The sequence below is a fragment of the Ochotona princeps genome, chromosome 22, assembly GCF_030435755.1.
Source record: "Ochotona princeps isolate mOchPri1 chromosome 22, mOchPri1.hap1, whole genome shotgun sequence".
NCBI lineage: Eukaryota > Metazoa > Chordata > Mammalia > Lagomorpha > Ochotonidae > Ochotona > Ochotona princeps.
In genome coordinates this window covers 2,343,799-2,412,585 of record NC_080853.1, presented here as the reverse complement: position 1 = coordinate 2,412,585, position 68,787 = coordinate 2,343,799, and the positions used below count along the sequence as shown (strand labels likewise).

The following is a 68,787-nucleotide window of genomic DNA, read 5'->3' as shown; positions in this document are numbered from 1 at the left end:
CCCCCACATCCCCAGCCTGGCTAACAGGGAATGTTGCACTGGGAAAGGCAACATGCCAATGAGGAAACCTGCAGCCCAGGGAACCACTGGCCCGCAGAGACCTTGCCGTCTCCCAACTCCAGGCCAGCCCCAAAGACCCTGGCTGCAAGTCCAGTTTGGACCTGAAAGGCTGAGCTTCAACTCTTGGTTCAGCGGCAACTCCTGGGGCTCATTCCCCTTTTGTTATCTTCACGTCTCTGGCAGTGAGCCAAGCCATGCTCCCCCTGCTTTACCCAGATGCATAGGCCCTGGCAGTGCCTGCCGACGAGATGGAGAGCTTCTGAGAGTGAGAGTGGGGTTGAGTTGGGATTGGAGGCGGGACTACAGTCTGGAATTGGGGTTAGGATTAGTTTTCATTGAAATTGGGTAGAGTTGGGTTGAATTGGATTGTGTGGACTAAAATTTGATTACAGATAATGGGGTTTAGGGATAAATCTGGGTTGGGTTGAGATTAGAGTTAGCAGTGAATTGGATGAGATTTATGTGGGGTTTTGGGTTAGGATTAGAATCTGAGGATTGAATCGGGTTGGATTGGATTGAGTTATGTTTGGGGTTGGGATTAGAGTTTAGATTAAAATGGAATAAGGTTGGGTTGAATTAGGTTGAAGTTAGGATTATAGCCTGGAGGTGGGATTGGAATTGACATTGTGGTTAGGATTAGAATTTTTATTAAAATTGGGCAGGGTTGAGTTGTTGAATTGGGGTTAGAGTCTGGATTAGAAACGGGTTGAATTGGGTTGAAATGGGATTGTGGTTAGGATTAGAATCTAGATCAGGATTGATTGGTTTGGGCTGGTTAGAGTCTGGATTACAATTGGGTTGTGTGGGGTTCTTCTGTGAGTAGAGATCATGCTTGGTATGTGTGTGTGTGTGTGTGTCCTGGTCTAGCTGGTAATCCACCAAGTACGTGATGTGGCTTTGAAGACAAGGAAGGAGCCAAGGAATGCAGCAACCCTGAGGAGCTGCAGTGAGCAGGACGGGGACCTGTCCTGGAGCCTCTGGCAATACTTTGGTTAAGCCCCCATGTTGCCACCCTTTCTCCCCCGTCACCCCTCTGCCCTCCACGACTCCCTGGACAGTGCGTGCACACACACACACACACACACACACACACACACACACACACATACCCTGCTTTGCTGCTGCTCTGCCTGCTGTCCTGCATCCCAGCCCCTGCTGCTGAGGCGGTGTGGGGTTTCCTTCAAGGGCTACCTAAACCCAGGAGGTCTGCGTGGAGGTCTGAAGCTGCATCCTCAGGACATCCCCTTCCCCAGCCACCATGGTGGACTTGGAGAAGGGAAGCACCACCGTGGGTTGAGGCAGAAGTGCAGAGGCACAGACGTTTCTGGGGGGCAGCTGATCGAGAGCCCCTGAGGGAGAGGAATGAAGTCAGAGCAGATAGGACAAGGGTCCCTGGCAGCATCTGTGGGATCGCTGCAGCCCAGCCTGTCTATCACTCCAGATACGCATGTCTTGGGTTTCTGCTCTCGGCCACCAGAATGTTGATAATATAAGAAGGTGTCCTGTATGTCCACTCAGAGGCAAAAAACAGGGGGCCTGGAAGAGTGGGCTCCTTCCTCTAAGCTCTGGTACTGGGGGCTCCTCCGGCCGCAGCCCTCATCCTGGCTATTGGACCTCCTGCTCACTTCCCCAGGGACCTCTGCTGTTTGGGGTACTTGCTAAAAAGTCAAGGGACACCGAGCTAGAAATCGGCTTCCTATCCCCAGTCCTCCTCTGTGCTGTGCGAAGTGACCCAAACCATGTGCCATCCCTTTACCCACGCAGCTTCCAGCTCTGGAGGGCTGCAGCTTGCCAACTGCTCTGTGGACCACCTGCCCTGCCTGCTACCAGGCCCTTGTTCTTCCGAGCGGAGGGTTGAGCCGCATGGACCCAGCACCTAGGAGGGGCTTATCAGGGCTAGCGTCTGCACCGAGGGGCCCAGGTCAACACTGGATGCCTGTGACAAGCCCTTCACGTGGACCTTAGTCCTACAAGGCGTCATGGGTGACTTCACATTTTGTAGGAGCAAAGACGACAGACAGCATCGTGGAGTGGCCTGTGCAAGCCACACAACTGGCCGATGACATGTGAGTGGGACAATAGGTCTGGGCAGGATGACACCAGTTCCAAAGCTGGTGTTCTCACCTGTCAAGGAAGGGAGAGGGAGTGTGCTCACAGGGAGGGCTGATGAGTGTACAGGTCCCTGCTCCAGTCTGGGTGTGACTATGAGTGTGTTCCAGTATATGATGTGTGTAACGAGAGCTGTGCCTGGGGCAGTGAGAATGTAAGAGGGGCATGGGCCTGTGTTCTCCCCACACCTGGTCTGCTTTCCACGGGCGTGGGCTGTGTTGGGGTCTAGTCAGTACGCAGAGCCTGTATGAGGTGGCCTGAGCTGAGTGAGTCACCAGCTGGGCTGCAGGTGGTGGGGCACACGGCTCAGAACTCAGCTGCCTCCCCAGAGCCCACACTGAGTCACCCACGCCCACGCCTGGGGCCCTGCAATATTGAACTTGATACTTCGCGCAGTGGTGGGGGAAGGGAGAGAAATTGACTCAGAAAAGCAAAAAGATCTCTCCCCTTCCTCGTGCTGAGCCCAGAACCAGAGGCCAGAGGGCAGTTCGTTTCAAGAGCCCTGTGGCACACAGGCTTCCTAAGGGCCAGAACCTGGCCTGCCTGAAGCTCTCCACGGCAGCAGGTGCACACCCACCACCACTTGGGTCACCCCTCTTCCACGGCAGGTTGCCCTTCTGCATATGGCCTGGAAGCTTCTAGAGTCAGCCCCGAAGGAGGGTCCAGTGGGCAGGACGGGCCACAGAGTGGGAAGCAATAGCAGAAGCGGTCGAGATGGAGCGAGGCAGCGAGCTACCTGAGATGACCAACTGTTTATTGGGTGTTGCAGTGCAAACACCATGCAGTTGGAGCCCGGCTAGTCCTGTGCCTCTGTGTGTCGCACAGGGCCTGGCACAGGCTGGGTGAACCACACAGCAGAGAGGCAGACTGGAAGGCAGCAGAGTAGTGACTCTCAAAGCCACTTAGCAGAGGGCCTTCTGGGAACTGGCATGAGGGCAGTAGCAGGTAAGGCTACCACGTGTGTCACCGGCATCCTGTATGGGCACTGGTTCGTATCCCAGCTGCTCCACTTCTGATCCAGCTCCCGGCTGATGGTTTGGGAAAGCAGTGGAAAACAACCCAAGTGCTTGGATCCCTGCACCCATAGGGCAGACATGGACAAAACTCCTGGCTTTGGCCTGGTCATGGTGGCCGTTTGGGGAACAAATCAGTGGGTGGAAGATCGCTCGGTCTCCCCTTCTCTCTGCAACTCTAATCTTCAAATAAATAAATAACTTGAGAGGGAGTGAGAGTACACTCTAGGTAGTGGGACTAGCCAGCGCTGGGGCGCTGGGGCAGCGTGCTCCAGGTCAGTGGGACTAGCCAGCGCTGGGGCGCTGGGGCAGCGTGCTCCAGGTCAGTGGGACTAGCCAGCGCTGGGGCGCTGGGGCAGCGTGCTCCAGGTCAGTGGGACTAGCCAGCGCTGGGGCGCTGGGGCAGCGTGCTCCAGGTCAGTGGGACTAGCCAGCGCTGGGGCGCTGGGGCAGCGTGCTCCAGGTCAGTGGGACTAGCCAGCGCTGGGGCGCTGGGGCAGCATGCTCCAGGTCAGTGGGGCTGAAGGGCAAGGAGAGGATGTTGGGAGTGAGGGTTGCGGAGTCGGGCCAGTGGGCTGTGTTCTCAGATGGTGGAAGGCAAAAGGATTTTAGCAAGTGAAGGCGACAGGACTCATACCCCCACCTTTGGGGCCTCGTCTGAGACGTCTGAGCCCGGCAAGGCCTGCCCTTCTGTCAAAGGCCCAGCATTTTTCTGGAACAAATAGCACCACTGTGGATCTTTAGCATGAGCAGAAATTTGTTACCTTAGCAGACAGCAGAGCTCCTGCCGACACCGCAACTCAGAAATCATCCAGCTCACTGGCCCCCTTGTGCCCACTCTCACAGGTGCCCACTCTGCCTGTGAGCCACTTCCCCATGTCAGTCAAGTCCAAACACCTAAATGTGCAGGGAGCAATAAAATCAGCCATTTTCCCCAATGAGCCCGACTTCGGGGGACTGGTGGAGCTATTTGTAGCACTTTAGAAACCCTTTATAGATCAGCTTGTTAGCGCTGATGACAGGGAAAGAAATGATGCTATTAGTGGCTGAAGCTGTGAAAGGCTGAGTATCAGACGTTTCTGACTGGGGACGCTGTGTGGGGGCCAAGGATTGGGAATAGCCCCAGAGGCTGTGCATGGAAGCCACACATGGCCTTGGACCCCAACTTTTGCTGGCACTGAACCTGACGGAGAACTTTGGGAGATTTTCCATCCCCCACTGCCGCCCCCATGGCCCAGTAAAGTTCCCAGCTCAGGAGCAGCCAAGGTCTGGGGTCAGACATCACACCAGAGCTCCCGCCATTGAAGGAAGCTGGTTTCTTCCAATCATATCTTTTCTCCTTCTGCCTTGCTGTCCTGCCCCCCTCTCTTACTTTGCCTCTGCTTTCTCTCCCCCCTCCACACCTTCCTCTTCCTTTCAGTCTCTCTCCCTCCCGACATCTTTGGTCCCGTTTCTACGCCTTTCTCTTCCAAGAATCCCAGGAACTCTGAGGATATGACTGGTATGAGTTGCAGGAGCTCCCTGCACAGTGGCCTCCATGTCGCTGCTTTGCTGGAAGGTTCTGCAGTCCCTCTTGTCATTGTGGTCTGGGCACCTAGCTGCCTGCTGCTGCTCACTCCCCTGGGAGGAGGCATGCCTCCCGCTTGCGGTGCCGAGGTGGTGCAGGATGGAAGTGGACCTGGAATCAGCGAGAGACCACAGAGCAGCAGAGAAACCCACAGGAGGAGGCCACAGGCAAGGCAGGTACACAGCCCAGGCCTGGCTCGAGTCTTGGCTGCACAACTTCCTGCCAGGGCAGCTGTGGTCAAGCCCCTTCCACTCCTGATTTCTGCTTCCTGGTCAGTTAAAGGGACACTTGCGTTGCATCCCTCAGTGCTTGGCCTGGGCCTGATGTCTATTCAGTAGGAGGCTTAGGAGAATCGAGCTGTGTGTGGTCATCTAGTGTACAGAAAATGGCCGGGAAAGGAATGCTAAGAACCACAGTCTTACTAAGTGCCAGGACTGTTTTCTGAGCTGGAGGGTGGGGGGAGAGATCTCCACTCTGGAGCCGCGTTCTTGGCTGTTGCGCTTACTGCCGGGCCCCGCCATCAGGTGCTTCAGCATCCAGGCGATTGGGCGTGGACCGCCCCCCTCACCGGCCCGCCTTCCTCCTAGCTGCATGTCTGGCCAAATCTGGTGGGGGAGATTGAGTGATGGTGAGGGGGCTCCCTAAAGCCAGGCAAGGGCAGCCTTCCCCTGTGGCCTCTGCCGCCGCTCATGCCCTGCCCCAAGCCCTTGCAGTCACGCATGCCTGGCGTGCATAGCTGAGTCTCATCATCCCGTCTCATAAGGCTGGGACGCTTGAGGAGCTCGGAGGGGAGCTTAGTTCCCAGACCCTGGAAGCAGGTGGCAGCTTAGAGAGGGCACCGGGATCGCTCATGGGCTCTGACAACCTCCAATTGGTGACAAAGGCATGCATTAGAAGCTGCTAGCTTGTTCTAGAGTGACTCAAGTCAGTTAAGATGGAGGAGGAAGAGAGAGCGAAGAGGGAGGAGGAGGAAGGGAGGAGGGGGAAGGAGAAAGACACGTGGAGCCTCCATGACTAACTCGGCCCGCAACATTTCTCTCTGGGCCTCTCCTGGCTCCAGAAGCCCTCTCCCCAGTGGTGACATCACCAGCCAGCCCCCGCAGGTGTTGGCCCTGTGACCCATCACCAGTCATCTGCTTCCTCCCAACCAGGCTGCCCCGACGAGGCTGGCCCAGAGAGGTTTTCAGGGTGGTGGGCGTCTTGGAAAATGCCCCTTGTGGCCTCCCTGGAATCTGTGGAGAGCGGCATCTGTTCCCCCAGGGCTGGAGTCTCTAAGCAGTCAGATAACCTAGCTCCCAGAGAAGCAGCCGGACAGCATTTATAGATAGCAGCACGATTTAATGAGACAAAGCCTTAGGCATCCATGGACCAATTTATGGGACTAGCCGTGATGAAATGGCTGTTTTCTTAATAGGTACCCAAGCTGAACACAACCGCAAGCTCTAAGCACTTCAAAGAAAGCTCTCAGCTTCAGCCACTCAAAATTGCAGGCAACATCCAACCATTCGTCCATCTTATCACCACCATGAAAATGATGTGTTTTCGTAACGTTGCATGAGCCCCCTTGGCCAAGAGAGAGAGAGCTGCCCCGGCTGCTTCAGAGCCCCAAGCCGGCATTTCCGCCCCTTTGATGTGATGCAAATACTGCATTCCTGGCCCACTTCAGAGGGAGGCTGAAGCAGCTCCGAGGGGAGCGAATGCCAGGCCATCCCTGGCGGCCCATTTCCTGGAATTCACTGAGCAAGTGGCTGGCTGAGTACCAACCTCAGGGTCCTGTAGAAAAGAACAAGGCTTTCCATGCCAAAGCTGCCATCTGCAGTGCCAGCATCCCATATGGCACTGGTTCTACTCCTGGCAGTTAGCTCCACTTCCCATCTAGCTCCCTGCTAATGCACTTGATGCAGCAACAGAAGACAGCTTGAGCGCTTGGGCCCCTGCACACACGTGGGACATCAGGATCGAGTTCCGGGCTCCTGGCTCCACCCCGCTCAACCCTGACCATTATGACTCTTTGGAGGAGTGAAGCAGCTAACAGAAGCTCTTTCTCTCTCTCTTTCTCTCTCTCTCTTTCTGTCCATCTCTGTGTCTCTGACTTCAAATAAATAAATAAATCTGCAAAAGAAAAGAAAAAGAAAAAATTCCCTGCTGCCTTCTGTGCCTGCTGTTGAGGGTCAACACCCTCTGTGGCCAGTACCTGCGTGGGCCCATCTGAAAGGAGCCCCTGTGCTATCTGTTGCACCTCTGGCTTGGAGAAAGGGCTCCTTCCTCTGTGTCCCCCATTTGTCATCGCGCAGATTGACTGGGCAATTAATCACGCACCGCCTAGGATATCGCTCCTGTTGTCCTATTGAACGGCTGCTTAACCTGGATCCTTGGCGAGGCTTCCGCTATCTTGTCTTTTTCAGCAGACATGGACATCCACAGCATCAGACATACGTCAACCTGTCACCACCTCCCCGGCCCACCAGCTGGACGTGCACAGCCTCAGCATCAACGGGGTGCCAGGCTGTGCCCTGCTGTGCAGGGGAAAGCAGCAAAGGATGGCCCGAGGACTTGGGTCTTTGTGCTGGCCTGGGCATGGGTGCTGGCATTTCTGGGTTACTCAACTGATGCCCTTTCCAGGTGCCAGGGGCTCTAAAGTCTTCCTTAAACCGGGATCCACGGTCTCCTAGAAGCCTCCGGGGCTGTGGCTGTAGGTTCGAGGCTGCTATCCCTACTGTTCACCCTGGGAAAGCAGTGTCTTCCCTCGAGGGCCTGCTGTCTGGTGTGAAGGACCCCCACTTCACTGTGAAGATGGCTGTTTCAATCTCAGGAGCCATGTCGACTCTCAAAGAAACTGGAGTCTCTGGGTGAATTCTGATTAATGTCGGCCCCAGGGAAGCCGGGAAGAGGCCCAAGGGAGGGAGGGAGGCGGTGCATTGAGGGGCAAACCTCGCCGAGCCCCCAGCCCACCATGACTCTTCTGGGCCCTGCCAAAAAGAGAGGGGCAGAAGCTCAGAGGGGCAGGACAATGGCAAGGAAGGGGGTTCTCTGTGCTGGGCCACTGCCCAATCTGCAGCAACACCCCGCCTTGGGTTGCCAAGCTGCCATAGACTCCCACGTGGAGGACTTTGAGGGTACAGGCTGAACTCAGTGGAGGATGGTCGTGGGCCTGGACCAGGGAGACAGTGGGGTCAGGGAGGGTGGTGGCATTGGGTGATAATGAACTGGGGCCTTCTCCCCAGGCCTTTCTGCCTCGGCTCCCACATACCCCTCACCATGGCCATCCCTCTGCACCCTGCCCCCGGGCTTCCTGCCCACAGGTTGCTTGTTGTACAGCTCTGTGGGCAGGACCGCTCACCTAACCACCTCTGCTTGCTCTGCCCTGGAAGGCTGGCTGCAGGGGGACAGGCAGCTGGTACCTCCCCTCCCGCCCTCACAGCTTGCCAGCGCCTGGAGGAAGGGCATGCCCCAGGCGGGGATGACTCCATCCAACTCAGGCTCATTCCCGCCAGCGCCCACCATGCTTATCCCATTTCCCAGCTGAAGTCTGACTCAGGGAACAGCTAAGACCAGCCTGGGCTCCAGAGAGGTCCCGGCTTCCCTGCCAGCCTATGGATACCACAGGGACCTCGGGACACTCCCTTGGCCCTACCCTTCAAGAAACAACCCTTTAAATCATGCATGCAGGGCTAGCATGGTGGTACAACAAGCTAATCCTCCTGCTGCAGTGCCAGCATCCCATATAAGTGCCAATTGGTGTCCTGTCTGCTCCACTTCTGACCCAGCTTCCTACTTTCAAGAAAGCAGGGGAAGGTGACCCAAGTCCTGAAAGAAGCTCCTGGCTCCTGGCTTCAGAGCACCTCAGCTTTGGGGAGTGAACCAGTGGACGGAAGCTCTCTCTCCCTGTCTCTCCTTCTCTCTGTAGTTTTGCTTTTCAGATAAAAATAAGTAAGTCTTTTTAAAACTCTTAACTGTTTTTTAAAAATCATGCATGCACAATAAAAAAGAAATGAGTATTAGGAGGAAGAGCAAGGAACGGAAGGTGCCCCAAGAAGACAAGGCAGTGAAGCACAGCCCCTCCTGGGGCAGCCCTGGGCAGCGGCATGAGGCCGCGAGGGCCACCTGGAAGCAGCCAGCCATGCCCTCTCCGGGCATCCTGTTTGGGAGTACGCTCTGTGCTGACATGGTTAGTCCAGGTTCTGAAACTAATTCTCGTTTCAAATCCACTGCTGGGGTCATAAGACAAGAAGAGAGCAAGAAACACGGGGAAGGCGATTATGGAATGATGGGTAGACACCACTGTGACGTGGCACAAGCCAAGGAATGCCACCAGAAGCAGGAAGACGCCGGCCCAGAACCTTCTACAGCAAGGTGGGGGAGGGGGGAGCAGTGCTGGGGGCGGACCGGCTTCACTCCGGCCCCTGGGCCGCAACCCAGGACACCCACACTCCACGTCTGAGCACACAGCTACGTCCTGGCTCCACTGTGCGTCACAGCCTCCTGCCAACACACACGCGGAGACAGCAGTGAAGGCTGCTCAAGGAACAGACTCTAATGGGGCGCCCAGCCCCGACTGTGGCGGAGGGACCATCTCTGCCATCTTTTTCCCTTCCAAACACCATAAAACAGGAGCGTTTTGGAAAATGGTGCCGCGACTTTCCCATCCCAGCTCTCGGACAGCCTCATCCCACTCCCGCGGCGGCAGGTGCCTCTGAGGTGGCAGAGGGTGTACAGACGAGCCTGTGACGGAGCTAGAGTTCTGCTTCCCTGGGGGCTGGTGACTGCAGGTTTGTGAAGAGACAGGAGTCAGACCGAGGGGCAGGGAGAGGGAATGTGTTCCACAGATGGCCATGAACCGGATGGCAGGCTTGGGCACCTGTGTGGGGCTGCAGGTGCTGGGACCCCTCTTCAGAGTGATGTCTTTCTTGTCTCCAAGTTCATGAACTTTAAGAGCCCCAGGAGCGCCTGCCCAGCCGCCAGCGAAAAGGGCACGAGGATTCTCTGTGAGGCCCGGTCCTGCAACCACCGCCCCCGGCCAGCCACAGAAAAGCCCTCTGTAGTGTAGGCCAAGCAGAACAGCCAGGGCTCAAGTCCTCCTTGGAAGCAAGGGGTAGACCCGTCCAGACACACGCCGCCAATGCACACATGGGGCCTGATTTATTAGCCCATGTCACGCCATGTTTTCTCTCCATTACCGGGAAATTGTTCTGTCTGGCCCAAGACGCAACAGTATGGTCACTGTATATATTTTTCCATGTCTTCCAGAGCCAAGATCCCTGGGCAGGAAGTGAAGGAATCAAAAAAATAGGAAAGTGAAGGTCATGCGGCGTGGGCTGCAGCTCAGGGAGTGGCCAGCAGAGCTGCGTGGGGGCCTCTGCCGGCCCTGCAGTGCTGGGAACCCCCAGGCCCGTGTCTCCCCTGTGCACAGCCTCTCGCAGCAAGGATCCTACGCTCCCATGGGTCCCTGCTTGCCTTCCTGAGTGAGGGGAGGTGACAACCCCTTCCTGCTGCTCTGTGGTCAGTCTGTGGTACTCCCAAGTTACCATGAGCTGCTGTACAGGTTGGCAAGGTCGTGGCCCAGGCCTCCAGGAGACCAGGCTCACCCCATCTCCAAGGGGCAGTAAGTGACGTGCCCTGGTGCTGGGAGACAAAAGTATGTAAGAGCAGGAGGAAGGGGGGAAGAGATGGAGGGACAGAGAGATGATAGAAATCAGGCAGGATGGGGGGGAGTGAGAGGAAGGGAGGGCGCCCCCTCCCACCAAGTGCCCCGGCCAGGCTGTGTGTCTTGAGATGTGCTGTTGAGCTTTGGGGAGGAGGGCTTGGCAACACCCTCATTCCAAGGGCAGTGAGAGCTGGCTACCACAGGAGTGGGAATGGGACCACCCAGTCCGTGGGAGCTGGCAAGGCTGACAGCAGAGGGAAGACCTCCCCCACAGTCCCTGCCCTGGCTTTAGCGTGGGAGGCCTGAGCACCCACAGCCTGCAGAGCTGCTGCCCCAGAAACCTCAGCCCTCAGCAAGCCCCAGGTACTCCCTAACTGGAGAGGCAGCCCCTAGGAGACTCTTGCGTGCCAACACCCCAGGACCCCCTGGGCCAAAGCCAGCTGAGACCCAGCGATATCCCAAGTCCTCACAGTGGCCCCTGCCTCTCATGGCCTTTCTGCCCATCCTTTCCTGTCTCTGCTGCAAGATCACCTTCTCCCACCCAGAGGTATTCCCTGACCAGATGTGTCCACTCTGCCACGTCCTCACAGGCAGCTCCAGGCCTGGCACTCACAAGGCCGACTCCTAGCCTAGATGTTCTGCCTGAGGGCTTGACAAAGGTCATGGCGGGCAAGGTTAGGAAGCCAACAGCACCACCAAGGAGCTTGGTCAGAGGTGGGCTCTGGAGCCAGCTGGACCTGAGCTCTGTCCCTGATGGCCTTGGCCGACCCCGAGCTCTCTGATGCTGCATGCGGGCTGCTGAGCACAGGTGCAGCCGGGCCTCTGCCCGGGGTCGGGGGAAGCTTGGCAGGTTGTTTAGCGTAAACCAAGAGCTGGGGGATGCTTCTCTCCTGGGGAGTAAGGCTTTGGGGGCCTCCAAATGCCCTCAACACACACACTTCCCTTTTAAAAAGACCAGGGGGGCTGTGAGAAGATCGTAGGACCACATAGCACCCGGAGCAGTGCAAGGCAGCCCAGCTTCATCTTGGCCCAGCCTGACCCCCTGACTCTCAAGGGTTGGTGTTTCTGCTGCTGTATCTGCCCTGGCCCCAGCAGCCAGCCCAGACAAGAGGCCCCCAGGCAGCCAGCCTCTCCCAGAGGTGGACAGCCCTTAGCAGCCCACGCGGTTGCCTTTCCACACTGGGCTGGTGGAAGGTAAGCTTCCAAGGAGTAAGAGACAGTCATGCCAGTGGCCTCTCCTGTCGCTGCAGACTTATCTGTCGCCTCCCATGTGTCCCCAGGACTGGGGCTGCTGGCCAAGCTGACACGTCTGAGAACAGCGACCCCTCGTTTCACACTGAGCTGCACCCTGAGACCACAACCTGCTGCCCGCGTGCCAGATCACGGAGCCGCTGTCTGTTGCGTCATGCCCCAGTGCCTCTGGCAGAGGAGCCCAGACCTGCCATGGCCATGCCCGCTGCCCCCACCTCGCTGCCTGAGGCCTGCCTTTGTCTCTCAGGAGCTTCATTCATTCATTTGCTATTCATTTATTCTTTCATTCACTCCACAAATATTTGCCAAGCCTGCCCTCTGTGTGAGGACGGTGCAGAAATGAATTGAGTGCACACGGCCCCACAGCACTTCGCGGTTCCAAACGGGAGATAAGCAAACCCACGTGTGTGGGCGATGAAGCACGCTGGCAGGTGTTCTGGGGACAACACCCTGCTTCTCCTTGGGAAAGCAAAGCTCGGCCTTGGATGGGGAGTGGGGAATGCTTGGTCAGTCCTAGCTCTCTCTGGAACAAACTGAGCTGGGTCAGGGATTAGAGACTGTGGTTCGGCTCATTACAGATCACCAAGACCCAGTCTGGGACCACACTTGAGACATCTCCTTAGTCTAAGAGCAATGCAAGTTGCCAAGGCAACCACACAAAGCCAAAAAATTTTCCGTCAATCCAGGAAGCCTCCCTGCAGGTGGAACTTGGAAGTCTTGAAACAGCAGAAGAGCAGAGAATACACCATCTGTGAAGGAGTCCTCCCCTCCCCAATTACCTGTGTATCCCACCAAGGATGAGTCAGGGACCTGGCCACCCTCACATTGCTCAGTAGGTGAACACACACCGCGAGCCGAGGGCAGGCAGAGCCCTTTCCCCAGCACGCATCTCGCTGCCTCTAACCCACACACCCCACCCAGCCCTGCTCATGAGCTGCACTCAGATCTAGGTGACTGTTCTGTCTCCAGTGTGACAGATGACACCCAGCGTCCCACAGAGCCAAGCCCAGGGGATTCTCACGTTTGTAGGGGACTTGAGAGATACCGATTCTTCGCCAAGAGTGCTCCGTGCTTGGGATGGCTCTGGGGAGGCCAGGGCTGCTCTCCAGGCAAGCTTGGCTCTAGCACATCCGTGTGAACCCAGGCAAGCAGCCCCCCTTCCCTGGGCTTTGTGATCTCACAGGAAAGTCATTATTTCTAAGTCAATTAGACCGAAATGCTGAGACCAGGAGGCCTGGACCAGGGGCTGATGGGGATTCCGGGGAGGGAGCCACTGTGCCCTGACTTCTCAGAGGTCCCCTAGTGCTGGTGGGAGGCCTACCCCCCTACCACTACCCTGAAATGGCCCCTTTACTGCCCCCATCAAGACTTGCCAGTATGGTCCCTCCTCTTCCATTTGTCTTCAGTTCCAGACAGAGCAGGGTAGGGAATTGTGTCAAATAAAGACAGCAGTGCTAATGGCATCCCAAGGAAATGAAGTGGAAAACCGCACGACTGAGGCAGCTTCGTGGAACGCTTTTATCAGAGGCCCCAGGAAGAACTCCCTGGCAGACAGAAGTCTGATTTCCTTGGAAAGATGGAAAAGTGGGACTTGGTTGGGACAGACCAGATTTTTCAGCTTCCCCAGGGGTGGGAGGTCTGGGAGCCAGGCCAGGGGCACAGCCACGCCGTGGAATCCGTCTCCACTACTCTCTCTTATTCTCTCTCTCTCTCTCTCTCTCTCTCTGCTCTCTCTCTCTCTCTCTGCTCTCTCTCTCACACACACACATATGCACACACTGACCAAAACCATCATTTTATACCTGCTTTCTAAAGGGGAAACCGTGTGTGGGCTTTCAGACTTGGCCACCTTTGAGGACTTCAGGATTCTCTTAAAATAAGCTTCCAAGCCCTAAATGTCAGGTCAGCCTTGGCTTCCAGCTGTCCCTCCTTCATAGTCGCGCCGGGCTCCTTCAAACCTTGGCTTTGGAGGAGGCCATCCCAGCGCTCTGTGAGGGACCCCCTGCAGGTGCTGCTGTCTCAATTACCCCAAGCTGCTCTCTTCAGCTCCTGGCCCTGGCCATGCTCGTCTTTATTTCTTCCTCCTAGAGAGTGCAAGCCATGCATTGCATGGATTTGTTCATCATCGTGTCCTCAGAGTCAGGAACTGTGCCTGGGACAGGATGGACAAAGCTTCCAGTTTGACCAGCAAGGCAGAAGGCAGAGCTACACACCTCACCATGCTAGTGGATGCCTGAGGAGAACTGCTTTACACACGTGTGGAGCTGATCAGGCAGGCCGTTAAGATGGTGTCTCACCTCTGGTAGGGTCCACCTACCAGGCCCTCAGGAGGCAGCGGGCATGGAGGGGACAGGAACCCACACTTGCGCTGGCACCCCGGGATGCCAGATTGGACTCCAGGCTCCTCTCGCTGCCTCTGATCACAGTGACCAGGGCAGCCTGCAGAGGCTAAGCCCTCCCTCACCCTGCTACAGGCAGCAGGTGGCCAGGGCCAGGGGACAGAGGAGGGCTTGTAGCCTGTTCCGCAGTCCGCAGCTCGCTAGCCAGGCGTTCAGCTCCGAGGCACGCAGTGGCCTTCATTGTACCTTCCCAATCCTGCAAGAGGTTTTTCTGTGGCTCAGCGCAGCTGCAAACAAAATTCCAGGAACTGCAGCTGAGCTGGCCTGGGAGTGCTTTCCCAAGTTCTCCTGGTGATCCCGTGGGGCCCACTGGATACAGGGAGGAGCAGGCGCCTCTGTGGGGTCACCCGCGGCCAGGTCTGCCCCCTTCCAGGGCCTCAGCCTGGAACACTACACCCGTTAGCACCCACACTTCCAGCAGGGGCTCCTCTTAGGGTGGTTTCACGCCAAGGTCAAGACCCAGCCTCATCAATGCTCTGCTCAGATCTCTCTGGAAACATCTTTTCTCCCACATTTCTATGTGTTTTGCAGAGAGAATCTAGTCATTTACTGACAAAAAGATCTATTTCTTATTGCTTCATATGAATAAAATGCTTACTACATATGTTTTTCTGGATCTTGCATGTTTTTTCTATTAAAATTCTTAGCTTTCCAAATAAAAATATACAGAACTCTGTTTTTAATGCACATATCTACAGAGAAAGATAGAGAGCGCTTCTACCCAGCGGTTTAACCCCCTCATGGCCGCAACAGCCAGGGCTGGGTCATATTGAAAGCAGGAAACCGGGCCCGGCGGCGTGGCCTAGCGGCTAAAGTCCTCGCCTTGAAAGCCCCGGGATCCCATATGGGCGCCGGTTCTAATCCCGGCAGCTCCACTTCCCATCCAGCTCCCTGCTTGTGGCCTGGGAAAGCAGTCGAGGACGGCCCAATGCACTGGGACACTGCACCCGCGTGGGAGACCTGGAAGAGGTTGCTGGTTCCCGGCATCGGATTGGCGCGCACCAGCCCGTTGCGGCTCACTTGGGGAGTGAATCATCGGATGGAAGATCTTCCTCTCTGTCTCTCCTCCTCTCTGTATATCCGGCTTTCCAATAATAATAAAATCTTTAAAAAAAAAAAAAAAAAAGAAAGCAGGAAACCTAGAACTGCAACCAGGTCTCCCACTTGGGAGGCAGGTAGGGCATCAAGCATTCAGGTCACCATCCACTGCCCTCCCAGGCACAGCAGCAGAAAGCCAGATGAGAAGTGGAACAACTGGGACTCTACCTGGCTCCCACATGGGATGCCAGCAACCCGGTGGCAGCTTAACCCATGGCATTGCAACAGACCTCCATTATTCTTTGCAGTGGCCTTGTCAGACTCTGCATAAGTGGGCCATGTTTATAACGGTTGCTTTTAGTTGGATATTTAGGTTGTTTGCAGTTTTTCACTGGGATATTCCACGTGGCCAAGCGTTGACCTCAGCCCCTTCTACACGGGGCTGACTTTCAGTACTTGGTGGGCCAGCCAGAAGTTCACCTGCGATGTACCACATCAGGGCAGCCACCATCTGTGGCTCTGAGGTGCGTGGTCTGTGCCTCCCACATCCTACCAACAGATGTGCGCAACACTGGGCTCTTCCCTTCCAGCACAATTCACCACCCCAAACCACAATGAACTCAACAAGTGCTTGTGAATTGAGGAAACATCCGATTCAAACTGGAAAGAGGCTCTAACTCTTGCCCTACTCTGAGTCGTCCCCTACTCCCGCTACCCATCCGTGCCGGGGCCACACTCTCTCCCTGCTCCTCATCTGTCCCCGCTGAGCCCTTCACAGCTCAGCTCTTCCTCTTGGCTCCCACAGCGTGCCCTCATGTGGAGCATCCCTCCACTCCAGGGCCCACTCCCATCCTTTGAGCTACCTCCATGAAGGCTGCTTTCTCTGAAATATTCCCTCTCATTTCCGAACTGCTGTCATCTTTATAGCCACTTGGGCAAATGTTGTCAAGCTCCATTGCTCACTAGTTGGTTCCTGTCTGTTGGTTTTGCGTCCCCAGCTACAATGAGTTCTTGGAGAGCAGGGTCTTCTATAACTCCAGTGTCTCTGGAATCTGGTAGCCACTCACACTACTGCACTGCTACCACGACAGGACACACCCCACACTGGGCACCTGGGCTCCTCTCTTGCCCTTCTGGCTCCCTCCTCCTTGCCAAGGTCTTCTCAGGAAACCACTCCCCAGCATGCTATCCTACCACTCCCCAGCCCTCACGGGTCCAAAAGCTGCCTCTCCCTCGAAGACACATGTGACTGTGTCTTAGAGCTCCCCAATGCCCTCTGACCCCTGAGGAGCCACACCTCCACTCCTCACGTGGAGCTGAAGGTATAAACCTGGCCCCAGTACTCAACCAGCTTCCATGTCCACCCGAGTAGTTTGTGCCAGGGCCACGTGGTGAAGTCACGTCTAATAGAACCAAGAGAAACCTTTCCTTCAAATTAGAGCGGAACTCCAGGGCAACACAGGTGCACAACACAGGTAGTCTACCATGAGACCGCATGACAGCCAGCTGGGGGGTGGGCCAGTCCCTCCAAAGAGGAATGGAGATGCCAACCACAGCTGCCCCCTTAAAGCTGCATACCCTTCAGGCCATTAGGGCTCAGGGATGGCATCCACTTATAGGCAACAACCTAGAAACACCAACTCCCCATCCTCTTTGGGTGCCCAGCATCATCCATCTGGCCACATGCTGCGAGTGGCAGGTACTGCCCTCTGAGCCACCACCTGCATCTGGTAGGTGACCCTGCAAAGACACATCAGACCCCTGGCATCTCCTGAAAACCTGGTGTCAATGCAGCCCTGCCACTCCAAGAATCAAAAATGGAGGACAGCCCTTGGGGAAAGCGGGGTGAGAGTGGACAGTGGGTCCCAGCTGTCACAGGAGCCATGAACCGCGAGAAGAGAAGGAGCTGTCATTCCAGGAGAAGGGAGCGGAGGTGGAGGAATGTTTTTGAGGTCGAGGGCCAGACATGGTGAGCATGGCGAGTGGCGCGTGGGGTATGGGGCACGAAAAGAGCATGGCAAGCCGGACCTCGAGTGGACAGCAGGAGCAAGAATCATCTTGAGTGCAGGAGGAGGACAAAACAAGGGAGGCTGGCGCACAGACTGAGGACTGGAGACCCACCTGCCCTGGGGCCAGCCCCGGAGCCATGCAGACCAGCCCGAGGGGTGAAAGGCAACGTTGCAGAGCAAGTGGCACTCGTGCTCCCTCGGGTGCAGAGTTGCAGGTGGTGAACTGGCAAATGGCAGGGTGAGGACTTGGAATAGCATCAACAGGGACTGGTGGGGAGGAGCACACTCGAGCAGGGGCCTGCTCTTCACCATTGGCTGCAAAGGATGGCCAGGTAACTCTGAGCAGCCGAACATTGGGAATCCATGGGAAGGGTGAGGGTGGAGCTTGTAGATGCGGGCCCCAGGAAAGGTAACAGAAGAACAAGGATCAAACACCGGGGAAGGTATGTGCCTGGGGTCTGGGCCACAGAGAGGCCGAGAAAGAGGAGTGACGGCAGCTGTTGCAGCAGCCAGCGGAGTACAGCATCCGGACGTGTGCAGGGCGCAGACTGGACGGAGCACAGCCCTGGGGCAGAACGCTGCTGAGCTGAGCAGCCAGAAGACAACCCCTTCCTCGGTCTGGGCACCCTGCAATCAGAAGAGGCGAACTTGTGGTCACTGCAGTTGGGCAGACCCGCAGTCGCTAGGCTCCTGTGCACTCATTGACCTGGGTCTGCTTGAGCTCACACTTGCTGCTTTATGCCACAGCGGGGTGCTCAGGATGAGGGCTGACACCCCCACCCACCCACCCACCCGGCCATCAGAAACTGGAGAGTCAACGTCTGTTGAAACCCTTGGGATCAAGATGTGTCCTTGCTTCTGGAGCTGCTGGGCTGTGAGACACCTGGGAAGGTGAGCTTGCTGAGAGTGTGCTGACTGCCAGGGAGAGAAGGCTCCAGAAGGAAGCCAGCACGCAGCCGGGAGAGCTCCTTGCTATAGTTTGCCCACATGGACCAACACATTTGCTTTCAAGCTGAAGCCAGTTTAATTTGGGGCTCTGGTACTTACAAGAAAAAGCCCTGACCCATCCATGGACACAAGGTTAATGAGAGCTGCTGGTTACAAAAGCGCCTGGAGTCCAGCACCGCACTTGCATATCACAGGTCACAGCTACGGCCATGGAGGAAAAAAATCAAAACTAGAAACGGGTGGACTGGCTGCATCTCATTTCATGCTGGCAAGAAAACACGATGATTTCCTTTATATTTTTCAAGGATTGAGTCATACAGGTCAGCCCTGGCTTGGCACACAGACTCATTGTTCCTGCCAAGGGAGCTGTTTGGGATGGGAGGGTTGATTCTCTTGAGCACACACATGTCAACATTAGCCTGGGGAAGAAACGTGCAACACAGATATGCGTGCTCGTCTGGACTGCTACCCAGGAGGCCCCCTTTGCGGCCACAAAGACGGAAGGCCAACGTGTTAGACGTGGGGGAGAGCCCTGGGATTTCATGGAACAGCGACATGTGGCATGACAGCCTCGGGATCCCGAGAGGGGAGACCCCCTCCCCACAGCCTGGACAAGGTACAGGCTACTTGACCTTGAGTGGGCTGAGATCCAGGGCATGGGAAGGAGCCAGATGAGGCAAGACCCCAGGAAGCAGTCCTGTGCTAAGGCAGCCTGATGAACAGGAAGACGCCAGCCATGGCTGCAGGGTGAGAGGGGACAGGCCCGCGACACCTGCCTGGGCCACCCTTGTTGAGTCTTAACCACCTGGAATTCTCTGGTCCATCATGGAATTACTCTCATCTTTCTGTGCACCCACTCACCCACTCCTCAGTCCACAACCACTTCGCCAAAACTCACCACGCCTAGGGCGAAGACTCCGTACCATGCAGAGCAGAGCACCAGAGAGGGAGGAGCTCAGCAGTGGGAGTGGCAGCCGGAGAGCTCCTGGGAAGGACTGTGGAGGTCAGAAGCTCTCTGCCCCATCAAGCACCCCACTGCGCCAGCAGGACAGAGCACTCACACAGCACACAAACCAGGTACACATACCATACACACCCCACGGCGCATGCAGTGCATACACCAGGCACAGACACAGCACACACCCACACAGTGTACACACTTGCACGGTGCATGCACAGTGAATACACCAGGCACGGACACAGCACACACCCACACAGTGTACACACCTGCACGGTGCATGCACAGTGAATACACCAGGCACGGACACAGCGCACACCCACACAGTGTACACACCTGCACGGTGCATGCACAGTGAATACACCATGCACAGACACAGCGCACACCCACACAGTGTACACACCATACATACATTGCATGTACCATGCACATGTCAACCACATACATACCTACACCATGCACACACATGGCTCACACATGCAGGGTACCCATGTGTTGATCACCAGGATGAAATGAAACCCGAACAAAAATGGTGATGCTATCTGTGATTCTGGATTGCCTTAGGTGACACTCTGATCTAGCCAATTAGGCGCTGAAGGACTAAGAGAAAGTGAGGGAAGAGGCTCTGAACATGGAGACTGTTCCATCAATTAGCTTAATTTTTCTGTCAGCGAAGGCGAGACAATCATTCGTTAGCATCAGTGGCAGCCCTGCTTGGTTCAGCACGGACAGCACCTACTTGCTGCTGAACGCTGGTCAGAGGGGAGGGCGGCCGAGGGCCAGAGGGGGCCGTTTCAGGGCCTCCATCAGGCATGACTTGATCACATTTGCGCCTTGGAAAGGTCCGCGCGGCTGTAGGAGGGAGGGTGTAAGAAGGGGACGAGATGGCAGCTGGCAGGAGGTGGCTGGGAGATGGCGGCTGGCAGGAGGGAGGGTGTAAGAAGGGGACGAGATGGCGGCTGGCAGGAGGTGGCTGGGAGATGGCGGCTGGCAGGAGGGAGGGTGTAAGAAGGGGACGAGATGGCGGCTGGCAGCAGGTGACTGGGAAATCAGGGTGCATGGCGGGTGGAGCTCCTGGAGTCACACGTTCGTCAGGGGCGAGAGCTGTGCCCTGTGCCAACCCTTTCAGCAAGAACTGGGCACAGACTAGTTAGTTTTCAGCAATGCTCCCTGAAACTGAGGCATCTGGTATGAAAAGTCAGTGGGGCCATTCGTCGGCCGAGGCATCAGAACTGAAGGCAGGGGGAGCTGGGAAGGCTTGGGGGTTGGAAACTCCAGCATTTGAGGAGCTACTCAGCAAGACAGGATCCCACGCTCCGGTCTCCTGTGGCCGTGGTGAGCTGCGACATTCATCAGGCCTGGGTGCTTGTGCTGCTCAGCTCGATGGAAGGATGCCACTGTCTTCCCACAGGTGCTAGGAAGGCCAGACTACCTGAGCCCCGCTTCCCCAATACTCCCAGGCCACAGAGCAAAAATCTTGCAAATGTGTCTGCACAGTGCTCAGTCCTCCCGGGGACAGTGCACCCACGCCAGCTGCTCCTCGACAGCAGGACTGCAGCTGGGACCAGTTCCGTGACCCTCAGAGGCATGGCTCACTCTGGGCTAAGCTGCCCCAGTTAAACACCCTTGTCGAAACCTCAGGCTGCTGACCCATTTTGCCTAGCCGCTAACGTGCCAGCACCAGATTCCCTGGGGAAAGTCCCGGTTCATGATCTCTTCTTACCAGGATGACTGTGACAGCGGCTTCTTGGATCCACTAACTAAACGCCAGAGAGTGAGTACGGAGCCCAGGAAGCAGGACCCGGGTGCTCCTGAAGCTCGGGGAGTATGACGGAATCCTATTCCAGGCCAACAGTGAGTCACAGCAAAAGCTTTTAAAATATAAAACCATCAACCTGGATTTCAATTACAAGGAAGCACATACTTGGCTAGGAAGGACTGCTTTTAAAAAAAGGAAAATTCAGGCTTAAGCCACTTGACAGGAAAATAAAACAGCCAAGGAACATTCAGATAGAATGATTTACACCCTTCCCCAGCTGGCTTGCAGAGGGCTTCAGGGCGCACATCACCGTGGCCAGCGTGGGAGCCCTTGTTCTGGCTTCCTGCCCTTCCAGGCACACCGTGCTGTGCCCACACACGCATTGCGGGCCTCAGAGCTGCACTGCCCAGCTCCCAGATCATGCCCCGGCTCCCTGCTGGTGTGCTCTGGCTGTTTGGGAATACAAGCAGTTTCCGGCCTGACACGTGTGCCTGCACTGAGTGTCCGAGTCTAGGCATGAGGAACGCTCTTGTCGTGTGGTAGATTTTTAAAGAGCCAGAAAGAGCCACCACCGTCTGCCGCAGCAACAGGCCAGGCAGGCTCAGGCGCAGCCTCCCTCACCGAGTGGATCAATAAATAACCCTCCTAGGCCGTGTCTGCTCAGCCCCCGACAGCGTTCAGAGCATTTTCACTTATCTTATTTGATCTTCTCAATAATCCTGGAGAGGCAGACGGGCCATAGATGACAAGGATCAGGAAAACTTCACACTTTTTTTCTTTCTTAACGGATAAAGACTAAAGGCTTAAAGTCACAGAAGGCAGGTCAGAGAGGCCGGCACCAAATCCCAGGTCCTCATGTATTCGGGCACATATTTCAAGCATGTTTATCCCCAGATTGTTCCAAGCTGGAACAAACAAGAATCAAACGGTCTGGGGTGGGAAGCAGAGGTGCTCAGGCCTGGGCTGGGCCAAGGGCTGCAGAGAGAGAGTGGGCTGCTGGGGGAGGCGGGTGGTGGCTCTGACGGGGGCTCCTGCCCAGGGCCAGCTCCATTGGCACACACCTGTCCCTGAATGTAAAAATTTTTTTTCTCATTTTATTTGGAAAGGAGAGAGATCCTTCCATCTGCTGGTTCACCCCTCCAGAACCCAGAACAGCCAGGGAGCCATCAGGCAGCAGCAGGGAGTCCCCTCGTCCTCCCAGGGGTTTTGGTGGGCATGGCCAGGCGATCCTGCCGGCCACCTGGTGGGTCTCGGCGAACATTTCCCCGAGTATTACAACGCAGCTAGGGCTCCTCGGATTTCCTGCACGAGGCTAGTGAGAGTCTCTGTCTCCAGGGGCGGAGAGGCACAGCCGTCTCCATGCCCAGTAATCCCTATGTCCAGAAACCCCCAGCCCCGCGGCTGCGGCTGGTCCTTGCGCAAGGCTCCCGCGCCTCGGCCATCCGCGCGATGAATTCGCGCTGCCCGGCTCGTGGGCACTCGCGGCTCCAGTTCTTCGCTGAATGATGTTGTTTGCAGCAAAGAGCCTTTTTTTTCACGTTCACTGGAGTGACTTGGGGCGCCTTCTTCGGAGAGAACGCACATGGGGGTCCTGGGGCCAGTCCCCTTGTGCCCCCTCCAGAGGCCAGCCCGCAGCCCCACTCGGGCCTCGGTGGGCAGTGGCGGGGGGCACGCCAGCTGCTCCAGATCGCTGGGCACCAGGCCTGAGCCGCGGCAGCTGGGGGCGGCGGGCACCCAAGTTTCTGGGTAGCTTTCCCCCTGGAGATGGCGCAACCCCACAGAAGGCGGCCCACGGGGAGGGCGTGCGCCCCCTGAGACCCCCGGCCGGCTGGGGCGGCGCGGGTTGAGCGACCTGGAGGACCTGCGCTCCCGCTGCCTTGGTTTTTTTTGTTGTTGTTGTTTTGTTTTTTTCCTTTTTTCTCTCTCTGCTTCTCGGGGTTGTTTTTCAGATACTTTTTTTTTTCAGGGTTGAAAAAAACAGCACAGCCAGCGCAGCCGGGGCGAGCGCGGCGCCGCCCGCAGCGGAGCGTGCTCGGCCTGCAGAGCCGGCCTCCCCCGCCCGCGCGCCCGCCCGCCCGCCCGTGCTCTGCCGCTGCCCTGCCGAACCAGGTCCACGCCGAGTTCTGACGGTGGCGTACCACCGGGGCAGCCACGCGCCCAGGCTGGCAGCCTCGCGTCCAGGCTGGCAGCCATGCGCCCAGGCTGCGAGCTGCCCTCCCGGCCCGCTCCCAGCGTGTGAATACACTCCCAGAAAGGCCCACGGGGCGGGGGTCACCCGGGAAAAGGTGGGGCGCTCCCAGACCGGGGTGCGGGGCAGGGACAGGGCCTTGTGGGGGGATGGGGGCGGATGGGGAGGGAGCAGGGAGCTCCCGCACCCGGAACGTTGCGAGCAAAGCTTGTGAACGTCGCAGGGAGGCACTCGTGAGGGACGGACAGGAAGAGGGCCAGGGGGGACGCCTGAACCCGGGACCCACAGCGCGGAAGCGGCCTGGGGTTGAGCTACAGACAGACCCGGGGATGGAGGGAGCCGGAGGAGAGGCGTGAGGAGGCCGAGGGGGTCGGCCCAGCCGTCCTCCCGGGCGAGCAGGGAGCTGCAGGCGCTGGGCAGGCCTCGGGCGGGGCGGGGCGCCCAGGGCCAGCGCCCTCGGCGGCGGGCGAGGGTCCGCAGCCCCCTCCCCTGGAGCCGGATTGGCGCGTCAGGCGCTTGTGGATCCGGGGTGGGATTGGGGAGGGGTCTCCGGGCCGGGGTCTCCGGCGACGTGGATTGGGGGGCTCGCAGTGCTTAGAGATCCGTGTGGGCCGGGGGTCTCGGCGTTCGAGGCCTCGAGGCCTCGGTGCAGAGGCCGCTCCGCGTGCCGGGGTCACGGCCCGGGCGCCGTCGGGGCTCCGGGGTGCGGGCGGGGGGCCACACAGGGTGAGCCATGGCCACCAGGCGTTTAACCGACGCTTTCTTGTTGTTGCGGAATAATTCCATCCAAAACCGGCAGCTGTTAGCCGAGCAAGTGAGTAGTCACACCACCTGCAGCCCTCTGCATTCACGTAGCATTGCTGCGGTGAGTCCCCCGCACACGCGCGCACCGCGGCGCCGCCCTTCTGTCTGTCTGTGTGTCTCTGTGTCCACCCCAAGCAGCAGCAGCAGTCAGAACTCAGGAGGGACCCCGCAGCCCCCCACAGGCTCCCCGAGGCCTGGTGCTGCCCGCCCGACGGGGCGCATGCGCGGCCCCTGCCCGCGGGGTGCAGGCGAGCTCCCACCCCGCATCCCTGTGTCGTGGACAGGATGCAAGGGAGCTCCCACCCTGGACCCCGATGTCATGCGTGGGGTGCAGGGGAGCTCCCATCCTGGATCCGCCGTGGGTGGGGTGCAGAAGAGCTCCACCCCGCATCCCTGTGTCGTGGGCGGGGTGCAGGGGAGCTCCCACCCTGGATCCGGCGTGGGTGGGGTGCAGGGGAGCTCCACCCCGCATCCCTGTGTCGTGGGCAGGGTGCAGGGGAGCTCCCACCCTGGACCCCGATGTCATGCGTGGGGTGCAGGGGAGCTCCCGCCCCGGATCTGCCGTGGGTGGGGGTGCAGGGGAGCTCCCACCCCGGATCTGCCGTGGGTGGGGGCGCAGGGGAGCTCCCACCCCGGATCTGCCGTGGGTGGGGGTGCAGGGGAGCTCCCACCCCGGATCTGCCGTGGGTGGGGGTGCAGGGGAGCTCCCACCCCGGATCTGCCGTGGGTGGGGGCGCAGGGGATCTCCCACCCCGGATCTGCCGTGGGAGGGGATGGCAGGGGTCCCCATAGGCTTCTCGGAGCTTCCTGCAAGGAGGGAGCCCCCCACCCTGTCTGCCAGACAGAGCAGGCCTGAGGCCCTGCGTTCCCCATATTCCCCAGACAGGAAATTAAGATTACTGCTGCCTCCGCCAAACTTTTTTTTTTTTACCTCTCTCCTTCTGAAATTCTGTTTGCATGTGCGTGTGTATGTGTGTGAAAATTAACACCCCAGAGGAGCTCCCCTCCCCGTTTTTCTTTTCTTTTGGCTTTTATGAACTAGAACATTTTACAAGCTAGCAGGTGTTGGATATTTGTTTGTTGTTGTTTTTGGCGGGGCTTTGGATGAGGCCCGACTTAGAGCGCCGTGGAATCAGGTCTGCGTGGGCCTCCCCGCAGGACCACCTGCTGCAGCCGGCCTGCCTGAGCCCGCAGCTCTGCATTCTCGTAGAAAACCTACTCTTCTTGCTCTTTTTTTCACTCCCTAAAACAACTGTGCTTTCACCTGTTCCGTCTCTCATGTATTTATTTCGATGTTTCAGGAGAATCACGCCAGGTGCTGTGGCGGTGCACAGCAGGCACACGGAGGATTTGTTTTGTTTTGCTTCTCTTTTCTGTGAAGCCACACGAGGAAATTCCCTCTGGCCGCGCTGCTTGCCGGACAAGCGAGAAAGCCCAGAGTTCCTGGAGGCGTGCCTGGCTTTCTCCCCACGCCGCCGGGCCAGTGGGCTCTGCGGGGCTCTGCGGGGCTCTGCGGGCTCAGCCCGCAAGGCTAGGAAGGGGATGCAGAAAACCGGTCAGTGGGTTTTTAGTTCAGCGAAGCCAGAGCTGCGCGCTCCCAAACTGACTTTATTTTTTGCTGCTTCGGGGTTCACATTAGTGCGTGCTGCGCCGGTTAGCAGATTTCACTAGTGTAAAAGCATATTGTTTTCTTTTCAATTTTTTTAATCAGACACGGTTCAGTACAGCTGAACCTCTTGGTAACAGTTTTATGAATTGTTCTCCCTCCGTCTTTTTTTTTGAAACCGGTAAGATCTGATGGCTTGAAACAAACACGGCCAGCGTTGTAAAAGGGTGGCTTAACCTCGGGTGGCTTTTCCATGATTTCTAAGGTAGATAATTGTAAATATATATATTTAACATAGCACTTAATATTTACTATATGTATTCCAAGTAAAATAATTAAAAATGAACGACTGAAGTGTACAGTTTGGAAATAATGTGTATGCAAAGAACCACACAGGTACATTTAGTCAACTCAATTTCTTAAAAATGCATTTGTGGAACTAAAAATACATGTCTACGGCAGAACATTGAAAAGTTTCTGTTGGTCACCCCACTGGAAAGACTGTTTACAGAAGTCTATTTTGAGTCTTTTCTAGATTACTCAAAGCAGTCAGATCATTGAGAATATCCTTGTAGTCCAGATCCTTTTTTTAAAAAATTCACTATTCAGTGTACAAAATTAGTTTACCTGTGAAAATTTAAAATTAATACACACATTTATGTATCTTAACTGTGTGCACTAGAAATCATGGCTATGTGGCAGATTTCAGAAGCATTTAGGGTGAGGCTTCTCACATTGTTGGCAAGTCCTTCGGGGCACACGGGAAACCTGAGGCAGCCAGATGTTAATGTGCCGGGGAGGCAGTTACAGCGGTTTAAGCTTTTCTGGAAGTCGGAAAGCAGTATAAACATTTTTCACAGCTTTCCAAAACAGCCTTGGATAACTCTGGCCTGTATTTCTCACCATCAGAAGTTGAAAAGTGCATCTCTGACTTGTGAATTTCAGAATCCTGGAGCAAATCAAAATTACCTCTGCCAGTGTGAACATTGAGTAGGCGGCAGGTGATATTAAGAAACTAATTAAACTAATTGTGATTGATCATATTGATTTCTCCCGGCGCTGCCTACGGAAATGTCTGATGTTATAATGTCAAGGTGTCTGTTCACTTATTTTAAGTATTTCATCCCCTCCTCAAAAGAAGAAAACAAATGAAACAAAACATTAGCAGTTGCTACACCTAGTTAGAGGAGCACCGTGAGGACAGGATAGCACTTTACGTATTTTTCTGTGTCTTACAAACTATAAACAAAAGCCTGAAGATGTTTGGGTAAAGTGAAACAGCGCAGTGCGCAAATGTGTATGGCACCTTGATTAAAACGGGAACTGAACTTGAGAATTTCAAGTTCCCGGTTAGAAAGCTGCAAAAAACTTCTTGGCGCACTTAGGCACAGCTAAAAAGAAGTCACACCTTACATTGATTTTCCTAGATGTTGATGAATTTCACATCCTAATTAGAGGAAAACACGACAGAAATTGGCCGCAAAGTGGCATAACGTCCTGCTGAGGCCAAACGGCACAGAATTCAAACCTAGGATGCTCTTTGGTCTCAGCTGGAAGAGGAAGCTTCAAGGTAGTTGGTTGTGATGAGGGCTAGTGTGTCCCTCGGGGACATCCGGTGGAGTCTCCCCAGACCCAAAGGTGCAAGGCACCTCAAGGTCCTTTTGCCCAGTATTCCCACTTGAAAAGCCCCTCAGGCCTGCCTGCTTCTCTGGGGGTTGTGGGGCCAGGACTGGAAGCACCTGCCACCCTGTAGCGATCCTGCTCCAAAATTTCCTAGCCCAGCCAGCCGTGGCCTTTCTGCTGTAGGAGGTGTCTGGCTGTGCGTGTGTGTGTTTCTGAAGCTTAGCCCTGGAGCCGTGCACATAGTGCTTTCCTTTGGTGGTGGACTCCGAGCAGGATGCAGATGGTCTGGTCTTGGGTCTTCCCGTTTCTGCCTCAGCAAAGGTGGGAGTATAAGCAGGGGCGCTTGCCTCACCTTTGAGTGGAGAGTGTGGGTAGTGGGCCAGTCGGTCGGTGCAGTGTCCGGTTCTGCGTCTGAAAAGGGGGGACCCGGAGTTGTCAGCTGTGTGATCACTCTCCTCCCTAGGTTCTGTGCCAGGAGCCCGCTGTATCTGCCTGGAGCGTGACGTGAGGGCGCCTTGGTCAAGCAAGTGCAGGCAGTAATGGAGCCCAGTGATTGCCCTAAGCCATGAGGTCTGCGGGCGAGGAGCACAAGCTGAGTTGCTGTTCTGGTCTGCTGAAATGCTGGATGGAATTATTTGGTTTCCTTTGATCTAGATCGAACACAGGGGTTGTTGCTCCTTGGTTGGTGGTTAGCGCCTAGTCTATGTCCTGAATGAAAATTACGCATAATCTATAAATGGAAGCTAGAGTTAATTGGTCTTGGATTAGTTTGAAATCAGCACATTGGATTTTGTTTGTTTTTTAATAAAATGGGCGCTTTAGGGAAAACAAAGAAGGGAAGAAATCACTACAGTGAAGATAGGCCTGAGGCGGGTCTGGGGTCGCCTTGGCGCACTCTCCGCGGGCCTGGTGAGGACTGGGCCTTGTGTACGCGGGAGCTCCTGGGGTCCAGACATAGCAGGCACCTGCTGAAGGATGCCTACCGCAAGCTGGCCGAGCGTCAGTGGCCTCCAGAGTGAGCTGTGCGGCCTGCACTTCCTAGAACTTGTGCTACAGCACACCCTGGGAAACTATAGCACTGTTGTTTAAAAACAGGTGATTTGGTTTTGCTTTGCTTTGTTTTTCCTTGCAGTAGGATAGCATCTTTCCTTACCTCACGCTACAACCATACGCAGTTCGCTCTGAACCTGTGTGTTGAAAATCCCACATTTTTATCCATGCTGAGTTGGTTGGAAAATTAGTTCTCTCTTTAGAATCCAAGTATGAAATCATCGTATATTTCTCTTTAGATCTATTTGCTTTTCTGCTTTTTAAAGATTCCATCTGAGCAGTGAGTCTTACTTAGGAATAAGGGTACTTTGTTGGATAAAAATGAAGCAAACTTTTATTTTGGCAGTCAGGGAAATAAAGTAAATATCACTATAGCATAGGCCTGTATTTGCAGGCCATCCTGCTCAGCCTTCCCAGGCTTCCTGAGTAAACACAGATGGGTTTCCACTGATTTTTTCAGTTTTGTGTAGAAAGTTCTGTAGACTGAATCCCACATGCTACCTGGAGTTTTCAGTATTTGCTTGACAGCGTGCCATTGGCAGGTCAGAAACCTGGATTCAGACCTTCTCAAGATTTAGAAGGTGATGATGTGTTCATGTTGGCTGTGTTTTGGTCTTTCCTGATGCTAATTCCAAATATTTTGATTCTGGTCTTGACTAAATTTGCTGGTGGCAGGGGGAGTTTTGCAAACTTTATAGTTTCAAGTAGCAAAGGAGGGTGGAAGGGGGATTCTTTCAGAAAAGATGACCTTTGAGTTGACTTCCTGTGTGGAAGGGGCGCAGCAGCTGCCCACTGGGGGCTGCCCAAAATGTTTGGCATCAGCGAGGCTGGGGGCAAGGTGGAGGGGGCCTGTCCGCCCCCTCAGCCCGAGCACACCCTGGGGGCCAGGCAGCCTTGGTAGTTTTCTCTAACTCTGGGATCGCTGGAGTCGGGTTTCCCCTCTTCCCAACTAATAACTGAGAAAACCAAGCGCTTGGGAGTGAGAGGGAAGAGGGTGTGTGCTCAGACGTGCCCCAGGGGGCCATAGCCCTGGGGGTGGAGACCCCAGCCAAGGCCTCAGTGAAGCGAGCGGCTGAGTAGGGCCTGCCTGCGTAGGGTTCTACCAGTGAAAGATTTCAGTGCTCTCTTGCTGGAAATATTAAGCTTTCGAAAAATGAGGGCAGTTTTTAAAGTAAAAGGTAACTAGATCAGATTTCCATGTGCCAGGATCTCCTGCATGCCCAGGTGGTAGGACCATCAGGGCTGCTGGGCGTGTGAACACCGCGCTAGCTCTGGGGGGAGGACGTGCAGCTTTGGGTCGTGTCCTTCACTGAATGGGCAAAGAGCGTGTTTGCTGGCACTTTACTGTTACCGTAGTTCTGTAGCGTTGTGGAGCCCTCGGACTACCTGCATTTACATTATTTAATTTTCAAATAAGATGTTTTTCTATTTTCTAAATTTACTGCTAACCACTTAAAAAATCAACAGTTGATTACTGAAATTCACCACTAATTATTTCAGTGATCAATACTGTTAAAACAAAAAAAGGACGTAGCTGTTTGGCTTATTTGTCATTAGCATCTGCCTGTTCAGAAGATAGAATTATGTGGTTGATTGAAAAAAGGAGCTTTAGTTTTAAACTGCAGCTGAACCCCCTGCGGCCAGGCCACCCCCTCACACTCCCCCTCTCCTTCCGATTTGTCTTGGTGCTGGCTTTTACAGTCTCTTTCCAGACAAGCAGCCGTACCTGCCGCACAAATGGCACGCGTTTCCCCTTGATTTTGCCCCCTGTGTCGGAAGAGACACAGGGCAGACGCTTTCTGCCCTGTTAGCGCGAAGCCGGTCCAGCCGTGGCTGTGGCATTTTTAATTTGTAGCAGCCTTACATATTGTGGTCCCTCAGATATTACCCGAGTACAGACATGGACAGGAATTGAAGGTTGTTTGTTTTTAAATTTTGTTGCGTTTGCAGGGCTGATTTACATGTTAAAATATGCATTTATTTCACATGGTAAAATTACGGTTCAGCTTTGCTCTCATGTTCCTGAGGGACATTTACAGAATGCGCCGTCCGGAATTGATCAAACCTGGAGCAGAATGCTTTAGTGAAACTACAGCAAATGTGTTTTAATTTTTATAGCCAAACTGTTGTTTCTTCTCTCGTTGACCAAAACAACAACCCCAGTAAATAAAAATAAACACGTATTGATGTAGCTTTTAAGGAAACGAAAGAAAGAAAAATCAGAGGGGATATTGTCAGTAGTTTAGTGGAGCTTAGCGCTGCGGCTCCGTGTTCCCTGACTAACCCTGCCCTGTCTGTCTGTCCCCATGCGCCTCTCGCCCCCCTGCTGCCTGGGACCGACGCAACCGCGTACTGCTGCAGGAGCTGGATGAGGTACTGTGTCCCGGATGTCTTTGCATGTTCGGTGCTTGTGTATTTATAAAATGAAGCCCGTGGGCATGTCCATGTACAATGCTAACAGTGTGTGTTTGGATGACTTTATAACTGTCTCACAACTTCAGCACTGGGATTTGTGCAGTGTGTCTTCACACCGTGTGAACTGATGAGTTAGAGCGGAGTGCAGCAACATTATTTCCTACTTTTGGCAAAGTCCACTTCGGGAGAGGTAGTAAAGAGTGGATGTTTTCTCAGAGCAAGCCAGATGAAGCTGGGGTGGTGTCTGAGCGGGGGCTGAGGCGGCTGGAGCCGTGGACAGCAGCGCGGCGGCACGCCTGCTCGCTGCGGCCTTGGGGCCTTTCTGGTGTTCTTAGCATCTCTTGCAGGAGTCGGAGCGGGCATCTCTCCGTAGCACTTTATTTTAGCAGCTAAAGGGACTGAGGACCGAGGAGACTGTGCTGGTGATGTCAGTGTCTGTGCTGTTTCTGTGATGGAGAGGAAGCCTTTTCCAAGGGAGTTAGGATGAAGTGTGTGGGCCGGGGTTTTTGTTGCTGTAATTTGGAAGTATGGGCGGAAGAGGGAACTAGGACCACCAGTTTCAGAATGGGGGCGTCCTAACTAGTAAATGAAGAGCCCTCTGTAAACCTTAGCTAGTGGGTAGTCACAGTGACTGGGGCTCATCAGTATCTGCCACAGCAGCTCAGACCTCTGGCTGTCCCAGCACAGGCTCTGTAAGCATAAAGGCTGCGGCACTCCGCCGAGTGGAGTGGGGCCACCAGAGACCTCTCAGGAGCCTGCCCAGTGGAAGTAAGAGGGACAAAAGACAAGAAATCCACGCAGATGAAGGGTCTTTAGAAACTTGATGGGAAATTCGTGTTGTGGAAAAACAAACTGTCTGGGGTTCAGGCTTTTTTCTGCATCAAAATAAACTTACTTTTGAGTTACACTCTCCCACAGCCTCTGTGAAGTGCCCTCATGGAGAGTGTAATTCCATTCTTTTTTTTAAAACACTGATAACTTACATTTATGCATTTTTTGTGCTCCAAAAATCTAAAGGACATGTAGGCCGTCCCCAGGGCTCTCTTCCGAGCGGAGTCGGGATGGCCAAGACCGTCCAGTTACACACACACACACACACACACACACACACATGTTTCTAAGAATAATGTCCAGGTTTACTTCTGACCCTCAAAACAATGTTTGAAAGCAGACCCTTAGCTGCCAGCTGCCTGGGCCAGATGTGCCATCCATTCCTGGGGCTGGGGGCTTTCCTGTTCCTGGCCGGGGCTCAGCTCATGCCCAGTGAAGTGTCCATGTGCCGCGCTGGCCGGCCACGCTCAGCGTGCTGAGCTGGAGAACTACAGGCTGCAGGATGGATGTGAGGAGACTGGGGGAGACCTGTGCTCACCCGTTCGGAGCTGCTCCTCCAAAGGAAGGGCGTAGGATGAGGAGCCCCCCAGGGTCTGCCCTCTGAGCTGAGCTCCAGGCAGCACGGTCCAGAAAAGAGGTACATGCTGTGAACAGAGACCTGAGGAGAGCCATGTCCTCCACACAGAGCTGGCAGGCATGCAGTTGGTCTGAGGGCTGCCCACACACCTGGTCGCAGCGCACTGGTCTCCTTTGTTTCTGTCAGCACCATTATGTTTGTCATGGAGTGTGGCTCCAGAATTGTCTGCAGTGTGTATGCTGTGTACTCGTTGGTTGGCACATCTGCGCGTGCCCTCAGCTAGTGATGATCGTGTATTCATCTCTGTGGAGTGCCAGGTGCTGTGCTAGGAGCTGCCGTGCAGGAGGGTGGGTGACCAGAGGCTGGCTTGGGTGGGCTGAAATAGGATTTCCTGTTGGTGTTGCTGGGAACCATGAAGTGTCTCCCAGGTCCCAGGGTGGGCTGAGAGACCCTCTTTGTAGGTGAGGGCTCCTGCTCAGCACTAGCCTTCCTGCACCATGGTTAGGGGTGGTCCTGCTCACACCTGGGGGTCTAGAGAGGCCACTATTGGGGCCTCTCAGGAAGTGCTGAGTAGGAAGCCCAGCCTCCATTCATTCTCTGACCTAGGGACCCACCCCAGCTAGAGCTCCAGGTCACTGTGTAGAGTTCTCCTAAGTTGTTTGTTGTCGGGGTGGGTTGGTTGGTTGGTTGGTTTGGTTTTTACCAAATAGGAACTGTTAACAAAATGTGCAAGATGTTGAGGTTGGACATGTACATTATAACACCAAGCCTTGGAGGACGAGGCCATGCCGTTGGTCTGGGGAGAGCCAGGGAGAGCCAGGCTGGGCTTCAGAGAGGCCGTCCAGCTGGCTGGGCCTGTGTGTGCTGCGCAACCGGGGAGCAGCCTTCCTCTTAGAGGGGCTTGCTGGCACGGAAAGGGTACAGCTGGTAGAAGTGTTCTGGGCAGAGTGAAAGGGCAGGGGTTACTGCTCTTTTTTTCTCAGATGTGTGAGTTGTTGAAAGGAAAATCGGTGAAACTAGCAGCACTTACATTCAAAGAGTATGATTCTTTTTTTAATTTCTGTATTTTTGTGCAGCTTGAAAAATAACTATTTTGAACATTTAATAATCAAGAAAGGCAGGCATTATTCTAAATTATCACACATTCAAAAAATGGTGGCTATCATCCCTGATTTTGTGTTGTCCATGCCACTTACTCACTCCCCCAAGAAAACGGAGATTTCCTGAGCCTGATGATCTTGTTGCCCAGTCTTGGAGCCTCCCGAAGCCGTGTTGCGTGTGTGGCCGGCTTCCTCTTCCGCGGCCTCTGTGGAAGTGAGGTGGCCAGGCTGTAGTCAGGATCGCTTCTGGTCTTTTGAAGTGTTGCTCACCATAGACTGTTCTCTCCCTGTGTGTCCTAGCTCAGTGTAGTTTTGGGGTTGGTATGGCGAGAAGTGCCTGTCACACTCAGTCTGTGCAGAGCTGGCTTTCTGAATCTTACAGCTCACAGTCAGCCTTCGTACGCAGGCAGAGCTCCTGAGAGACTCGGAGAAGCAGAATGCACCTGCTGATTCACTCCCTGGTGGCCAAACAGCCGGTGCCAGCCAGCAACCTGGAGCTGGGTGCAGGGCCCGGGCGCGTCGGCCATCCTGTGCTGTTCTTGCCAGCTGCATGAGCAGAGAGCCAGGACACGAACCTGTGCCTGCCACGTGGAATGCTGGTTGTAGCTGCTGTAGCACAGAGCTCCAGGGCAGGCTTTCTCTAGTGGGAAGGCTGTGTTGGGAGCAGTGGATGTACAAGGCAGTGTGAATGTTCCTCGCATAGATCAAGGACTTGTCCATACTGCGTGGTGCTCACAGATGTCACTGAAGTGGATGCGAGGCCACGTGGGTGTGCTGCAGTCTGCCCGACGGGAACTGTGACCGAGTTAGGGATTAAGTACTAAGAGTTCTCCAAGGATGGAACTGCAATCCAAGATTGCAAAATCTGTAAATTCTTAATTTGCCTAAGTTCTTAATTTTCTGTTTTAAGATGTGGATTTTTTTTACTTCATAGCACAAATTTCTGTAAGAGGTGCTTTAATGTGTAACTTCATACTATTTTGAAGGATAGCTGAGTTGAAATTAGGCCAGGAGAGGCAGAAAAAAAGGATTAGACAATGTGGCGGTTGTTTTATCTGCACCGGAGAGGCGGGAGCCGCGAGCTGCTGCTCGCACTGCGTTTTCAGCAGGCGGGAAAGCATGCGTGCCATGGGACACACAGTTCCTGGAGCTGCATGGGTGATGGTTTTACTGAACATATGTTTTTATGTTCGTATTTGTTCTCATTTCAAATCACTGGTATTTATCTTCATTTATGTTTTCTCTTCCCAAAACCGTCTTCTTTTCCATAGTACATATTTGATATATACTGCAAAACCCATGCCGGTAAAATTCATAATACATACTGTGATAATGTTAACAAAGCCATGCTGATAAAATTCACGGAACATAGTGTGATGCACACTGCAAATCTATGCTGATGAAATTCATAGAACACACTGTGATAACGTTACAGACTCGTGCTGATAAAATTCCCGGTACGTATTGTGCTAGGGCTGTGATAATATCACAAATCTGTGTGATACAATTCACAGTACCTACCGGGGTAACATCAGAGCCATGGGGTACAGTGTGCTGGCCGTGGCATGAAGACATTGCAAATCCATGCGACACGATTCATAGTGTATGCTGTGGGATGCATGTTGTAAATCCATGCCATAAAACCCATAATGCATATGTTAATAACATTACAGATCTATGCAATGAGATTCATAGTAGCTTCCACAATGCATGTCGCAAATCCATGTGCGAAATCTGTAGTGCATGCTCTGGTGCCACTGCGAATCCACGCACTGGAAGCGATGCATTTGCTCAGTAGGGCAGAGCTTCTGTAGCAGGATGAGATCGCTGTTGCCAGGGACCATATTAGAAAAGGGTGGCTTATTCACCGCTTAGACTGCAGTGCAGCCGACGGGCGGCCCCCGCCCGTCCCCGCATGGAAGCGTCTTTTTAATTAGCAAGCTTCTTGGATAATTTTGAAAGAGTGTTCTCCCCAGTTTTGATTTACATCTCATTTTGGGGGAGAGGGGAAACATCTGTCCAATCAAGTCCTGTTTAAGAGTTGTTTCCACTTCAGCTGACTTTCCAAATGTAATTTGTAATGTCTTGTTTGTTTCAAATAAAATGATGCTAATGACAGTGCAGATAGATAGGGAGATACCATCTCAGGAATCCTCTTTAATGTGCATTTGTAAATAGTAGCAACAGTACAGTTTATTTTGTGCATGAGTTCAGAAGCATAAAGTCACTGTAAATACAACAAATCATCATTATTACTCAATTAAAATAGGGTGTAATAATAAAATACCATGGATTAAATACTAAACTGACGTAGTGGCGTTTTTTTGGCCAGGGAAAAGAATGTTAGTGTCAGGCCTGGCTTCGTGTGAGCAGCAGAAGCTGCGTGTGCAAGGCCGGCTCTGCCAGCAGGCACGCTCCGTGCGGCACCTGTTGGCTCACTGGGTGCTGGGAGGAGGTGAACGGGGCAGGAGGGGAGGGTGTGCCTCTGCCTAAGCCACTGTGTGCTCCCCAGAGTTGGGTGCCTTGGGGTGGTACTGTTGCCTGGAAGGAGGCAGAGCCTTCTGGGCCAGAGGCCTGCATCTTGTCTCTATGACTCGTGTTCCGCTGAGGAAGCTGAGTTTTCCTGTTGTCTTGTGCTCCTGTGGGGACGACTCTGTTGTCCCTGGTGCCACTCATCACAGCGCTGGGTTTTGCGGCTGTTATTTTAATCTGATGGCTTCTTGTCCTGATTCATTTTCTTAGCAAATTACAGTTGTGTCTCACGGGTCTGCCGGGGTGATTGGCAGCTGGGGAGGGGCGGTGCTGGTGGAGAGGACGCGTACAGTCAGCCCACACAGGTCTGCATCTGATGTGTAATAGCTCTGTGGCCTTGGGCAAGCTGCTTTACTTTTCTGGGTTTCAATTTCCGTATTTATAGATTGCAATAATAGTTCCTGGCTCGCCTAGTTTTTGTGAGGATTAAAATAATGAAAAGAACGTACAATTCCTCTTCAACGCAAACAGAAGGTAATGGCGGTGGAGAACTGCCACTTGAGGGACTCGGAGCCCCAGACAGCGGCTGTCTAGATGACACACCGTTTGTTTGAGAACGGAAATGACACTGGCCTGCAGCAGCCAGGGGCCAGGGGACTGAATCACGGCTCCCAGACACTCGGGGCAGCCGGGGGGCCTGAGTGGGCAGGCCCCCGGAGGACTGGGAGTGTCCCCAGCCGGCCGAGGCAGGACCACACTGGCTGCTGGGGGGCAGGGAGGGAAGACAGCAGTTTGAGGAGTGTTGCTGTGATCTGTGTGCTCAGGGTTCAGGGCGTGTGACTTGATGAGTTCCTGTAATCCAGACATTTTTCCTTGTGTGATTCTTTTCCACTTTCATCTGTGGGTTTTTAAATTTGTCCTGTTGATTTATTATTAGAAAAGCAAAGGAGTGTTTACTAAATGAGGAAATAAATTTCAATAACCCAAATGAATTTCTTCACCCAGTTCTGCAGTGCGATTTTTAAAAACTGACAAAGCGCTATCTGTAAAGAATTCTTATATTTTCCATTATGTTTTGATCATTTTTTTGGGATCTTTTCAAGTTGCCATTTAAAAATTCTGAGCTCCAAAGGGCACCTTAAAATCCTTTCAAACTGTTCCTTGCCCCAGGCAGGAAAGCAGCTTAACCATGCCAAACCCGTGACTTCCCTCCTGTGCTCACACTTGCATAGGCAGTGTGTTACAGAAGTACAATAAACAACAGCGATTGATACCATTTCCGCAGCGGGGCAATTGTGCCTTTGGTCATGGCGCTGAGGAGCAGTGCAGCTTGCTTGCAGGTGGAGGTTGCTGCTGCCCTGGGGTGGGTGGCTTTACTGCCACTTCAGGTAGTTGGTCACAGGGTTAGCTCACGGTTAGTGATCTTATGACTAAGATGACTGGACCTGCAGTATTTCTAAAATAAACTAAGTGTATGTAAATAAAACTCAGGACTATTAGAAAATTTCGTTTTAATTCCATTTATGGCCTAGTGCTTTTTCAAAATTTATGTCTGATGACATTAATTGTTGAGACCAGTACTAAAGAGATGTTTGTTTTAAGGCATGTGTGTTGACTTTTTTATTACATTTCTATAGCCAGATCAAGTCAAATTCATGTTCACAAGTCTGTCCAAGGAAGTTAAGAAGTGGTACATGAAAAGATAGGAAAGCAGTGCCAGATCCTAGCAGTAGCAAAGCGAGCTTGTGACCCAGGCAAGTGCGTTTCCTCCTCGGCGTCTGTCTTAAGGAGTGGTGTTTAGAGCAGATGGGGCGGCTTGCTGAATTCAGGTGCCTGTTACCCTGTCCTGTCATCTCTAGCTTGCCGACGACCGCATGGCGCTGGTGCCGGGCATCAGCCTCGATCCAGAGGCAGCGATCGGCGTGACCAAGCGCTCCCCTCCAAGATGGGTGGATGGAGTGGATGAAGTAAGTGGAATGTTGCCTTCATGTACTTATGTTTTTGTGTAATTAGAACGATACACCTCAGGATGGCTGATATCTAAGCATTAGGACAACGTTAAGATAATCTTGTAATGATGAGAACACATCTTAGGCTGCCCAGTAATTGTAACGTTTTAAGATATCTGCTGTAACAGTCTTTGGGCCACCCTTGTCGGTTTGACCCTGGAGATGCTTTAGCTTTTGAATCTTGTTTTACACGGTACAAAAAAAGTTGTATGTTAATGATTATTGACTTCAGTTGTACCTTTAGTAACACATGAATTAGAGGAAGAGCTTGAAAAATTGTACAACAAAGAATGGTTTTTGATTTTCTAGTAACTTGAGTTACACGTTGTTTACATATCAGCAAGTTCCTCAATTTCTTGAAAGCCAGACTGTGTTGTGAGTGTGGCTGACTGGCTCAGAGCCACTCGGGTAACTGCAGGGACTCCCTTTGTGTAGATCCAGTATGACGTGGGCCGGATTAAACAGAAGATGAAAGAACTAGCTAGCCTTCATGACAAGCATTTGAACAGACCCACGCTAGATGACAGCTGTGAGGAGGAACACGCCATTGAAATAACCACCCAGGAGATCACGCAGGTGAGGGTGCCCTGGGTGCCAGCTGGGGGGGCGGGGAGCTGCAGAGCGCTCTGGCTGGGCTCACTGGGCCCTCCCTGGAGTTGCCCGTCGCTGCCTGGTGCTCACGTTGGGATGCAGCTGTCTTGGGAACTTTCATGGAACGATGACATAGAAACTAAACTCAGGGCATTACTGAGTCCAGTCAGTTCGTTTTCAGATGTATAGCTATCATAGGTTAGGACTTAAAAATTTTAGGTTAAAATCTAGTTTTAGTCATTGAAAAGAAACAGTGTTTTTAGATGTTTGTGTAAAATGTGAAGTGTGACTAATGTTGGCTGTGACTAGTTTCTTTAAGTCTCCTGGGTGCTAATGGCTGGAGGAAGGAAGTAGTCCTGGGGGATGGGCCCCAGGTGGGCATGTGTGAACCTGGCGTTCTTCTCCTGGAATCTCTGGGTATCCTCATTCGTGCAAATGGGAGTAGAAATGGGTAGTAGCCGGCTCCTGTGTACTCGCACTGACACTGTAGATGATGCTCTGTGCAGTGTGGGACACACCCAGGCACCCCACTGAGAAAGGACAGCCCCTGAGAAAGGACACCCCACTGAGAAAGGACAGCCCCTGAGAAAGGACAGCCCCTGGAGTCTGTGCGTTACCAGCGGCAGTTGCCTTGCTGCTTGCGACTGGTGGGTGGCAGAGGGGCAGAGGACTTCTGTCACAGGATTGTCCTGAGCCTAGGATCTGTTGTCCCAGCTCTTCCACAGGTGCCAGCGCGCTGTGCAGGCCCTGCCCAGCCGGGCACGCCGGGCCTGCTCTGAGCAGGAGGAGCGGCTGCTTCGGAATGTGGTGGCATCCCTGGCCCAGACTCTGCAGGAGCTGTCCACCAGCTTCCGGCTAGCACAGTCGGGCTACCTCAAACGTGAGTGCAGCCATCTGCAGAGCCCAGATGTTGGAGAAAGAGCTGCCTCTGGCCGCCTTCCGCTTTGCTGCTTTTGTGCAGTTGTTTCTTCACTTGTCCCTGTGCCTTTCCCTGCCCGTGTTTTGTTTTGGTTTTTGGTTTTTGTTTTAAGATTCACTTATGTTATTTAAAAGTCGGAGTTGCAGAGAGAGGGAAAGTGATTTTCTGTCCCTGATTGAGCCCCCAGATGGCCACAGTAACTGGGCCTGAGCTAGACAAAGGCCAGGAGCCAAAAACTCCCCCCAGGGGAGCAAGGAGCACCTTAGCAAGGAGCCAGGTGTGAAGAAGAGCAGCCGGGACGCCAACCCTTGCTTGTGTGAGATGCCAGCATTGTGAGTGTTGGCTCGGAGGGGAGGGGAGGGCGGCCCCGTGCGGGCTCCAGCAGTCATGCCAGGCCCCGAGTGAAGGCACAGCGCCGTGTGACAGAGTTCATGCGGACGCCAGTGAAACGGACTCAGGCTTGAAGAAGTTGAAAATCTAGTACATTTTTAAAACTATTGATGTCTAAATGATGGCATTTGAGAGAGGTACTCATAAATGGGTAAAAATCACAACCAAAAGATTTGGAAATGCCTAAAAGCCCCTTCCTGGGAACAGTTTTAAACACTCTGCCGGCTCCTGCATCGGTCTAATCCCCACATGGCGCCCCGGCCAGCGTCGCCTCTGTCCCTGTGCTGGTGGCCCTGCAGCCCTGCTCTGGAGAAATCCCCCCACATGCTTGGAAACACGCAAAACTGGTCCTCTCTTTGACAGCTGGCATGTTTAGGTTTTAACTTTATTACTTCCCAAGTGTGATTACGGTCATTTGGAATTCCCGAGAGAGCTTGAGCGGTGGGAGTGGAGGGCCTTTGATGGTGGTGTGGTTGTTCTCTGGGCGTCGGGTGCCCCCTGCGCGTTCCTGCGTGACTGCGATGCCTGCGTGTGGTCACATGCTCTGTGCTTTGCTCTCACCTCACTCCTGTTGGAAGTTGCTAAGATTACCTCCGTTTTCACTGTTGAGTTTTACTCCAGATTCCCCCTTTTTTAATGGTGGACTGTAACCAGGATGGTAAAGTGAATTCATGTCTGTGATAGGCATGAAGAACCGAGAGGAAAGAGCCCAGCATTTTTTTGATACCTCAGTCCCACTCATGGATGACGGAGAGGATACTGCGCTGTACGACCGGGTACGTGAAGGGCTCGCCGTCAGCGGCTGCGGGGGGCACCCTCTGTCTGCTTGCCTTCCTAGACCTCCAACGCGGGTGTGCTGGCAGCTCGTGCGGCCGCCCCTCTGCTGGGTTCCCAGAAGTCCCAGAAGACCTTGTTGCTGCTTTCCGGGACCTTGAGGCAGGTGGTCGCCCCACTGCTTCCAGGGGAGGAAGGAGGGAGGCCCAGGCTGGGCACCGGTGGCACTGCCTTCTCGTGGGGCCTCTCTCCACAGCGCTGAGCACTGGGGGACTCAGCTCTTGTCCTGCTCGGAGCAAATCGGTGCTTGTTTCCATGATTTATACAATTATCTGTGGCATTTCTTTTCTTTGAATGGTATCTAGGCTGGTTGACTGCCACTTTCCTGAGGGCAATAGGGTTCTAACCTACTCTGCCCTGTGTTTTGCCAGGGTTTTACCGACGACCAGCTCATGCTGGTGGAGCAGAACACCCTGATGGTGGAGGAGAGGGAGCGAGAGATTGGCCAGATTGTGCAGTCTATTTCTGACCTGAATGAAATATTCAGGGACTTGGGAGCCATGATCGTGGAGCAGGTGTGTGGCTTGACCTTTCCCTACCTGGGGGCCTTCTGCTGCCGTGACTCGGTCCCTCTCTGGTCCTATCAGGAGGAAAATCGGCACGTACTGCCTCCCTGTGTGTGTGTATGTGCGCATTAATTGCGTACATGTGCGACTGTTGTTCCCTTGAGAGCCGTTAACCAGCGCTGTTCAGATAAGAAATACAGACAAGTTCTCAGCTGCTCTTCTGGTGCCCCCCGGGTGCTCAGGGAGCAGCCCGCTCTGCAGGCGTGCTGGGTCCTGACTCAGCTCAGCCATTGTCCTGGCCATAGGGAAGATTTGCCTCCCAGACCTAGTAGGTTATTGTGTGATGGCGATTGGAACCACTGGCTTTCAAGTAGAATTAAATTGTTGTTCACTGTGAAAATCTGATTAGGGCATTTTGTTATCTTGCCAGTGGGGATTTGAGTCCTGGTCTCTGTGTGAGCCCCTGCAGGCTGCGTGGATCTAGTTCCATAATTGCCTGGCGCTCCCCGGAAGCTGCTGCTATCTCTGCCTATGGGCAGGTTGTCAGTTACAGCCCGGTGTCCCCACGTTCCCGCTGAACTGAGAGATGAATCAATTAACATTCTCCTTCCGGCCATGTGCTCAATTTGGGATGGTAGGTTGGAACGTGCAGTTCTGACCCACATGTAGACCTGTGAGAGTCCATGTGCTGGCCTAGTAAGGGGCACAGAGAACTGGCGTTCTCTGCTTCCTTGAACCCAAGTGCCTAAACAGCAGGTGCACCCGGGACCCAGCGCCCCCTACTCCTGTGCCTCCTGCACACACCACGTTCTTTGTAAGGCCAGCATGTGTCTGAGTGAGGCAGGTCGCATGGTGGCCCCAGGTAAAAACGACCCCACCGTTGTCTGTGTTTTCCTGGGGTGAACCTCGGTGCACCTGCCTCAGTGCCCTGCCGCAGAGTGCCCGCGCTGCTCCAGGGCTGGGGCCGGTGGCTGTACCTTCACCGTGCAGCCAAGTCAGACAGGTGAGCCTGTGGGTGGTGATGGATGAGCCTGTGCTGATGATGTGTGGCATCCTCGTATCTCCTTTCTGAAGGTCCGTTTTCCCAGTTGCACTTGTTGATCGTCTGTAACTTTCATTTATTACCCAGGGTACGGTCCTTGATAGAATTGACTATAATGTTGAGCAGTCCTGTATCAAAACTGAAGATGGCCTGAAACAGCTGCACAAGGTAATGAGCCGGTCGTGGGCGCGCGAGGCTCCGTGAGAGAGCTGGGCTCTCAGGGGGCACCTGAGCTGCGGCGTCCCTGGGCGCACACACTGGCCCTGCAGCTCAGCTCCTGGGGCACTTCAGCCTAGGCCAGGACTCCTTCCATGGAGAGAAGTCGCCGTGTTTTGGGGACTGGTTGGGTGTTCGCTGACCTCCGCACGGATGCCTGCCTGCCAGTGCCGGCTCAGGCCTCTCGTTGGGATGTGTTTCTGCTGGATTGCTGGTGCAGAATCATTCTGGAGAAGAGAAAAATCTGATTTTACCTTGAATTAGCACAGTGTGTTTCTGAATATGGTTTTTATGAAACCAGTTTGTTGAAGGGAAAACGGAGGATCTCAGCTAATAAGGTGGCTGTTTGGCGAATTTTTGTCAGTTTCTTCTAAAAAATAAATGAAGTCATCTTAGAAATTTGTAGTGAGTTGCAAAAAAACATACATGTTAACCACTTAGTGGCTCCTGTGTATGACTGGGTGCCTGCTTTCTTTAGAAGAAACGTGAAAACATTCTACAAACTTCCATCCATTTCCAGGTATTGTGGAGACCTTGAGGTACGTCTAGCTATCCAATGGACATTTTTCTAATATACTCCCATGTAACATACAGTTCTTAGAAGTTCTCTGAAGCTGGTCACTTCCCCTGCAAACCTGGCCCCTTCTCTGGCAGGACAGGCCTCCCCGGCTGCCGTGTGTTCTGGCCCAGGAGCGAGGCTGTGGTGGGTTAGTGGGCAGAAGCGGTGTTCCCGCGTCCATGCAGAGGCCTTCACAGCGTTTAGACGAACACAGTCACCTTACTCAAAGTGAAAATCAACTTGCGTTTCTCAATTTAAACTGTGAAACTGGACGTGGTTTTAAAGTTTGTTAAATAAAAGCTGGTGAAACACACTCTAATAGAACGTGGCGGAAGGGAGAGCTGGCCCCGCCGGCCTGGTCCCAGGCTCCTGCAGAGGAGCAGGACTTGCAAGGTGCCCGCGGGGCCACGTGCTCGCTCCACCGCATCGCCAGTCGTGTGCTGCCAGCGCTCCCCTGAGGCTGCTCTGACCCCACAGTCCCCTTTGGGTATGGGCTGCTCGCGGGCCTGGGATGGGGAGATGGCATCTTTGTGCCCACCAGCTTCGCTTTCTCTCAGGCTTCCATGTCTGCACAGTGGCATTGGTGGTATTCCCAGGTGCCCGTGGCTCCTGCCCTGGGCTTGGGGAGGGCACGTGGTCTGCTGTGGTCTGCACGTGCCATTCACAGGGCCCACTGCACCGCTTGTCTGTCCAAGGATGAGTTGCTTCCTGCCTTCCAGACTCAGGGAGATCAAAAATGGGCCTCTCTGTGCCTGGCTTCCCAACTGTGCCTACTGTTCATATCAGCCAGCTCTCCTCTCTTGTGGTGACAGAGGTATGCACTTATTCTAGAACAGGGTCTGGTAGGCGTAGCCCTGAGCGAGCAGGATGCCAGGGGCAGGTCCAGCTGGGTAGGAAGCGTCCCCTGGGCTTTGGGACAAGTGCATGGCTGCTTCCCGGACCCACTCCCGTGGGCTCAAGCAGGTGCAGGGGTTGCAGTGATGTGGGTATGCCCAGACCCAGCAGCCAGAGCAGAAAAGGAGGAAGACCTGCTCGGGGACTGGGGAAAGTGACTGCCTGTTCCCCGTCCTCTCTTTGTAGGCGGAGCAATATCAAAAGAAGAACCGGAAGATGCTGGTGATCTTAATACTGTTTGTTATCATCATTGTCCTCATCGTTGTCCTCGTCGGGGTGAAGTCCCGCTAAGTGCTGTAGGCTTCCCGTGGTGCCACATGCACATGCCCCGCCCATGGGAGGTCACCAGCCGGCCGGCCAGCTGCGAGTCCAAGAGCAGCCCACCTGGCCACGGCCCCTGCCAGCTGCCTCTGCCGCCAGAGGACGCGTCTGCTTCCTTCCGAGTGGATGGCCGTGGCCTGGGACACTGCTGTAGGACGGAGGTTCCGTGATGAATTATCACGAGTTGTTTTATAGATATAGATATATATATTTAAGAGAAAAGGAGTTGGACGTTTGCAGGAACTGCAGAGCTGTTCAGGATTACATTTATTTGCTATCTTTTTTTTAGCACTTGTGTCTGAGCAGTATGTTAAAATAATTTTTGGCTAAAATTTTTTTTTAAACCGTACGGTTTATAAGAAATTTGCTACCAAAAATTTATGGGTAGAGGCAAAAATGCCTCTTCATCTTTCTCTATATATTTTCCAGTTGAAAACAAACTGAGAATTCCTTTAAGAATTTATAATCCGTTCCCTCATTAACTTAATTTAGCTTTTCAATCACTGTTAATGATCAGAGTAACAAAGTGTGAAAAATAAAAAACCATCATTGATGTTAATTAACACATTTAGATGGGCCAGTTAAAACAACATCATAAGTTTAAATTAATTGTAAATAGATAGAGTATGCCTCATTTTGAATTTTTGCACTGTTTTCTACTGTAAACCAAAGGGGTTGCTAGGCGAAGCAACCTGCGTGCAAACGCCGATGACAGGAGCCCAGCTCACGTGGCAAGGAAGCTTGATGTTGCTGGAAAGTCAGCCAGATTCGGCCGGAGCGTCCCCTGCACGTCCCCAGCCTGCCCTGCTCAGCCCATTACCTGCATACTAACCACATAATGACCTGTTCAAACCAGACTCCACTTAATGAACTGTGAATTTACACAGAGGCCATTCTAAATGGGTCACCCCATTTAGGATTAGTGGATCTCGAATTATTAACCAAACATCACTCCATTTCAAAGTAAAATACCCCACCGGTGATTTGATTTATCGGCCCTTCCAGCCTCACTTAGCGGTGCCGGGGAGGTAACCTACTCCAGAGAATTAGGAACATCTTGAGCAGGAAGTCCCATCTGGGGGCGCAGAGCTGGTGGCCCCAGTGAGCCGCCACTGTTTACCTGCCTGCTATCCACATGGTGCTTGACAGTGGACTGAACTCGTGCGGCTAGGGACCACAGTCGTCCACATCCTATGTGTCTTGTCTAACAGATACCAGCCCATTTTCATGGCCCTTGTGTCTTTCTTGGTTTCTCTTCCATTGTTTTTGCTCCACTTTAAAACGGACCAGTCACCGAAAATGCCTTCTGAGCTGGCTTTGGCGAGATGTCCGGGAGTTGAGCCTGAGTCCAGATGGCCCGTGGCTGGACCCAGGCCCTGTCCTGCCGTCCCTTCCCAGGAGTTTGCCGCCTCTGGACAACCGTAGGTTTTCTCATTGCCGGCCTAGGGGTGCACCTGGCACACACTCCGACAGACAGGTATGCGAAAAGCACTCCTGGGCCAGCTCTGCTGCCTCTGGTGTGTGGGGCTTGGGCAGACCCGGGAGGAGTGAGGCGCTGTCGGGCTGCCCGGGGCCACTGTGGCCACACTGGATGACTTCTCCAGTTTTATGAGATGCTGATTCTTAGTAGGACCCTTTAAGAGAGGATTTATATTTATTTTCAGCAGAGGGTTATTAGGGCTGGTTCCCCTGCAACCCACTGGAGTAGTGTGACAGATGTGATTAGAAACTTGTGGGGATCCTTGTGGGTTGGCAGAGGGGTTCCAGTCTGCCTGCAGCTGTGTAGTGCCAGCTGAAGAGCCAGCCGGCCGCTGTGCGGCTAGTGTGGCCAGTTTGCTACCACAGGAACAGGCTCAGAGCCTGGATGAGGACTGGGGGTTCCTTTTAAACCTCTGTATTTTTCTATTGAGCCTATATCTGGGGAAAGACCAGGAGCAGCTGAGGGAAGAGAATCCTCTTCCCTTTGCATGAGATGACCTCTGGTGCCTGCAGCAGCCGCCCTGCCCTGAGTTGGGCACAGGGTCCCCGGCAGGCTGCCAAGGGGACGGTCGCTCCAGGCGAGTCTGTCCCGGGCACACGACCCTATCAGGACGTGGCGGGTGGCGGTGGCAGTGGCTGTCCAGTCGGACAGAGCAGCCCCTCGTGATCCCCAGCTTCGAGCTGGGAACCGCTGTCTCAGTGTGTGTGTTTGGGGGCGGGAGGGGGTGGTGCTGGCGGCCGGGCTGTGGGAAGCAGTGTGTATCTCTGGTTTTCTCTGCTAATTGAGACAGCATTATTTCTTTGTTTTGACACAAGAGCTTTCCGTGTTTTATCCTAGCTAATGGCTTCTTCCAGATCATAAAACCCTTCCAACCTGATTGGCCAGATAAGATTTTTTTTTTCTTGTATGCTTAAATAAAGCAATTAGTGAAGCGCTTCTATCCAAAATGACTTTTTTTTGTCCTTTTTAAAAAACCAATTTACTGTTACTGAAAACTTTTTGTATAATAAAGCAATCATGCAGATTAAAGAATATCCTGCAATCCTAGTATTAATTTTGAACCCCGGGTTCCTGTTTGCTTAAGATGTGTTTGTATGAGGGGCGGGCCTGGCCTGGCCACTTGTGGAGTGTGTGGGCCCAGGAGTGTGTGCGGTGTGTGTCTGCAGGTCCACGTGCCTATGAAATGGACCCATCTGGCCCGGATACAAAAGGGGAAGCTGCCTCCAAGGCGGGGCTTGGCGGCCTTTCCACAGCGTAGGCGTGCTGTCCACTCCGCGTGCTGGCTTTCTTGTTGGGAGTCCGCCCTACGCACACAGGCTCCTGGGACTTGGAGCATTTGCTGCTAACATCAAAAACCTCAAAGATGATGTTTATACTCTTTGCCTCCCGTGTGCTTGGCACCGGCCCCCCGTGACTGCTGGGCTGACCCCTGATTAGGCATCACTGCAGGAAGAGGTGGCCATGTGGTGGCCGTCGGGCTATCCCCTGGGTGGACCAGGTGCCTGCTGAGCCCACTGACCACACAGAAACAGCACTACACCACCGCCCACTGGGCTTGCCTCTTGCTGGGGGGCGGTAAGTGACGTTCTCCCAGCTTGCTCGTCGGCCATTGTCAAAGACAGACTTGACATTGAGGAACACTGCCTGGGACGTCTAAATGCAGACTGCAGGTTGTGTTCCCAGCTCAGTTTTCAGTGGCCCAGTCTTGAGGTGACACCCATCCACCCACCCACACACACACACACACACACACACACACAAGGTATGCAGGGAGAACCCAGAACATGGGAGATGGTCTTGAGTGTGACCTGCCTAGAGGCCTACGGGAGAACAAGCTAGGAATTGTCCTTCCCAGGCAGCAGACATCTGTAGGTAACCTGTTTGTAACTCCCTGTGTGAGCAACCTAGAAATGTGAAACTCTTTCTGGCTTGTGTAGTTGGGGAATGTGGCCTGAGCTGGGTGCGGGTGCAGAAGGTCCTAGCGCCACCACGTGTGCTGCCTCCCTTGGGTGCTCAGCACCTTGGATCCCGCCACCCCGTGCGGGGGTTCCGGGGAAAGCAGCCCGTGGTGCCTGTGTCCATGCAGCAGCTGGGAGTCGGCTCTCCGCAGCCGAGTGCCTGCTGGCTCATCCGCCGGCCCTGTCTGCGTGCTCTTCTCGGCCCTGTTTCCTGGTGCGTGTGCACAGTTGTGTTTGAAAGCTGAGCGAGGAGCGCCCTCTTCAACATGGGAGGACCTACGAGGGTGGCAGCAGGCAGGCACCCTCCAAGCATGCGTGGGCCTCCCATTTAAGACATGGGGTTAAGGTAGGTAGGTGCCAACCATGTGGCTCCTCTCAGTCCCGTGCCACCCTCAGCCAGATGTTACTTCACAAAGGGACATTCCACTGTGCCAAATGGCAGACTTGCATGTGATTATTTGGTCAACTGAAGCAAAAGAAAATAATCATTTGTCCATTGGACCAAATTAGCTCCCTGGACTGCCCAGCGTGCCGGGCATCATTGTGTGGCCGGCGCTTGAGCCTGTATTCTGGCCACAGTGGTCCATTTCAGTGAGACGCCATTCATGATACGCATTTAAATGGGGTTCCAGGAAAGGAGACCACTGGGCTTCACATTTTCTGGTTTTCAACTCTAATTCTATAATTGCTTGTAGCTAATCATCCAAATTCCACCATTAGCGAGCAGCCGGGCTCTTGTTCGGCTGTGATGCCGTAATGGAGGCCTGGGCTCCTGCTTTGATCACTTGGGGGTCTCTCCAAGGTCCCTGGAGGCAGACACGTGGGACTGTTAGCCTGGTACTCCGACCCTGTGCTCCTGCCACAGCCTACAGGGGGCCAGACAGAGCCCTGCCTGCAGGCTTGCTTAGGTCCCAGGGCAAGTATGAGGCCATGGTCACCAGCCACTGCCTTGCCAGGCGGTACTGGTTCTGCTTGGGCCATTTTAACTGTTCACATCTGCATACAATTCAATGACTTCTTCAACAAAGATTCAGTGGTCAAGATGTGATTTGGTAAAAAGCTTCCTCAAGGATTGTTTTTTTCTTATTACAAAGATGAGAGCGGGCCAAAGCTAAGAGAGATTTGCGGATGGCCGTGTGTCATTATCCCCCGCTAGGTTGTGTGTGTAATTGGTGTGAAGAGACGCCTGCTGCCAAGCAGGAAATGATGGGTCTGTTGTGCCGTGGGTCGGTGTGCGTCCATGTGTGCTGACGGTGTGTGTGGCCATAAAATGCTCACCAAGATGGAGAACGTCATTTTTAAGTTATAAATAATAAAAAAATAGTCTTGAGCAAAACTGGTTTTACAATTGCCTCCGAATGTAGCACTTCATTTCGGCACTATAAGATGGCTTGAAATTGATTTTTTTTAAATCCAATTAAGCCTCAAGGTTGGTTATCCATTTAAAAGGTCGGGTGAGCTAAGCAACGACAGTGCCTTTGGTTCATGCTAATAATTAGATTTACACAGGACGTGAGCGCTTGCATCAAGCCTCACTGAGGGCCGGGTGAGGCCCTGTGCGCCACGGGGAGGCCGCCACATCCCCGGCATGGCACAGGGCCATGTGTGCGGTCCCCACTGGCTGCCCACACCTGCCCTCTCTTGCCTGAGGTTACCATGCCCCTGCCTGGACAGCGCCTCCTGCCCCGCTTGTGTGCAGGATGCGAAGGTAACCACTTGTCTGAGGGGTGTGGGGAGGTGAGAATCATTTCACGCACAGTGCTTACGCAGCCCACTAATGAGTTAGAAGAATACTTCAAAATGTCTTTTTATGGTTCTCCTAAGTAACGTGTAAGTCCTCATGAATTTATGAAGATTTTCAGAGAGCCATGAACTTGACTGGAATGCTTCCTCCTCTGTTTGGGTTATAACGTCACTCAGCTTTTATAAATCATTGAGAATGGATAAGGGATCTTATTTGGAATCCAGCATTTCAGCCTGCAGTGGAATACCAGGGGGGTGGAATACCAGGGGGGTGGATACACTTCAGCATTTTCCATCCTGAACTATGACCCAGTCCAAAATATAGAACCTTCCAGATGTAGTGAGAAATATATATATATTTATATATTGACTTTCCTTCTCACTGCCCTTAAAAAAAAAAAAAAAAAAAAAGAAAGAAACACAGTGATTTCTGGTTAGTTCTTCCTTCCCACATCTGCCCAGCTGCCAAAACTCTAAAGGACAAATTTCCAGGTCCTACTGACTTTTTTTTAATTTGTTTAAGATTTGTCTTCAGGCCCAGCATGGTAGCCTAGCAGCTAAGTCCTCTCCTTACACATGCAAGGATCCCATGTGGGTGCTTGTTTAATCCCTGTGGCACCACTTCCCATCCAGCTCCCTGCTTGTGGCCTGGGAAAACAGTCAAGGACGGCCCAAAGTCTTGGGACCCTGCCCCCGTGTGGGAGACCCAGAAGAGCTCCTGGCTCCTGCCTGGATTGGTTCAGCTCAGCTCCGGTCATTGTGGCCACTTGGGGAATGAAACAATGGATGAAATCTCTGTCTCTCCTCCTCTCTGTATATATGACTTTCCAATAAAAAAAAAGTTAAATATCAGAGACAGACGTGTGCAGCGGTGGTTCTGGGTATGTTTGGGGTTGGGGCGGGAGGCATGTATGACGGGTGTTCCAGGACTGAATCCTTTTCAGTCCATTAGAGAGATGCATGCTGTCCCAAAGGGTCCCCAAAATGGAGATTTCCCCAAAGAAAAGATTTCTCCAGCAAAATTAACCTCTACTCCGTCAGACACTTGCAGGGGCAGCTGTGGCCTTGCGCTTCCACAGACTCCCTGGTTCCCGGGCCGCCGCCTGCCCTGGGGAACTTGAGCCACAGCAGACATAATCTTGCTAATGTCCAGGAGGAAATAGAAATTTGGTTCCCGAGGCAGGAAAGTTATTGCGTCTTCATGGTCATGCCCGTCGTGAGAGAATGTTCCAGACTGCCGGGCCACGAGCCGCCTCTGGGGCGCAGGATGCAGCCTCCTTGCCAGACCAGTGCTGGAGGAGATGCTGGTTGGTGTCCGCAAATGGTTCTGCAAACACATTTTTATTGGCGTGTCCTCTCATCCCACCGATCGCTCAAGTGAGGGCTCAGTATTTGCAGAGATTATACAATGTGCTTCTCAAACAAAGTGCAAAGGAAAAAAAAAGACATGCAGTATGATAGCTTTCACATAAGTTGCATGAATATATGGAACCTGATATTTTTCCCCAAATATGACAGAGAAGATTAAACCAAAAGCTAATAAGAAGCTGTTACCTAGGGGAGTGACCAGGTTACCTGGGACGCAGGGGCCTCTCAGAGCCTGGCTTCACACTGGCAACTCAGGGACGCCGGACATGTTTTATGTATTCAGAAAATGAAATGGCGAGCCCTAGACAACTGAATACAGACTAGTGTAGTCCCGAGCCTAACTGCATTTCACACCCACACAAGCCTCCCAGGATGGGGTGAGCTTGGAAGATAAGAGTGGGGTACATCAGGCAAACCCAGGGAAGAGCTCCAGTGCTTTCCAGGCCAGGGTTGATGGCCGCAGGCAGGCACACAGGTGTCCGTGGGACTGCCACTGGGGCCCTGGGCCATGAGAGGGAGACCTGAGAGTGGAGGACAGGCAGGTGAGGATGCCTAAGTGGTGGGCTTCCACGCCACCGGACAGGAGTGAGTGCCCAGTGCCCTGGCCTGGGTTCTTTGTACCCATCCCCCACCAGCAGGAGCCAGAGGCTCAGGGAAACAGCCACTTGCAGCCTGGAGGCTAGGGCAGGGCACAGTGGTCCTTCCGAAGACTCCGGGGAGGGGAAGAGGCTGCCGGGGCTGGAGTAGTGGCCCTGAGCCAGGCACGAAGGCTCTCTGCTCTTGATAGCCCCTCATCTCTGGAGATCATTCGCATTTTGCACTGGGCATTGAAAATTCCGTAGCCAGACCCAGGGAGCAAGGGAGGGTCTTCAGTAAAAGCCCACCCAGTGGCCAATAAGAGAGACGGGGAAGGCAGAAAGTCACCTCCGAGAATCCCGTGCAGGACGCGGGCAGGGGGGTCGCTGGACGCCACAGACACTGGGGAAGGGGTCATTGGGAGTGCCAAAGGAGTTGTGGAAAATAGAAATAAAAGATCAGTTAATTATATGCAAATTTGAAATCCCTGCATATCATGGGCCTTCAAAAATCTCATGAAAAATGCATGCAAGAAGAAAAATCAGGCAAAGATTTCCATTATTTTTACACCAATATAAACTCATACTTTGAATCCCATTTTTCCACGAGCTTCTTGAAGTCACTCTTACATAGTCTCAAAGTGTCACCCATAAGACGGTCACCAAAGACAAGGCCACGATGGATCACAGGACAGCAGGGCAGCTGACACGCACAGGGAGCAGCCGGGCCTGCTGGGGCCGAGGCTTTCAAGCCACGAGGGACAGCTGGGCCAAGCAAGCACACTCAGAGCACACACCGATGGGCTCAGTGTCACCTGTCCATTTGGGACTGTCCACAGGTGTCCTTCTTCCTAAGGTGTACACACTGAGATCCTGAGGACTGAGTGTGCACAACTCAATCCGAACAGAGCAGAAACGGAAGACAGGGAGTGAAGCCACGAGTTCGAGTCCCAGCTGCTCTACTGTCCCTTCCAGCTCCGTGATAATGCACCTTGGCAAAGAAACAGAAGCTGGCCCTGCACCCATGTGGGGGACTCAGAAGCCGCTCCTGGCTCCTGACCCAACCCAGTGATGGTGGCCACTGGGGAGTGATCCGAGGAACCCTCTCTGTCATTCCCTCCCTCACAGGGACCCTGCTTTTCGAATAAATACAGTTTCAAAACACATGTGCACACGTATATGTGTGTACGTCAATATACTAAGGTGCTTCAAAATTTGGAAAAATAGAATGAAAAGATTTATTTTGGTGCAAAAAATATCTTGAATTCTATGCACAGGAAGGGTCTTCAAAAATTTATGAGAATTACCTATAGGAAAACACTGTGCATGGATGCCCAAAAGTTTTTGCACCAAAGTGCAAACTTTTAATTTCATTTTCTTTGCAAGCATTTCAAAGTCCCCTCTCCCATGACCCTGACTACAGGGCACACAGGTGTTTATCACACACATATTCCAACCTTTGCATAGATTAATTAATGTTTTCAAAGTTTCTCGAGACACACGCTCTTCATGACAAAGTTTTTTTTTTTTTCATTCCTCTAGGACCGTTTGGCACAGCTGTGCTCAGTTCACACTGTAACTGAGGTATTCCCCAGCCTGCAGGTACTTAGGTCGCAGCAAGGTGAAGCTCGCCCCCACCACTCAGGGCAGCATGGCCAGAAACCCCAGGGCTTGGTGGATGGGCTCCCTTGCTGGCCAGCTGCTTCTGCGGGAAGCTGGCTGGCCTCTCCTCTTGGGGCCAGTGGGGCAGTGCCCCTTGCCAGCAAGGGCGCCCCTGCTTCACTCTGCTGCCTTCCTGGTGGCCATACACCCCGCCCCAGCTTGGGTGTTCTCAGTATACCATGTTCAGTCACTTTAGCAGTCAGCAGTGACCCAGGGGGCCGTGTCCTTCACCACCTCAGGCCTTCGGGTGGGCAGAGTCAAGAGTCGAGCCCGTGGCCTGATCCTGGTTCTTACCTGGGGGTTTTACTTCTTCCAGGGAATGGATTTCTGTGTTTTGCTGGGTTTCACACTGTCCTCCCCGCATACACATATACAAGAGAACTTCAAAGCACCCTTAGAAATGGCATTGAGAGATGTTTATTTTGACATAAAAAAATCAAAATCTAGGCATAGTTTTGTCATGATATACATTTTCTATGAACTTCTTGCCAAATCTACCTATGTGGATTTTTTTTTTTGCGCCCAAATATATTCTGTTTTCCCATAAAGATTTCCAAATTCCTTGATACTAACACACAGACATACCTATACACCACTGTGTGCCCAACACCTGATAACACTGAAGTTATTCAGAGCTGAGGTTCGGCAAATGTGGAATGACAAAAAGAATGATAGGCGGGTCAACAGATAGAAGGATGAATGAATGGGTGGATGGACAGGTGGGTAGATGGGTGGGTGAGTGGAGGAGTGGGTGGATGGGTAGATGGGTGGGTGGATGGGTAAATGGGTGGATGGACAGGTGGGTAGATGGGCAGGTGAGTGGGAGTGGGTGGATGGGTAGATGGGTGGGTGGATGGGTAAATGGGTGGATGGACAGGTGGGTAGATGGGTGGGTGAGTGGAGGAGTGGATGGATGGGTAGATGGGTGGGTGGATGGGTAAATGGGTGGATGGACAGGTGGGTAGATGGGCAGGTGAGTGGGAGTGGGTGGATGGGTAGATGGGTGGGTGGTAGATAAGTGGATGGATAAAAATACCAGAAAATATGAAGCTTTCCTTGTATCAGATAAAATGGATCAGCCAAGTCTGAGCAGTCATTAGGTCTTTTACAGGTGGATTCTAGCCCATCTTTGGACTCCTAGAGCTCTCTTGCCTGATGGACGCTCAGAAACATGTGCCAAATGCCCAACTATAGTCATGGGATCTTCCGTGTGATGTCTTCCAGGAGTCCAGCTCGTGCAAGCAGCCTGAGCATGCAGTGGGTCTCAAGTTCTCCAAACCGTGAGCTGTATCCTGGCTTTCATCAGAGAACTGGCCATTTATTTTAAACTCACATTTTTAAAGGAAAATTAAATAGACATGAATTTTTCATTGACAGTGAAATATATGCCAAGCCCAGGATGAATACCTTAATAAAAACATCTGCAGAGAGAAGGGGCGCGGCAGGACCACGTCACCAGGAAGCCAATGCTGGTTAGCTTGGATCTCCTGGACGTGGGGTTGGGTGGCTGAAGACCAGGAGTGTGTGCAATTGCTCTGGCTGTAATAAGTGCTCACTCAACTAGGCCTGAGCTGAGCCCGTCAGCTCCTCTTCAGGGCTGTGGGTCTGTCCCCCAGTCCCCGAGGGTCCCAGGGCTGTCTCGACCTGGAGGAGTGCCTTGAGGGTCTGGGCCTGGGGGAGCCTGGCTTCCCTATCCTTTCCAGCCTCTACCCCTGCCTCTTGTTTGCAAACAGGGCCAAGCAATGGATCTGCAAATGGGCTCTCAGTACCCTCTGCAAATGTGTGAAAACATTCAGCTGCTGTCAGACCTTTGGAATAAGAGCCAATTAGCGCTGACTTTTACGCAGGGGGAAATTCCCTTCACTCAGCAGCTGTTTCAACTGCGCCCGCCTGCGGTGCGGGCCAGTGGGGAGAGCACGCAGCCAGCGCACAGGCCCTGCCCGCCCCAGGGTCTGCTTGGCGCTGAGGCAGTGACCGCAGACCAGGCAGTGGGCGCCAAGCCGGTGGGCGGGAAACCTCCAAGGCCCAGCTGTTTACTGTTCCCAGGTTGCGCCTAGGAGTGGCAGCTCAGGCCCAAAAGCAAGACGCAGGCAGGCAGGTGGACTGAGCCCCAAGGCCTGGAGCAGCCTGGTTGCGGTGAGCCTCAGAGGGGGTGAGGGCCCCCAGTGCACGCACACCCACCAGGGGCCACCTCACCCCCATGGTTCCTCTACTGCCTTCCCAGGGGCCTTTCCTCCCCATGAGATTGTGTGCAACCTGTTACAACCCCTGGCTCCCTCCTAGCTAAATGGGGTGGTGTGGGGGCGCGATCTTCCCTGCATACAAGGCAGAGTCCGCCGCTCACATGCAGGGCAGCCCCCTACCGCGGCCAAGCATGGAGGTCCGACCACAGCACGCGAGTCAGGGCACCGGACCCCGAGGCCTTGGCAGAGCCGGGACGCTGGCCCCAGGCAGAGAACCGCCCTGCGGAGCAGTGCCAGCCTCTCCCGGGTCGGTGAGAACGGCCCTACCCTGGGCTCCCCGGGGCCAGCGCGCAGCCAGCCCGGCGTCCCGGCCAAGGCCGGCCAGGCGCTCAGGCCCATCCCGGAAGAGCTCGGGCCTCGAGGCCGGGACGCCGGGGCCCGGTGGGGCCTGCCCTCCCGGCCCGGCCCGGCGCCCTCTCGCGCCCCGGGGCGCGCCCTGCACTCTCGCGAGCGGCCCGGAGCGGCGGGGGAGGCGGGGCCCGCAGGCGCCGGGCGGGCCGGGGCGGCGCCGGGCCGGGGCGGGCGAGCAGCGGGGCCGGGCCGGCCTGGCGGGCGGCGGGAAGATGGCGAACGTGGGGCTGCAGTTCCAGGCGAGCGCCGGGGACGCGGACCCGCAGAGCCGGCCTCTGCTGCTGCTGGGGCAGCTGCACCACCTGCACCGCGTGCCCTGGAGCCACATCCGCGGGAAGCTGCAGCCCCGGGTCACCGAGGAGGTGAGCGGGCCGCGCCAGGCCCCGGCCGCTGAGGCCCGGTCCCAGGCGGCCCAGGCCGGGGGCGGGGGGCGCGTGCAGGCCCCGCCTCGCCGCCCCGCTCGCTCCGCCCGGGCCCTGGCCTGCACTGGGCCTCGCCGCCGCGCCGCCGCCCGGGCAGCTGCGCCCTGCGGGCCCTGCCTTCGGAAACATCTGGGCCGCTGCCCACCTGCCTCGCTGTGGGGGTGGCACAGGGCCCCGTCTCCCTACCCCGCCCTGGGGGCCAGTGGCCCGAGGCCCGTGCAACCCTAGGCGTTCACGTGTGTGCAGCGAGCGGCGGCCCCACGCTGCCTGGGAGCACAGTCTCCTTCCCGCACCCAGGCAGAAGGGCTCCCGCAGACACGCCCACGGGGCTCGGGTTTGCGCTTCAGGCGTCGGCGCTGCCCCTCCCTGGGCGCCGCTGCTTCACAGCTCTGTGTGTCTCTCCCTCCTTCCCCATCCAGCTCTGGCAGGCTGCCCTAGGCACACTCAACCCCAACCCCACGGACAGCTGCCCCCTGTACCTGAACTATGCCACAGTGGCCGCCCTGCCCCCGAGGGTGAGCCGGCACAACAGCCCCTCGGCCGCCCACTTCGTCACGCGGCTGGTGCGCACCTGCCTGCCGCCTGGAGCCCAGCGTTGCATCTTGGTGAGTGCTGTGGGCAGCAGGTGGCAGTCCCGGCCCTGCACACGCGGGCCCCCCACCTGTGCCTTGTACACGGGACAGCAGAGCCGGAGGCCGTGATTGTCCCCACATCCGTTCTGACAGCACCATGTCTCTACCTGAGCTCTAGGGCTGGCCAGCCTCATGTGGTCCAGTTGCCATGTGGCGGCCTGCACTGGCCTTTGCCCACTGCGGGCTCCTGCGCCCCCTCACTCTCTCCTGCGTTTCAGGTGGTCTGTGAGCAGCAGGACGTGTTTGCCTCAGCCTGTGCCCTGGCCCGGGCCTTCCCGCTCTTCTCCCGCCGCTCAGGGACTTCTCGGCGCCCAGAGAAGAGGACAGTGACAGTGGAATTCTTCCTGGTGGGCCAGGACAATGGACCCATGGAGGTGTCTACATTGCAAGTGGGTGTCTGTCCAGGTGCCTGCAGCCCCACAGGCAGCCTGTGCAGAGCAGGTGCTGCCATGAGCCCATTAGCCTGGTTTTGTCTTGGGGGTGGTTGGCCCATGCCAGACACATGGGTGTGTAGTAATGAGCATCCGGCCCATGGGTATGCGGTACTGTCAGGCACGCCGCTCGGGAAGCAGGCGGCACCAGCAGGCACCTCACCTGTTCGGCCCTCCGGCCCAGCACTCCTCCTTCCCTAAGGTCACTACCCCTTCCTGCCCAATGCCTGTCTGGGTCTCTTCCTCCTCCCCCAGCCAGCAAACTTGAGCTCTGGCCCGTCACCTCAGCGGGCTCCTGTGCACTGGCCTCAGTGTCCCAGGCATCAGCTGGGCCTCCGGGTGCAGCCCAGGGCCTGGCACGCAGCTTGCTCCCACATGAGCGTGGACAGAGCCAAGGGACGCACGGCCTGAGGAGAGGCTGTGTCCTGCATGCTCTCACTCCCGGCTCCTCGGCGAGCCCTTAGCCCACTGCTGACACGGTGGTCACCCTCACGGCCCCATACGTGCCAAGCTCGCAGGGGCACTGGGCCCGAGGCCTTGGACCTAGGTGTGGGGCGTGGCCATGTAGCGCACACCGTGCGGGGTCAGGGCAGGCAGTGTCCTGCTTTTCCTCCATGCCTCCATGCCTTCTGCCCCGTTAGCAGTCCCTTGATCTGGCCGGTACCCTGATGCCACTGCGCAGCTTCTGGGAGGTGGCCGGGAAGGGGACACACGTCGTCCAGCCCCAGAGCCCCAGCAGCAGACTGTCCCTTCCTTCTAGTGCTTGGCGAATGCCACAGAGGGTGTGCGCCTGGCAGCTCGCATCGTGGACACACCCTGCAACGAGATGAACACAGACATCTTCCTCGAGGTGTGTGGCACGCCGTCCAGGGCTGGGACAGGCTGGGGCGGGTGTTGGCAGGCCCCAGCCCCCCAGGAGAACCAGAGGAACTGAGGGGCACTCCCAGGAAGTACTGCTGTCCACCCCTGCTCGAGAGGCACTGGGGGCAGGGTGGGGTGGCTGGGAATGTCCTCTTCTGGGCTGCAGCTGTGAGCTGCTGGAAGCTGGGGGCCCACAGGGGAGCGGTCCCACCCCCAGTTCTGTTAGGAGCTGTGCGGGGTGGCTGTCTTCCAGGGGCTGGCCCTGCCCCGCCGCTCAGGCAGCCAACCTTGCCTTGGCCTGCGCCACCTCCACGTGTCTTTGTGTTGCCTTTTCCCATGAACCTTTCCAGGAGATTCACAAGGTCGGGAAGGAGCTGGGGATAACGCCCACCATCATCCGGGACGAGGAGCTCAAGACGAGGGGCTTTGGAGGTAGAAGGGAGCTGCTGCTGGCCTTGGGAGTGGGCGGTGAGGGACAGCCAGCTCCACCCATACACCTCCTAGGCCGCAGCCCTCCGTGACCTGAGAGGATCCAGCCCCGTGCAGCCCAGGGCCTGAGCCTGGGAAGCTGCGCTCTCTGGGGAGGGAGGGGCCGCTGGCCAGGTTTGGATTTGGATTCTGCCAGATCCAAGTCACTCTCCTGCCTGCAGTGTCCATGGCCTCCTTGGCCTCCACCCAGCCCCGCTCCCTGGCCAGCTCAGCAGGGGCCCCTGTTCCTCGAACATTCGAGTTCATGGCCGTGTCAGAACTTGGGTGTGGGTCGCTTTTGCTGCCCGGAGCACTTTCCCCCAAGATACTCTCGGCACTGGAGGGGGAGGCCTTTAGACTGGTCTCAGTAGATGCCTCTTATGACCTAAGGTTACAAAGACACATTGGGTGGTATAGTCAGCTGGCAGCGTGCCCCGGTGGGAGGCCTCAGGATCTGCCCTTTGCCATCCCCAGAGGAGAACAGTGAGACCCCTGAGCCAGGAAGGGGGACCCTAGACGGCTGGTGCAGCCCCTGAGCACTGGACGCACGAGGGAGGGGTTGGGGGTCGGCTGGAGTGCCCTTGAATCGCTGTCCAAAATCAGTTCATTCTGTAATGCTGGCTTTTCAGGAAATGACACAGGACAGGGGGTTCCACCCCTCACTCAACTCAGGGGGTTGTCCTTCCTGACAGTGCTTTGCACACACTCCTCCTGCAATCCCAGATGCGCAGGATTCCCAGGCTGGCCCAGGCAGGAGAGGGGTCAAGGAGCCCAGTTGGGTGGCGGTGTCCTGGAGAAGTGTCCTTGGGGTCACACAGCCGCACCTGCCCCTCACTGGACTCCCCTGTGCTTGCTGCAGGAATCTACGGTGTGGGCAAAGCCGCAGTGCATCCCCCGGCCCTGGCCGTACTCAGTCACACCCCCGACAGAGCCACACAGACCATCGCGTGGGTGGGCAAGGGCGTCGTCTACGACACAGGAGGCCTTAGCATCAAAGGCAAGGTGAGGTGGGGGTGCTGGGGGTGCTGGGGAGTGGTCTCTGGGCCCATCCAGCTCCCCTAGGCATTGTGGGGGACAGCATGTGTCGGGAGGCAGCACAGCCAGTTCCTTGTCTGTTGAGACCATGCTGCATGGGCTATCTGGGGTCTGTGCCCAGTGGGCAATCAGGAAGTGGAACCAGGCGTCTTGCTGGGGCTGAGGGAGGCCACAGAAGTGAAGACTGGGTGGAACCCAAGCCCAGGAGGCCGGCTCAGGTGGGAAGGTGAAGGCGGATGCCACGCCTAGGAGGAAGGAGTGCTGAGGGGTCTTCTCTAGACCCCACGGCGGAAAGCAGCAGCCCAGTGCCCCAGAGAGAAGCCAGTCTCTGGAGCGTAGTCCACTCCCAGCATGGAGTCCATCCGCTCGCTAGCTGCCTGGGCTGTGGCGGCCACCATGCACGGCCAGGGCCAGGAGCTGGGTGCTCCGGGCACCCTGGAAGGGGCAGACAGGACGACGTGTGTGCCCCAGGAGACCTGGGAGAGAAAAGTCCAGAAGAACAGAAGCTTTGGAAGGAAAAGGCAAGCCCAACTCATCTGGGACAGACACAGAAGCCTGCCGGCCCCGAGACGTCCCACCATGTGCCAGGGAAGCGCTCTCAGAGAGGACCGGGTTCCTGGTTTTTCAGAAACCCAGATCTGGCGGCACCAGTGCCAACACTCCCTTGGCACCATGCCCCCAGGGCCTGTGGGGTCCACCGGTGGCTCCCCACAGCCTCCCTGACGTGGACAGTTCTCAGCACTGAACAGGAAGTAAGGTACTGATAATAGAAGTTTGCTTTCTCAAGGAAAATAATCAACATTGTCTTATGGAACCCCTTACATACTGTGCCTGTGGAAAGGTGAAAAAGCAAAGTCATGATTGCAGAGCCACTAAGGAGAGGAGCGGCTGCCCTGGCCCCAGGACCCCTTCAGGAGCCATGCCCAGTGACACACAGGATGGCCGGTGTCAGCACCAGCAAGCTGCACCCTGCTTTTCAGTTTTGAGCCGGCACGTCTACTGCCTTTCGGAGTGATTCTGCATCAACTCGGGTTGAGCCCGCAGCGCGTCTTGTTGCTGCTCTGCCCTGTGCCGGGCATTGAGCCATGCCCAGAGACTCAGCAGCTGGTAGCAGGAGCCCCACCCTGAGCTGACACCCAGGGGCCTCGGGCACAGAACTCTCTTCCTGTGAGCCTTCCCCTGGAGGGCTGTATGGAGCGCCACCCACACGGGAGCTGTCACTTTGTAGAAGCCAGCTAGCAGGTGCCTGGAGGAGCCATCACAGCTCTCAAAGGGAAATCGTGACCCGCGTGGACCAGTGGTCCCCCTGCACCCATCGCAAGTAGCATCTATCCCAAAGGGGCTGTATCTCCCAGGGCTGATACCATTTCCACTTCCTGTATTGGGGACCAAAGCTGAGAAACGCAAGAGGTGGTTAATTGTCACATGGAAGCCATGGGGACCGTGGCCTACAGGCAAGCAGCTTTCAGCCAAAGGCTGTGCTTCAAGAAGGAAAAGGGCAAACGCCGCTCCACATGGCAGCATCTGGACATGCCTAGTGTGCGTCCCGGAGGTCGCCGGGCTCTGGCGTGGGCCTTCGCCTCTCAGCCGGAAGATGCAGTTTGGCCCTGCCAGTATCTGCAGTAGGAGGAGGGAACGCTATCTCAGTATCTTTCCCAAAAGCTGTGAGCATTCTTTACTATTACAGCAAAAGTCAACAAGTGATAGTTGCTTTTTTTTTTAAGATTATTTTTTATTTGAAAGTTAAAAAAAGAAAGAGAAAGTGGAGAGAGAGATCTTGCTTTCATCAGGTCGTTCCCCAGATGGCCACAGTGGCCTGTGTGGGGCTGGTAGGTCGCTCCCCAGATGGCCACAGTGGCCTGCGTGGGGCTGGTAGGTCGCTCCCCAGATGGCCACAGTGGCCTGCATGGGGCTGGTCGGAGCAGAGCCAGGTGCCAGCAGCTTCTTTGGGGTCTCCCACATGGGTGCAGGGGCCCAAGGAGTGGAGCCTCCTCCTCTGCTTTTCCAGACACATTAGCAGAGAGCTGGAGGGAAAGGGAGCAGCCAGGATGCCAGCCAATGCCCACATGGGATGCGTGTGCCCCTGGTAGAGACTAAGCTGACTACACCGCATTGCCAATCCCAAGTGGGATGCCTGAAGTTGCATCAGGTAACTGCCCGTGACGGCGAGGTCCACTGGCTGACCCTGAGCTTGCAGTGTGGTTTCATCTCATTGAGTGCAAAGTAGCAGCTCAGAGTAACGCGGACCTTCAAGTCAGACGCATTTCATCGCCTACCCAGTTGCCAAAAATAGGCACCCATTGGGAGCCTCATCAGGAGAGTCACGAGAGAGCCATTCAGCTGGAGGATCAGGTTTACCAGAATTCTGGGTTTTGCTTGAAAGCTCAAGTAGTAACCAGACGATCTCTGGCGTTTCCTGGAAGTAGGGGAGGTACTTTGTCCCTTGTCCGGAAGCTGCAGACTGCCCAAGTCCCAGGAACCACAATGGGTCCATCTGACGTTCTTCCGAGTCAAAGTAGTCTCCGTGGCCCCAGCAGCTTGCCAAGCTTGCCAAGCTTCTGCTGGCATCCGCCGTGGCCCCTGTCTCACTCAGAGCCAAGAGCTAGGGTAGCTGAAAACCAGCTCCATCGCTTTGCCTAGGACACTTGTCGTGAGCTCGGGCTTGTCTTCCTGCCCTGGGAGTGCAGAGGTGCACCTCCGTGAGGCGTCTGTGCTGTCGTGGTGCTGGTACAAGTGTCACATCCCTGAAAAAGGCAACAGGAATCCTGTGACAGTGACAGTGACACCTGTGGGGAGCAGGAGGATGGTCCCTTGAGGCCATCAGCAAGCTGGACATGTGTGCCCGCAGCCAGAAGGAGGCCGGGCTCCCAGGCATGACCATGCCCAGGTGTTCTCGTGTGGGCTGTCTTGGGAAGGGTCTGATTGTAGAGCTAAGTTTCCACAGTCACGCACCTTCTCGTGGCTTCTGTTGGCACAGAAGGTTTCTTTTCAGCAGTGCGAGGTGGATCGTTTCTGCTTCATTAAAAAAGTGGCTTCATTTATATCTGAGAATATTTTTCACAAAAGCTCAGTGCCCAGATGATACAAGAAGGGCTCAAAATTAGCTTGGACCATTACAAACCACGTCCGAGGGCTGTTGTTCATTTAAGTAAGAACTCTTTGGTTAGACCTGGTGATCTGTGCCTTTTCTGTCGCTGTTAGACAGAAAATAGCACTGGCATGTATGGCGAGACAGTCCCGGCCGTGCCCACTGCTGGCCAGAGAGCTGGGAGTGGTGTGGACCGTGGGCATCCTGGGCTGGTGCGGAGGGGACGGCAAAGATGTCACATCAGTTCCAGTGGGAGGTGGCCGCGTGCAGAGAGGGCCAGTAGGACAAGGCCTTTAAATGCCAGGATGTGACCGAGTGACCAGCCACTGCTGCCTTGGCAGCCTGGCAGCACCATGGCAGACTCGGTGTCCATGACATGAGTGAAGGCAGAAGGGCCATGTGGAGGAGGCAGGGGCTGCAGTGTGGCCAGATAACCAGCATGGTGGGCAAAGAGGCCAAGGCGAGAGGGCAGGGCGTTGCAGAGCAGGAAGTGCTTAGGGAGGAGGAGGCGGCATGCCATGGAGGTTTTAGAAGAGGGGCACAGCCCGGGAAGCCAGCGAGTTTTGGAGTGGTGTTGCAGCCAGTGGGAGCAGGCCTGGGGTGGGGCTTGGGGGAGGTGCCCCTCACTGGTGGTGGCTGGAGGGCAGGGAATTCAGGGACCAGGAGCTGCTCCAGGGGTTTAGGAAGCGGCGGCAGCCATGGTGGTGACTGGAGAAGATGGCTGCTGGGGCTGGCTGGCTGTGCGGGTCACAGTGGGTGGAGGGGGCACTGAGTGGGTCCCCTTCGCCCAACTCCTAGAAGTGGCTGGAAGACAAGGCAGGTACCTGTGTGGCTTCAGGGGACACACACCCAAGTTGTGTGGGCACAGGTGGCCGCTGTGAAGGCTCATCAGGCTTGGGGAGCCCTGGGGGAAGTGAGGCAGACTGCTGGGGGTGCAGGGGCCATGTGTATGTGCCTCACTGCCCTGTCACTCTGTTGCCCACAGACCACCATGCCAGGGATGAAGCGAGACTGCGGGGGTGCCGCCGCCATCCTGGGTGCTTTCCGAGCTGCCATCAAGCAGGTGCGTAAGGCACATGTGTGGGGGCACTCCCTGCAGGCGCCCCCAGGCTCTCCCCAGCCTGCTCAGCTGGGGGCACACTGTACCCTGTGCCATGGCCCCAGAGCTCCCTCCTGCACGGGGTCATCGGGACAGCCTTGGCTTCAAGGGCAGGACCCAGAGATCTGAGTGTTGTCCATGAAGCCTGAAACCCTAAGACAGTTTGTTTTAAAGCATGAAGGGGCACGTGGGTTGTCGCGTGCCGGGGCTTGCCCCTTGGCAAGCTTCCTCAGGCCAGCTGGTACTGAAGGTAAAGCAGCCTCTCCCCTGAAGCCTGATTTCGGGTGGAGAAACCTGAGCTTGGAAAGCAAAAAGGTCTTTGCAAATAGTTTCTGCTTCAGGTTGGCCAGGCTCCCGGTCAGGTGTGTGCCACAGGACAGATCTGTCTGCTGTGGCTTCCTGTACCATGTGACCCAACTGCCGAGAAGAACAGGGGTCACCCCCCTCATTACGAGCCATGGCTTCCCCAAACCCTTCTGCCACAACTATTGCAAGTGTAGGAGGGCAGGCACACTCTTATCTGCTTGCTGACTGCGGACCGAGGGGATATACCTCAAGGAGGCACTGGCCTGGTTGGCACCACAGGCTGGGCCAGCACGTCCCTTTCAGAGCACCGAGGGACGCATCTGCAGGGCCCTTGGGGGCAGTCCTGCAGGGCAGCAGAGTGGGCGAGCAGGTGTGGGAAGGCCACGTGGCCGGCTCTCCATGGCTGCTCGTTCCCTTCTGCCCCTGCTGGTCGTTAGCACCAAGGGTCTGTGCTGCCTCTGAGGACAGGCGGCTGGGCGACACGCACAGGTGGACCCTGCTAGCCTCGGCTGGATCTCACAGATAGCTGTTTGGCAGTAAGGGCTGATTCATCAGCCAGTGGCAGTGGGTGGTTCCAGGCCCCATCGTGGGAGCTGCAGCGGCGGCTTGCAGGGCACCCCTCCCACAGAGCCCCTAGGCACTCCTGGTAGCCCTGGAGTCCGGCTCAGCCTTGCCTGTTCCCAACATCCTCCTAACAGGGAGGCTCTGCCTTGCCAGGCACGTGAAATAGAACAGTGGGAGGGGTCGTGTCCACGGACTGGCCACAAGACCAGGCTTCTGTGCCATGGGAGTGAATCACGGGTGGCCGGGTCAGGTACCCGGTTCAGCAAGAAGGGCTTGCAGGTACAGGTGTGTGGCAGTGCTGGGAGGGTGTTACTTTGTAACCTCGGAGCCCTTGTCTCCCCATAGGGCTTCAAAGATAACCTGCATGCTGTCTTCTGCCTAGCAGAGAACTCGGTGGGGCCCAATGCCACAAGGCCAGATGACATCCACCTGCTCTACTCAGGAAAGTAAGGCTGCCCTCTCCCTCCCTGTGCCCCGCCCTGCTTGCCACCCACCTAACAAACTGGAGGTATGGGGGAGCTTGAAGGCAGCAGCGCAGGGTGTAACCTACATACCTGCCACTCTGCCCCAGGCTCTGCGTGGCCTTGGGGACACAGGACACTTCCTGCCTCCTGAGGAAGAGAGCAGAGGAGGGCCAGGGACTCTTGTGTGTCCTCCCAAGTCCTGCTGGCCTCACCGCCAGCACGCCGTGTCCCTGAGCAGGGCTCTTCATCCCCCCAGGACTGTGGAAGTCAGCAACACGGACGCTGAGGGCCGCCTGGTGCTGGCAGACGGCGTGGCCTATGCCTGCAAGGACCTGGGTGCTGACATCATCCTGGACATGGCCACTCTGACCGGGGCGCAGGTGGGTGCTCCAGCCGGGCTCTGCACGCCACTGGAGGGCTCGGGGGTGGGGGCGGACTGCCGTCTGTATTGTTTTGTGCCTGGGCCCAGGAGGCAGGTGCGGCTGGCCTGTCCCGCTCCGTGAGCGCACAGGAAGTTGGGCACAAGACCAGAGCATGAGGCTTATGGTGCTACTCTTGTGTGTCTGTTTCCCACCCTCGCTGTCCTCCTGGTCTCCCCGTGCTGGGCATTGCCCACTCCTCCTAGGGCATTGCCACAGGCAAGTACCATGCAGCAGTACTCACCAACAGCGCCGAGTGGGAGGCCGCCTGCGTGAAGGCCGGCAGGAAGTGTGGGGACCTGGTGCACCCCCTTGTCTACTGCCCCGAGCTGCACTTCAGCGAGTTCACCTCGGCCGTGGCCGACATGAAGAACTCAGTGGCGGTAGGTTCGGCCCCTCCTTCCTCCCCCCTGGGTGTGACCCAGTCACTCCCCATCAGGCCTGCTGTTGCCCCTGCCTCCTGGCCCAAGCTTTTGTAGCCTCAGCCGGCTGCCTTGCACCTGAGTCTCCCACCTTCCCAGGCTCCTGGGGAGATGGCGGGGCTGGGCAGGAAGGGAGGGGGTGAGCACAGGGCAAGCTCCTGCGCTGCTGGGAGCAGAAGTCATTGTGCGCCCTCCTGGCCTCCCAGGATCGAGACAACAGCCCCAGTTCCTGCGCTGGCCTCTTCATCGCCTCACACATCGGCTTTGACTGGCCTGGGGTGTGGGTCCACCTGGACATCGCCGCACCTGTACATGCCGTGAGTGCCCCCCCCGCCTTCTGCTGGCCTGGCCAGCTGTGCAGCTGTGGTCCCCTCCCCACCCCCTGACCCCGACCCCGGCTTGGTTGTAGCCGGGAACAGCCTGTCCTCTTGTGGGTCCCAAGGCCAGGGGCTCTGACTCATGCTCCAAGGACTGAGGGGGCTGGGCAGGGCTGCCAGGAGGCCCCTGCTGGGCATCAGGACCTCCTGCAAGCCCGGGTGTGTCCACCCTCTGCCCACAGGGCGAGCGCGCCACAGGCTTTGGCGTGGCACTTCTGCTGGCACTATTTGGCCGCGCTTCTGAGGACCCCCTGCTGAATCTGGTGTCCCCACTGGGCTGCGAGGAGGACACGCAGGACGACACAGGCCGGGACTCTAAGAGACGCAGGCTGGTGTGAGACCGCCTCCTTCCCAGCTCTTTTACCTCACTTTGCACTGATCGGTTTTAAACCGCAGGAAGACACCACCAGGCTTTGGTGGGTTCCATTTGTAAGCGCAGTGGCGGTGGTGACGGCAGCCACACCACATCCCAGCATCTCCAAAATCAGCCCAAGATTCGGCAGGGCCAAGGAGGGGGACGGGCATCCTCCCTCGCCCCAACATACTTCTGACCCACGGCCCTGGCTGCCTCGGCTCTGTGCCCATGCCTGGTGTGCGTGCTGCCTCCAGCCCCGTTCTGTGGTGGCCCTGCCAGGTCCAGGAGCTAGCTGGCTCCTTTGCCAGGTAGACATGTCTGCTGGGGGAGGGGGCATCTCACCTTGGCCCTTGGGCATTCACTTGAGGTTGAATTAAAGCCAATCCCACCACACCCTGGCCTCCTCTCATTTTTCATCCGAGCGCGCTGGAGACCGCCTTAGGGTCTGTGGTCCAAACTGGATCAGGCTTTGAGATCCCCAGTAGGCTTGGGAGAAGGATGCAGGCCTCACAGCCCAGCCATTTGGCTCTTTGGGGCATCAGGTGGTCCGAGAGTCCCCTATAACGCTGCAGCTGGCAGGGCAGGCTCTCCCCACCCCAACTTGCCCCAGCAGCCTACACAGGCCACAGCATGTGGGTAACAGCCCATGCTGCCCGGTCAAGTCCCAGTGCCCACCTGGGGTGGAGGTGAGCTCACTGCAGACGCGTAGCTGAGCAGTGTGAGTGCCCTGCAGGGACACAGAAGGGACCCTGGGGAAAGGGGCACCCTGGCCGTGGGGACAGAGCCCTGCTTCCACATGGAGAGCTGACCGGGACAGCTGGAAGCCAGGAGGGACCCAGCAGCGGCCTTGTTAGCAGCACCTGACTTGGGCTCTCGCTGGTGATTGCTATGTCTCTGGGAGACCCGGAGGCAGTGGCTCTCAGGACCAGGCCAGACTCACTGCCAGCCTACAGGAAGCCCAGGCTCTGGTCACTACAGATGGTGGGGAGTGGCCTCTGAGGGGCGCTTGTGAGGCTCAGTCATCACCCTCCTGGCTGGAGGCCCCCAGGGAACAGGAGGCTGACCCCTACAGACTCTATGCCAGCAGGTGGCCAGGGACCCCAGGCTCACCGCTGCCCACCTTGGCACAGCCCCAACCTCTGCCAATGACCTTACAGAGAGAATCCTGAAAGTTGAGGGCCCAGAAGGCCACGTGTGGCAGAAGGGCAAAACTCCAGCCTTAGGTTTCAGATGCGTCGTCATGGCGTGTATACACATGGGACCGGGGCAAGTACACACACACACGCAACCGGCCATGGTGTGCGTGTGTACTGCAGTCTGTGGCCCAGGGTGCACTGCCTTCCCTGTGGAGGCCCCACTGGGACCATTGAGGAAGGCAGGATCTCAGAGTTCCCGGCCCCCAACTCTACCCCACACATGTTCCCACCCATACCCCCAGTCTGTGCTCCCAGTAGTAGAAGGCGGGGCGCATTTCCAGGAAGCTGGCTTGCGGTTGTGTCATCTCAGGGCCCTACCTGTACCACTCCAGTCAGGCAGGCCGCACTCCCCAGGAGACCCGGCCAGCACCTTGGGCTCCCAAACACTGCCCGCCTTCCCAACTGCCCCCCTCCCAGGGTCCCCAAAGCTTTAGTGGGTCCTGCAGCCCCTCCCCCACTCCTGCAAATAAACCTGTTAGAGCTGGGCTGGGCTGGGCAGTGCCTGGCCACAGGGGCAAGTCACGCTGTGTTCCCAGGGGAATTTGTTTGTTTGTTCTTTAACAAAAGGTTGTTTTGGTTTGAGATGCTGCTCCTGGCTTCCTCTCTGTTCAGGCCTCTGTAAATGAGTTGTTTTCCAGCCTGCTCTGAGTCCTTGGTCAAATGAGCTCCTTCTAAAGCCCTCAGCCCAGCCGGCTGGGGAGTGCTGGCCCGGACACAGCGCCCTGCGCGTGGCCCCTGCAGGGGAAGGGGCTGCCTTCCTGCCTGCACTCCTTCCCAGCTCCTGCCTCGAGGCCCAAGAGCCAGAGGCAGGCAGCCAGTGTCCAGGGTGGTTGGGCTACAGGACGCAGCTGAGGAGAGGCCCACACTGGGCTGGTGGTTGGGCCATTTCCTTCAGGTCTCTGCTGCGAGATCTGTCAAGCTTGCATTCTACACTTCAGAAAGCCAAATCCCCCAGTGAAAATGTCTGGCAGCCTGGCTTGCACTGTTAGCGCTCGGCAAAGCTGTCTGTTCTGTCAGCTGCATGGGGCGTGCCAAGATGTCCCAAGCCCCATCCCACCTGCATGAGCCTGGGGTAGCCAGGAAAGAAGCCACTAACTCCTCAGCTTAGGACCCAAGTCAGCGGGCAGCATCCCAGCGTAATGGATTAAACCCTCCCATGTGGGTGCCAATTTAAGACCTGGCTGCTTGGCTTCCAGTCCAGCTTCCTGCTAATGCACCCAAGAGGCAGCTGAGGGTGGCACAAGAGCTTGGGCCCCTGCACCCGTGTGGAAGACCCAGAAGAAGCTCCTGGCTTCAGACTGGCTCAGCTCTGGCCATTGCAGCCGCTTGGGGAGTAAACCAGCCAATAGAGCTTTCTCCCTTGTCTCTCCATAAAGCTGCCTTTCAAATAAAAAAGTCAAAAAGGCTTTTTTCTGTGTCTGCGACTCTCACTTTCCTCCAGCAGGCTGGATGGGTCTCCGAGGCATCCCTGACCACGAGTCTCTGAGGAGTCCTGCGGCCACTGGCAGCCCGGCAGCTGGTTGAGTGTGCAGAGGGTGTTTGCACCCCAGTGGTCTGTGCTGTGCC

General features: G+C 55.4%; 2 protein-coding genes and 1 long non-coding RNA gene across 4 annotated transcripts; all 3 read left to right on the top strand.

Moving 5' to 3' along the window:
* The first annotated feature begins 12,379 nt into the window (after positions 1-12,379).
* Positions 12,380-14,216, top strand: LOC131483003 (uncharacterized). Its single transcript, XR_009247479.1, has 3 exons — positions 12,380-12,476; positions 13,051-13,228; positions 13,737-14,216. It is a non-coding gene; the product is annotated as an uncharacterized LOC131483003 (long non-coding RNA).
* Positions 14,217-23,193: 8,977 nt separating this feature from the next.
* STX16 (syntaxin 16) lies at positions 23,194-43,890 on the top strand. 2 transcript variants are annotated; one of them, XM_004585925.4, is made up of 8 exons: positions 23,194-23,808; positions 37,281-37,388; positions 37,866-38,006; positions 38,736-38,901; positions 40,015-40,106; positions 40,536-40,679; positions 41,800-41,880; positions 43,568-43,890. In XM_004585925.4, exons 1-8 carry the CDS (start codon positions 23,677-23,679, stop codon positions 43,670-43,672), a joined length of 969 nt encoding a protein of 322 aa, XP_004585982.2. In that variant the 5' UTR covers positions 23,194-23,676; the 3' UTR covers positions 43,673-43,890. The 2 variants fall into 2 exon arrangements, with proteins under 2 accessions (XP_004585982.2, XP_004585984.2); XM_004585927.3 differs by having other exon boundaries at positions 23,196-23,757; positions 43,568-43,889.
* An 11,337-nt stretch (positions 43,891-55,227) lies between these two features.
* On the top strand, positions 55,228-66,402 carry NPEPL1 (aminopeptidase like 1). Its single transcript, XM_058679678.1, has 12 exons — positions 55,228-55,444; positions 55,924-56,109; positions 56,355-56,525; positions 57,328-57,417; positions 57,779-57,860; positions 58,756-58,898; positions 63,005-63,082; positions 64,334-64,434; positions 64,709-64,832; positions 65,078-65,254; positions 65,500-65,610; positions 65,853-66,402. The coding sequence occupies exons 1-12, from the start codon at positions 55,295-55,297 to the stop codon at positions 66,006-66,008; spliced, it is 1,569 nt and encodes a 522-aa protein (XP_058535661.1). The 5' UTR covers positions 55,228-55,294; the 3' UTR covers positions 66,009-66,402.
* Positions 66,403-68,787: the final 2,385 nt, after the last annotated feature.

Bases quoted from the DNA above. Each gene is read 5' to 3' on its own strand.
- STX16 (XM_004585925.4), top strand. From the start codon at position 23,677: ATGGCCACCAGGCGTTTAACCGACGCTTTCTTGTTGTTGCGGAATAAT. The intron at 40,107-40,535 runs GTACGTGAAGGG...GTGTTTTGCCAG, and splicing joins ATACTGCGCTGTACGACCGG to GGTTTTACCGACGACCAGCT. The intron at 41,881-43,567 runs GTAATGAGCCGG...CTCTCTTTGTAG, and splicing joins GCCTGAAACAGCTGCACAAG to GCGGAGCAATATCAAAAGAA.
- NPEPL1 (XM_058679678.1), top strand. From the start codon at position 55,295: ATGGCGAACGTGGGGCTGCAGTTCCAGGCGAGCGCCGGGGACGCGGAC. The intron at 56,110-56,354 runs GTGAGTGCTGTG...CCTGCGTTTCAG, and splicing joins GAGCCCAGCGTTGCATCTTG to GTGGTCTGTGAGCAGCAGGA. The intron at 64,833-65,077 runs GTGGGTGCTCCA...CACTCCTCCTAG, and splicing joins CCACTCTGACCGGGGCGCAG to GGCATTGCCACAGGCAAGTA.